We start from the raw sequence: 70,482 nt of genomic DNA on the forward strand, positions 1-70,482 counted from the left end.
ATCATCCCCTCTCTGGGGAGCTAAGGGCAGAATCATTTCTGGGGAAGATGGGCTGGACGGACAAGGATTTCTAAGCTAAAGAATGCTGCAGGTTCTTTCAACCCTTTCCTCAGGAAGAGAATTCCCCAGCCGTGTCACAGGTGTCTACTGGGAAGGCTTTGGGGAGAATGAGCCTGGAATGTCCCCCTTTCACCCCTAACTCCCGGACTCCCCCCCGAATCATCCCTCTCCCAAGTCACTGATGTCCTTTCCCCCGACTCCATTCCTTCCACCTCGGGATAATGTTCTCTTCAATAGATCGAGTTCAGTCCTTTCTCCAAACGGCAGCGCTTCCGTCCGCAGGATCTCACTCCATCCCGAATTCCCCTTTGAGATCTGACCCTGGGGATCCTGTACGCTCCCCGACCCAGCAGTACCTTCTGCTTTCTTTTCAGGGAGCTTCTGCTTAGGTTTCTCCTCTGGCATGTTGAACTTGAGTTCGGCGTACTGCACATCGTCCTCCATGTCCAGCGGGTAGGCACAGGCCAAGATGGACACGCCGGCCGAGATGCACACGAGGAGGATTAGAGGAATCGAGGCAAACAAGTCCACGCTCTTACGTTGACTTAAATATCCAGGGTGCGGGTCAGGGAGAAGGAAGGGGAACAGGGTAACTTTACTTCATTTTGGGAAGTTGGGTGACGCAAACCCCCTCGGCCACGTTCGTTGAAAGCTTCCTCTTATAACGCCACAGGAAATTGGCAAAGTTGTAGAAACCCACGGCCATGATGGTTTTGGAATTCCCTGCTCCTAGGGAGCTCCGAGTTCCTCCCAGCAGACCTGAGGGGGGAAGAAAGGTAGGGGTCTTCTCATTGCCCTTACTGAAAATAATTATCACAGCATTTATTAAGTACTTACGATATGCCAGGCACTGTGAAAGATGCCCCGACTTGCTCCCCTTATTCTTCCCCCAACTCCCATCCCACAGCATTTATGCACGCTTCTGTAATTTATTTATTTATCTTAATGTCAATCGCCCCCTCTAGACCGTAAGCCTGTGTCTGGAATGTGTCTGTTTTTAAATTGTACTCTCCCAAGCGCTTAAGCTCCGCTCACAGTAAGCACTCAATAAATATGATCAAGCGAATGAATGCAAGATAATCAGGTCGGACCCAATCCCCATCCCACATGGGGCTCACAGTCTAGGGGGAAGGGAGAACAAATATTGAATCCCCACTTTACAGTTGACTCCCAGGCCAGAGTCTTATCGAAATAGAAAGCACACTAACTTAGTATTTCCTTTTCTTCGCAGATCCTGGCCAGATGAGAGAATGACTATGGAGCCATATGAGAAGGGAATAGTTGGAAGACTTGGAATTAACCAAGATCTTGTCTCCCATGTCCCAAAATGCACCTGCCAACTTCATTCCCAAAGAAAGGAAGCTTGACAGTTCCAAGATCAGACTCTACCTCCTCTGCAGTAATGCGTTTCCTCCTGCCTTCGGGATATCTCTACCTGGATATCCCATCATCACCTCAAACTCAGCATATCCAAAATTGAACTTCTCAACTTCCTTCCCAAATGCTGTCTTCTCCCAGACTTTCCCACCACTGTAGACAAAACCCAAACCGACATCCTCCCCGTCTCACCCGCCTATAACCTGGTCATTAATCTACGTTCATCTCTTTCCTTCAACCCGCATATCTGTCGGTCAACAAATCCCGGAGGGGCTACTTTCACTATATCTCTAGATTTCACTCCTTTTTTTCCAACCAAACCGGTTCAAGTTCTTGTCCTAACTCCTCTCGATCACGGTACCCACCTCCTCCCCGACCTCTCTGCCTCCAGCCTCTCCACTCCGCAATCCACATTTCACTCTGCAACCCTTGGCCCTCTTCTGTTCTCCATTTACACTCACTCCCTTGGTGAACTCATTTGCTCTCATGGCTTTGACTACCATCTCTATGCAGATGACACACAGATCTACATCTCTGCCCCTATCCTCTCCCCCTCCCTTCAGACTCGCATCTCCTCCTGCCTCCAGGATGTCTCCACCTGGATGTCTGCCCACCACCTAAAACTCAACATGAGCAAGACTGAGCTCCTCATCTTCCCTCCTAAGCCCGGTCCTCTCCCAGACTTCCCTATCACGGTGGATGGCACGACCATCCTTCCTGTCTCTCAGGCCCGCAATCTCGGTGTCATCCTTGACTCGTCTCTCTCGTTCACCCCACACATCCTATCATTACCAAGACCTGCCAGTTTCACTTTTACAATATCGCCAATATCTGCCCTTTCCTCTCCACCCAAATGGCTACCTTACTGCTACAGGCTCTCGTTATATCCTGGCTAGACTATTGTGTCAGCCTTCTCTCTGATTTCCCTTCCTCCTCTCTCGCCCCGCTCCAGGCTATTCTTCACTCCGCTGCCCGGCTCATCTTCCTGCAGAAATGATCTGGGCATGTCACTCCCCTTCTTAAACACCTCCAGTGGTTGCCTATCAACCTCTGCTCCAAAGAAAAACTCCTCACTCTAGGCTTCAAGGTTCTCCATCACCTTGCCCCTTCCTACCTCTCCTCCCTTCTCTCTTTCTACCGCCCACCCCGCACCTTCCGCTCCTCCGCCGCCCACCTCCTCACCGTCCCTCGGTCTCGCCTAACCCGCCGTCGACCCCCGGGCCACGTCCTCCAGCAGTCCTGGAATGCCCTCCCTCCTCACCTCCACCAAACTGATTCTCTTCCCCTCTTCAAAACCCTACTTAAAACTCACCTCCTCCAAGAGGCCTTCCCAGGCTGAGCTCCTCTTCTCCTTCTACTCCCTCTACCGCCCCCCCTCACCTCTCCGCAGCTTAACCCTCTTTTCCCCCCATTTCCCTCTGCTCCTCCCCCTCTCCCTTCCCATCCCCTCAGCACTGTACTCATCCGCTCAACTGTATATATTTCCATTACCCTATTTATTTTAATGAATTGTACATCGCCTTGATTCTATTTAGTTGCCATTGTTTTTACGAGATGTTCTTCCCCTTGACTCTATTTATTGCCATTGTTCTCGTCTGTCCGTCTCCCCCGATTAGACTGTAAGCCCGTCAAATGGCAGGGACTGTCTCTATCTGTTGCCGACTTGTTCATTCCAAGCGCTTAGTACAGTGCTCTGCACATAGTAAAAGCTCAATAAATACTATTGAATGAACAGTGCTCTGCACATAGTAAGCACTTAACAAATACCAACATTATTATTATTATTGTTAGAGAAAGTACCCCTACTGATCTTTGCTTTTGCCTTCATGCTGCCCTAGTATTTTGTTCCCTCTCTCCTGATCCATCTGATTCCAATCCTCCTTTCTCTTTTTTATTTTTAGACTGTGAGCTCCTCTGAGAGTCAAAGACCATATTTAATTATTTCCCAGCATGTAGGGCAATATTCTGTACGGTAAACGATACTGTTACTATTACTAGAGAATCTGGGGTCATTCACTGGCGCCTAGGAGAGAAACCTCAAATCTTCCTTTCCAAAGAGCTGGAATGGGGTCGCTTTCACAACCTGGCCTACTCACTCGGCTTCCCGACCGTCAGAGCTTCAGCCCAGGGCCACCAGTGGGTTTAGGCAGTCGACGAAGATAGCACGCTCTCTGAACGCAACGTTTTGTAACTTTCCAACATGATTTGGCAACTTTCGATGCTCTCCGACCTTCCTTAATTTGACAAGCCTGGTCGGTCGGTCAGTTTATCTGTTCAAGATGACCTCAGATGAGGACAAGCTCTTTTGATGGGGAAGTGTCCGGAGGTTTATGTCTCTGCTGAGGAAGCTCATTTTCCTCTGCCCTTTGGCCTCGGTCAAATGGAGGGAAGATGAGAGCCCCGGGGAAAAAGAGCTGATTTCTCCTGCTCCGGGAGGAGATGTTTTGAAAACCCTGGGTGGATTCCCCCAATTTATTGCAAACCTTAGCTCCACCCACTTAACACATTTTCCAAGAGACCTGGGTTCACCTTATTAAAAGCACATTCTCTCTTATTTACTGAGCGCTTTCTATGAGCAGAACACTTTACAAGCATTTGGGAGAGTACAGTAGAACAATAAACAGACACTTTCCCTGCCCACAACGAACTTACGGGTTAGAGGGGGAGACAGACATTAATACAAATGAATAAATCACGTACCTAGGTGCTGCGGGGTTGGGAGTGGGGCTGAATAAGGGGAGCAAGTCAGGGCAACAGAGAAAGGTGTGAGGGAAGAGGAGAGGAGAAAGCCTCCCCCTCTCACCCCGCCAGTTATGTCGCCCAAGCACTTGGATATGTATTTTTTACTCCTCCCTCAGCCCCACGGCACCTGTGTACATCTCCATAATGTATTTATTTATATTACTATCCATCCCCCGTCTAGACTGTGAGTTCGTTGTGGGCAGGAATGTGTCTGGTTGTTATATTGTACTTTCCCAAGTGCTTAGTCCAGTGCTTTGTCCACAGTAAGCGCTCAATAGATATGACTAACTGGATGAATGACTATAAGCAGATCTGACACAATCCCTGTCCCATGTGGGGCTCACAGTCTAACAAGGAGGGAGAGTAGGCTTTTTATCCCCATTTTACAGAGGAGAAAATGGAAACCAGGAGGAGAAAGAAGAGGATGAAGTGGAGAAAGAGGAGGAGGAGGAGAAGGTCACAGAGTAGGCAAGACTGCCGATCGTTAACCCAAGGTTCTGAGGGAACCCAGGCCGGAGCTGAGGGCTGGAGGCGGTTTGAATGGTTATAAGGGTTAACCTCGGCTCTCTCCTCCACCCACACCGGGGGGAAGTAGAACACTGTCCAGCCTCCATCAAAGGGGAAGTGGGGTTGAGCAATGTTGGCCACTAAACTGTCACTGCCCAACCAACCTCTAAGTGGGGGGCCCAGAGGGGGCTCTCCCACCTCCATCTTCCCGTCCCTACGGGCCGTGTGCTGCGGTCTCCCCCTCGGCCCCGCGAGGCTCTCCGGGAGCAGGGCACACAGAACCTCACTATTTCTCTCGACTGTAAGCTCCCCACAGATAGAGAGCTCCTCGTGGGCAGGAAATGTGCCTTATTGTCATATTGTACCCTCCCAAGTGCTTAGCACAGTGTCCTGCACACAGTCAGTGCTCCATAAATGCGACCGAATGAATATTTCCCCAACCTCTAATCTATTTTCAAGCCTGTCTCCCCCTGATGACTCCAAGGGGCCAGGGATCACATCTGCCAACTTTCTTGTACCGCGCTCTTCCAAGCGTTTGGTCCACAGTGAGCACTCAATAAATTGATCGAAAGGAGAATGTGACCATCCATTAAAAGCTCTTTAGGAAGATGGTCACAGTGAGGAGGGGCAAGGAGGGAAGAGGGATGGGAGGAAGCAACTACAGGAGGAAGCTTTTAGTTTGTATTCTCCTCTGAGGAGGGACTGGGTCCTCCGCTTTCACTGGGTGCTTCCAAGTACCTAGCGCAGTGCTCCAACTTCAGCCAGCATCCAGCGTAGGACTCCGGATGACAGAGTGGGGTATGAACCGGAGTGGGGAGAAACAGGAGGTGGGGAGAGGGGGCCGATGCGGTAGTCGAGGCGGGTTAGCTTGGATTAACATGGGGCAATTTGGATGGAGAAGAGGAGGCGGCTTTTAGCGATACTGTGAAGGTGGAACCTACAGGATTTAGTGTTGGATTGAATATGCGGGTTGAATGAGAGAGAGGAGTCGAGGATAAAGCAGAGGAAATGGGCTTTTCGGGCAGGAAGGACGGTGGTGCCGTCTGCGGCGATGGGAAAGTCAGGGTGAAGACAGGGTTTGGGTGGGAAGATATGGAGTTCTATTTTAGACGTGTTAAATTTGAGGTGATGGGAGGATATCCAAGACTCATGTTTTGAGGCCACGAAAACTCTGGAGCCATCTGAAGCAGTGAATGATTCTAGACTCCTCTGGGGGTCATCTAGTCGAGGCCCCCGCCTCCATACCCTTAGGGTGTCTCCATTTTCTTCAGGTCCCGCAGGTGAGAGGAATGCAACCTTTCTGGTGAAGATATACTTCCTAAATGATTACATTCCTTCAATCGTATTTATCGAGCACTTACCGTGTGCAAAGCACCGTACTAAGTGCTTCTTCCATCCCTCCTGCGGCAATTCAATCCCGATTGCTCCTCCCCTAGCACTGGGTGGCTCGGTGGGTAGAGCAGGGCCATGGAGTCAGAAGAACCTGACTCCGCCACATTCATTCATTCAATGGTATTTACTGAGCGCTCACTGTGTGCAGAGCACCGTACTAAGAGCTTGGAAAGTACGGTTTAGCAACAGAGACAATCCCTGCACATGTCTACTGTGTGACCTTGGGCAAATCGCTTCACTTCTCTGGGCCTCAGTTACCTCATCTGTAAATTGGGGATTAAGACCGCGAGCCCCACGTGGGACGGGGACGGTGTCCAACCTGAATGACTTGTCAGAACAGTTAGAACAATGTTTCGCACATAGTAAGTATTTAACAAGTACCGTAATTATTATTATTACAGTGCTTGGCACATAGAAAGTGCTTTGCAAATATTATTATTATTACCATTATTATTGTTATCATTTATCATCGATATTATTACTCCGACTCATTCTGAGTGAATGAGTTAGGGTATTTACTAAGCACTCTGTACATGCTAGACACTGTGTTAAATGCTGGGAGAAATACGAGTTAATCCGATCAGACCCTGTCCGTCTTGGGGCTCCCATTCTAAGAGGTTGGAGCCGCATAGTCTGGGGGATAGCGCGAGGGCCCGTGAGTCAGAAGGCCTGGATTCTAGTCCTAGCCCTACCACCTCTCTGCTGTGGGACCGCGGGCAGGTCACTTAACTTCTCCGTTCCTCAGTTTCTCCATCTGTAACGTGAGAATTCTATACCTGTTCTCCCTCCTACTTAGGCTGCGGGCCTCGTGTGGGACGGGGACTGTGTCTCTGATTACCTCATATCTACTCCGAGACGCAGAGCTGTGCCTGACGTATAGTAAACTCTCAGCAAACAAAAAATAATAATAAAAGAACAGGTATCTTATCCCCATTTTACAGAGCAGGAAACTGAGGGCCAGAGAGGCTAGGACATCCTGAAGGTGGTCCAGCAAGGCTGCAAATTAGAACCCGGATCACCTGACTTCCAGTACTGCTTCCTCTCTAAGAAGCAGCTTGGAGTAGTGGAGAGACCACGGGCCTGGGAGTCAGAAGATCGCGGGTTCTAATCCTGCCTCTGTCACTTCAATCATTCATTCAATAGTATTTATTGAGTGCTTACTATGTGCAGAGCACTGTACTAAGCGCTTGGAATGTACAAATCGGTAACAGATAGAGACAGTCCCTGCCCTCTGACGGGCTTACAGTTAATCGGGGGAGACGGACAGACAAGTCACTTGCCTGCTGTGTGATCCTGGGTGAGTCACTTCACTTCTCTGTGCCTCATTGACCTCATCTCCAGAATGAGGATGAAGAACGTGAGCTCCACGTGGGAGACAGACTGTGTCCAGGCTTGCACCTACCCCAGCACTTAGTAGAATGTCCGGCACATATAAAGTGCTTAAAAAATTCCATAAAAGAGATGTGACTTGCCCAAGGTCACACAGGGGGTACAGGGCGGGGCTGGGATTAGAACCCAGGTCCTTTGACTCCCTGATCCGTGATCTTTCAGCTAGCCATGCTGCTCCTCTAAGGAAAATAGGATAAATAGGCATAATCTGTGCAATCAAGGAGGACGTAACCGAGCAGGGGAGACAGGCACAACATATATCAAAGGCTAAAAGAATATAAAAATATGTAAATGATCCGGTCAGCGGAGTGAATTATAGATAGAAGAGCTGAGAAAGCGGAGGGTGAGAGGGCTGAGAGGAGGCCGACGCGGTAGTTGAGGCAGGAGATGACGGCGTGATGGCCGTTTGGACAGAAAGGAAGGGGTGGATTCTGGAGACGTCGTCAGGGAAGAACTGACAGAATCCAAACACCGCTAACACCGAGGCTTCTATTTATCCCCATTTGCAGAACATGCGCGTATACTTTAATCTTATATTGAATTATTTTGGATTGCTCTGCATGTAAGACCTTTTATATTGGTCTCCCCCACTAGAGTGTAAGCTCCTTGTGAGCAGGGGATGTAAAATGTGCTAGTTTTGCATAGTTATTTATTTATAATGATAATTGTGGTGTTGGTTAAGTGCTTACTATGTGCCAAGGACTATACTAGGCATTGGGGCAGATTCAAGATAATCAGATCCCATATGGGGGTTCAAGGTCTAAATCCCCGTTTTGAAGTTGAGGAAAATGAGTCTTAGAGAAGTTAATTGACTTCCCCAGGGTCACACAGCAGGTAAATGGCAGGGGTGGGATTAGAACCCAGTTCCTCTCACTCCCAGACCCGTGCTCTTTCCCCTAGGCCACGCTGCTTCCCATTTATTCATTCATTCGATGGTATTTATCAAGCACTTACTGTGTGCAAAGCACTTGGGAGAGGACAATAATTTATATTTTATAATATATTTTGTAATACATAATACAGCAAAATAACCATATGATTATGATGGTGTAATTGTAATAATTACAGGGCACATATTTTGTTATATATTTTATATCTCATATTTTACAGACACTTATGTCTGTAAAACACACTTATAAAACAAATATAAGACTTATATTAATGCTCGCCTCCCCCTCTAGACTGTAAACTCACTGTGGGTAGGGAAAATGTCTTCTCATTCTGTTGTACTGCACTTTGCCAAATGCTCAGTACAGTGTTCTGCACATAGTAAGCGCTCATTAAATAGCACTGATAGATTGTTTTGTACTTCCCCTCTCGAACCAAGCACTGCACCAAGTGGGTGCTAAATAGTTCAGTGCTTGGTTCGTAGAGAAGCAGCTTGGCTCGGTGGAAAGATCACGGGTTTGGCAGTCAGAGGTCACGGGTTCAAATCCCGGCTCCGCCACTTGTCAGCTGGGTGACTTTGGGCAAGTCACAATTTCTCTGTGCCTCAGTTACCTCATCTGTCAAATGGGGATTAACTGTGAGCCTCACGTGGGACAACTTGATTACCCTGTATCTACCCCAGCACTTAGAACAATGCCCTGCACATAGTAAGAGCTTAGCAAATACCAAAATTATTATTATTACTATTACCCCAGCCCTTAGAACAGTGCTTTGCACATAGTAAGTGCTAGCCTGTGAGCCCGTCATTGGGCAGGGATTGTCTCTATCTGTTGCCGAATTGTGAATTCCAAAAGCTTAGTACAGTACAGTACACATAGTAAGCGCTCGATAAATACTATTGAATTAGTATTACTATTTCGCTTACTATTAGCTTAGTAATGAATAGTAAGCATTTAACAAATATTGCACTTATTATTGATTATCATTATTAATAAAAAAATGCTGCTGTATTAGACTGTAAGCTCATGGTGGGCGGGGAACGTGTCTACCAACTCTGCTGCATTTTACACCGCCAAGAGTGAACAGAGGGCTTTGCCTACGGTAAGCGCTCAGATTGATTCCTACCATCAAGGCAGAGGAGCAAATAGAGCCAACCTCCGTGGACCTCACAGGTTAGATTTTGCTATCTGGGAAAGGAACTGCAGAAGATGGGCTTGGGAGTCAGAGGTCATGGGTTCGAATCCCTGCTCCGCCACATCAGCTGTGTGACTGTGGGCAAGCCACTTAACTTCTCTGTGCCTCACTTACCTCATCTGTAAAATGGGGATTAAAAAGCTGTGAGCCCCACGTGGGACAACCTGATGACCCTGTATCTACCCCAGCGCTTAGAACAGTGCTCTGGACGTAGTAAGCGTTTAACAAATACCAACATTATTATTTCCCCTAATGACGGGAAATCGTAAGGAGATAATGGCTGGATAATAATGCTGGTATTTGTTAAGCGCTTACTATGTGCAGAACACTGTTCTAAGCGCTGAGGTAGATACAGGGTAATCAAGTTGTTCCACGTGAGGCTCACAGTTAATCCCCATTTTACAGATGAGGGAATTTAGGCCCAGAGAAGTTAAGTGATTTGCCCACAGTCATACAGCTGACAAGTGGCGGAGCCGGGATTCGAACCCATGCACCTCTGACTCCCAAGCTCGGGCTCTTTCCACTGAGCCACGCTGGTTGGAGTTGAACCCCGTAAAATACAGATTTACAGCTGGTGAACCCCAACAGTGAGGAGAGGCTAGTAACTTTTCCTGATCTAGACTTAAAACCTCTGGTCCTCCGAAGACACTTCCGAGAGAGAGGGCGAGAGGATTGGCATTTGCCATGTGCCCAACACTGTGCTAAATGGTCGGATAGATAAATGCAATCAGATCACAGTCCCTGCCCCGGATGCGGTTCACGGTCTCAGGGATTAAATCCCCATTTGACAGATGAGGAAATTCAGGCACAGAGAAGTTAGACCGCAAGCTTGTTAATAATAATAATAATAATGTTGGTATTTGTTAAGCGCTTACTATGTGCAGAGCAATGTGCTAAGCTCTGGGGTAGATTTACAGGATAATCAGGTTGTCCCACATGAGGCTCACAGTCTTCATCCCCATTTTGCAGATGAGCTGTGGGCAGAGAATGAGTCGGCCAACTCCGTTGCATGGTAGTCTCCCGGGTGCTCAGTACAGTGCTCTGCACAGAGTAAGTGCTCAATACATACCACTGACTGAATGATGATTTGTCCACGGCTACACGGGAGGCAAGTGGTCACGCTGGTTTGAGAACCCAGGTCTTCTGAATCCCAGGCCTGTGCCCTTTCCATTAGGATGTATTACTTCTTGTATGTGTGCAATTAAAATGATAATAATGACTATTATTAATGATACTAACAGGCTACTTACATCATTTTAAATTATTAGAATAGTATGATTACTATAATGATACACATAACCTAATAGGAATAGGAGCGTGGCTTAGCGGAAAGAGCACGGGCTTGGGAGTCAGAGGTCGTCTGCCACTTGTCAGATGTGTGACATTGGGTAAGTGACTTCTCTGTGCCTCAGTGACCTTATCTGTAAAATGGGGATTAAGACTGTGAGTCCCACGTAGGACAACCTGAATACCTTGTATCTACCTCAGCACTCAGTATTTGGCAAGTGTTTAACAAATATCCTTATTATTAAGCAGCATTGCATAGTGGTTAGATCTCGGGCCTGGGAGTTAGAAGGTCATGGTTTCTCATCCCGGCTCCGCCTCTTACCTGCCGTGTGACCTCGGGTGAGTCACTTGGCTTCTCTGGGCCTCAGTTCCCTCATCTGTAAAATGGGGATTAAGACTGTGAGCCTCACGTGGGACAACCTGATTACCCTGTATCTACCCCAGCGCTTAGAACAGTGCTCTGCACATAGTAAGCGCTTAAAAAATACCATCATTATTATTATTAAAATGGGGATCGAGACCGTGAGCCCCACATGGGACAGGGACTGGCTTGTATCCACCCCAACGCTTAGTACAGTGCCTGGCACACAGTAAGCGCTTAACAAATTCCATCATCATATTATTATCATTGTATTACAGTATTTGTGTGTGTCTGTGTGTGTGTAAATGTATACAGGGAGGAACACAAGTGCATATGTGTGCGAATTGTACATTCCAAGCATTTCAGTACAGTGCTCTGCACATAGTAAGCACTCAATAAATAGGATTGAATGAATGAATAGGTGTGTCAGTGTGTGTGCGCAGTCTGTGCTGCTTCAACCGTTCTGCCTCAGACTCCGGGCGACTAATGATACTCGTGGAAGCTAATGGTTTACCAGCTAAACAAGGCGCCAACAAGAGCCTGAGGGATCGGAGCAAGACCCCTTCCACCCTTGGCCTTCCTTCCCCGTCACTCTGGTCATCCCGTATCTTGGGGTCCGTCCGTCCCCTGACCTTCGCTGACCACCTGATCTCCTCGGCCACGCAGAGAGAGCGGGCCGGGGCCAGAGTGGGGCAGGACAGGCCCGCGGGACCAGGCTGGGGAGGAACAGGAGGCCTTGGGTCAGACCAGTGAGCGGGGATGGGGAGGGAGAGGGAATGGGAGCAGGAGGGCCATTAAACAAGGGAGCAACAAGCAGGTCATTACTCAAAACATTCCGTTTCACCTCATTAGTTAGGGAGCCACAGGCAGGGAGGAGAGGGATCATGTGGCTGGAAAGGGGGAGGGAGAGGCGAAAAAGGGCATGCGGTTTAAAGGTGCTGAGTTTAAACAGCACCTCGCCGTCTCACACTCTGAGCCTAGGTACCGGGCCCACTTCTTGGCCAAGACTCTATTAGATATGGGCGGCGTCGATCCCATCGTTTCAGATCGGTTCCGTCGTGGCGGGTGCGGTACGGTGCTCCGCATATAATAAGTGCCCAATAAATGCCACTGATTGACTGATAGGTGAATCGATCGACTTAGGAATCCGAACGAGAATTGGACCAGAGCCTTGGAGTGGATTTACCGCTTTGATAACATTCTCATTTGTCCCACAGCCTGGTTTCCTTTAGATTCTAGTTTTGTGGGCTGGTGCTAATTTTCAAGGTCGCCTCTGCCGGAGTGGATGCTACGTATATGCATTAGGTCACCTCCACGCATACTGTGGATACTCTGGCCACGTTACATTAGATACAAAGAGGTTTTCCATTCAGGGTATACCGTGGGGAAGCGTAGAAGGGATGGTAATGGAATCTACACGTGGGGAGAGAGAATTGAGGGCTAAGGCCAAGCAATAGGGAAAAATACGGCCTGGAGGCAGCAACTGTGAGTCTGAGGGGGTCGTGACTCTGTGGGGGTTGTGATCTGTGGAGGTCGTACGTCCATGTAGGGTGTGAGTCTGTGGAGGTTGTGAGCCTTTGGCGGTAGTGAGTCTGAGGGAGTTGGGAATCCGGAGTGGTTTTGAGCCTTGAGAGGGCTGTGAGACTGAGGGGGTGTGAGTCTGTGGAAATAGTCGGTCTGTGGGAGCTGGCACGTCTGTGAGTCCGTGGGGGCGGTGAGCCCGAGGAGGTTGACACAGCTTTGTCTGTAGGGGCTGACTAGACTCTGAATCTGGCAGCTTTGAGACTGACACAGTTGTGAGGTGGAAGGAATTGGCACAGCTGTGAAGTTGAGGGGCTCGGCAAGCTGTAGGCAATCCAGGGAATAGGTCTGGCTGGGGTAGGGGCAAGAGAGATTCGAGGTGCCTGCCCAGGGCAGGCAGCTAAGAGGGTCTGAGAGACGGGGAATTGGAGATCAATTCCAGCGGGGCCACAAGGAGAGTCCCATCACCTCATCTACGCTCCCCTCCACCCCAACCGCCCCCCCGGCCAAGATGGCGTTCCGGATGGTTGGGCGGCCATTCCACTACTCTCCCGGGGTTAGGATAAATGACCCGGGACAAGGAAAGGCGTATACCTGGCGTGTAACTGGCTCCAGATGCTGGGGGAGGGAGGGGAGACGCAGAGGTCAGTTCCGTCACCTTCAACCGCCGACAGTCTCTCCGGAGGCCCGCGGGAAGGGCGAGGATTGACAGCTGCTTCTCGGACAGAGGAGAAAGACAGGAGGGGGACCCTCGGCTCTGAACAGCCTTCCTCACGACGATCCTCCCACCACAGCTGGCCACCCCGGGAAGAAGCCTATCTGTGACTCCCGCCAGAAGGTCAAGGGTGTTAGAGAAGGAGAAAGGAAAGTGAGAGAAGAGTGGGAAAGAAGGGAGGGAAAGAGAAAGAGACGGAAAGGACAAAACAACAGAGTTGGAAGACACGGTCCCAGTCCACAAGGAGCTTACAGTCTAGAAAGAGAGAAGAGGAGCAGATGGAGGAGTAGAGGTGAAGACTCAGGGAAAAGAGCCAAAGAAAAAAAAAGGAAAGAAAGACATAAGGAGTGAAGGTCAAAGGAGGAAAGCTTTCGATCGGAGGGGGGCTCTCATCGTTCTAGCGGCCTGGGTGTAAGACTGGGGTGGGCCTTGGTTGAGACGAGAGATACGGGTCTCAGGGTCCGTGACCCCACAGGTGTTAGCACCCCGGCCATGGTGGCTCGGCACTGGACCCCGATCTTTCCGGCTCTGGTGTATCTGTCCCAGGTGAGTTGAGTACCGGAGTTGGCGGGGTTAGCCAGAGCCCCAGCCTCAGCCACTCCACCCTGAAGGACGGTGAGACCGGGCCGGGGGAGACCTGCTTCCAAGGCTGTGGGGGTGGGTGAGGTGTCTAGGCTAAGTTGGGATGTTTGTAGGTTATCCCCAGGGCCTTAAAGGGGTCGCTGAGATCCTTCCGTTCCCCCTTTCCCTCCAAGACGAGGATGCGTTTCTTCAAATCCTCAGAGGATCATATGGGTTTGGAGCGCTTCTCTGATCTCAGCTTCTCTTAGGGGTTGGGGTGGGTTGTCGCTAGGAGGTCCGTGAGATGAAGAGGAGGTGAGGCGGGAGAAGCCTGTTCCTGCTGGGGAGAGGAGACACGGCCTCTGGCTAAGCAACGAGTCCCTGTGCATGGAATCCGAGCTGACCGGGGGATGGGCTGGGGTTTTGGCGGCCGGGGGAAGGGGGCCGGCTCTGCCCTTTAGTGACTAGAGCTGGATCAGGGTGGGAGTAGGTTGCTATAGCCCCTCACAGATCCCTGGATTCACCCTAGAGGAGAGCCAGGCTCAGGATCTGCCGTGGAGACCGGCCTAGCTCCTCTGTCCAGCACCCCCTCCGCCCAGGGCTGTGGCCGGGGCGAATGGGGAAAGGGTTTTCCTCAAATTCCCTCCCACCCAGTAAGGATGCTCCATTCTCCAAGGGACTGGATCAGCATCAACTTGGCATTGGACCTAGCAGCTGGGGAGGCGTGGGGGATGTGTCTTTATGTGTGAGTACGGGCGAACCAAGTGGCAGGCCCAGGTTGTCCTGGAGGGAGCCGGGCGGGGGGCGGGGGGGGTGGGCATGACTACTCTGAAACGCAGCAGAATCACTCTGGGAGTCACGCGGGGGGACCGGCTAGGGGAGGAAATTCTCGTTCTGGGGATGGGGGTACTGGGATGGGGGTGGGACGACATTTAGAGGATCAACGGCAGCAAGGGGCGGGCTCAACTGTCCGGGGCCGTTTCCCTCTCCCTACAGCTTCCTCGGGCGAGAGGTGAGGAAGGCTGTGTGAATTCCGAGCAGTGAGTATCCCCTGTCCCAACCCGGCGGCACCCCGACAGGGAGGGAGAAGAAGCAGAACAAGGGGTGGGGGGGTGGGGGGGTCACTGGGGCGGGCGGAGGGATCCAGCCCCTTCCGAGGGTGAAATGAATCTTTCCCTAGTACCCACCTCATTGCTGAGCACGATGCTGGCTGTGGACTGAGATTACCATGGCTATTATCTCTTGATATTCAAAACAGCAAAGAAGTCAGGGAATCCTGAAGACAGTGTTTCCGAGAGTGGGTCTGCTCGGTCGCTCTTCCTCCAACCGGGCAGAAGTAAACTCAGCTGACTTGCAGTAGTGCGGGCTGGCCTCGCACCATCCCCAAGCTCCTCACCCTCTCTCCTGGGACTCCTCAGGCTCAGTGGACACTGAGGGCAGGTTTAGCGTCAGGTAGGATGCTTCCATACGGCCGCAAGCCTAGCAGAAATAAGCGGAACGGAGGCCCCTCATTTCCCAAAGCAGAATAAGAAGCAGAATGAAAACGGCCTAGGCCCGGGAGTCGGAGGATCTAACTCCTAATCTTGGTTCTGCCAACTGTTTGCTGTGTAACTTTGGGTAAATTACATAACTTCTCTGTGTCTTAGTTCCCTCATCTGTAAAACGGGGATTCAATCCTCCTCCCTCCAGTTTAGACGGTGGGATGGGAACTGCGTCCAACCTGATATACTCGCCTTTGCCCCACTGCTTAGAACGGTGCCTGGCACATAGGAAGTGCTTAACGAATACATACAAAAAAGTCAGGCAAGAGAGGTCCAGGGAAGAAGAAAATATAGCGCTCAAAGAGGATTAAAGAAAGTGATTTATGACAGTTATAATAATTCTGATATTCGTTAAGCACTTACTACGTGCCGAGCACTGTTCTAAACACTGGGGTAGATCCAAGTTAACCAGGTTGGACACGGTCCCTGTCCCACATGGGGCTCAGTCTCAATCCCCATTTTCCAGATGAGGCCCAGAGAAGTGAAGTGACTTGCCTGGGTTCACACAGCAGACAAGTGGCAGAGCTGGGATCAGAACCCAGGTCCTACTGACTCCCAGTCCCGGGTTCTAACCATTACGCCGTACTGCTTCTCTGTCGTGGTTATCTGTGAAGCTGTAAGGTAGGGCAGGTAATCAGAAGAAGAGTAGTGATCTCTGTGAAGTGCTTACTATATGCTAAGCGCTGGGTTAGATAATAATAACCGTCATATTAATGATAGTAAATAAATAATATCTGTTATGCCTTGACTGTGTGCCAGGTACTGGGGTAGATCCAGCGTGGCTCAGTGGAAAGAGCATGGGCTTTGGAGTCAGAGGTCATGAGTTAGAAACCCAGCTCTGCTGCTTGTCAGCTGTGTGACTGCGGGCAAGTCACTTCACTTCTCTGTGCCTCAGTTACCTCATCTGGAAAATGGGGATGAAGACTGTGAGCCCCACGTGGGACAACCTGATTCCCCTGTGTCTATCCTAGTGCTTAGAACAGTGCTTTGCACATAGTAAGCGCTTAACAAATACCAACATTATTATAATCAGGTCTCAGTTGGGGCTTGCACTCTAAAAAGGAGGGAGAGCAAGTATCAAATCCCCATTTGGCAGATGAGGGAACCAAGGCCCAGAGAGGTTAAGAGCCTTGCCCAAGGTCACACAGCAGGTACATGGTGGAACTGGGATTAGAATCCAAGTCCTCCGACTCCCGGCCCCGTGCTCCTTCCATTAGGCCACGCTGCTGCTTCCGGGCGGACAGAGTTCCTTTTCCATAGTCTAAGGGGGAGGTACCCGATCCTGTGACATTCGGGGTGGGAAGGCTTTCCTCATTCCCTGTCACCAAGCCGCGCAGAATGAGATTCCAAACTGGCTTCCATTGAAGGCCCTGGGGGAGGAGGACGACGGAGGAAAGTCGGAAGCCTTGGCTTTGGGGTCCACCAGAAGTGGACTAGTAAAGCAGTTAGAAGGACCTCCTAATCCTCCGCTGCCCCGCCTCACTTGCGCCTCCCCCTAATTAACTAGACTCTATAGTGCAGCACGAACGGATTAGAAAATTTAGCTGACGGGACACCGTCCGTTCTTTTCCATTCTGGGCTGGCTCCACGGATGAGTGAAGCGCTTTCCATGTTTCAGGCAATGTCAGACTTGGGCAGATGCAAGCTTACCAGGTTGGACACGGTCCCTGTCCCGCGGTCTAAAATAGAGGGAGGAGGATTGAATCCCCATTTTACAGAGGAGGGAACTAAGATACAGAGAAGTTAGGTAATTTGCCCGAAGACATACAGTCCGGTCACACAGATAAGAAGCAGCGTGGCTCACGTGGCTCTGTGGAAAGAGCACGGGATTGGGAGTCAGAGGTCGGGGGTTCTAATCCCGGCTCTGTCATTTGTCAGCTGTGTGACTTTGGGCAAGTCACTTCACTTCTCTGTGCCTCGGTTACCTCATCTGGAAAATGGGGATTAAGACTGTGAGCCCCAGGTGGGACAACCTCATCACCTTGTATCTACCCCAGCGCTTAAAACAGTGCTCGGCACATAGCACGCACTTAACAAATACTAAAATTATTCTTATTATTAGATAAGCCCCTTCCACCTCCACAGATTCTGCACTGATGAAGAGGAGAGTGGGGAGGCCAGAAATCCTTCCAGATCCTTCTGTGGCTCCCAGATGGAAATAGCTTTGGCAGCAGAGACCCTGTTTTGAACACACACACGTTGTGCACTCGTGCCCGGGACGGCTACACATCGTTCACAAGCAGGTGGTGTGCTTGGGAGCACGTCTCCACTGGGCACATTCAAACTGATGGCTGGCTGGCCCAAATCGCGGGGTGCGCAGAGGAAAGCAGCACGGTCTGGTGGATAGAGCAGGGATCCTGGAGTCAGGACCTGGGTTCAAATCCCGGCTCTACCACGTATCTACTGCGTGACCTCGGGCAATTAACTTAATTTCTCTGTGCCTCAGTTACTTCATCTGTAAAATAGGGATTAAGAATGGACGCCCCATGCAAGACAGGGCTGTTTCCAACCTGGTTAACTCGTATCTGCCTCAGGGCGTAGAACAGTGTTTGACCCTCCGAGTAAGCGCTTAACAAATATCATTATTATTATGAGCCACGACCCCCCCCGGGGGGAAGCACAGTGCTCAACTGTTGGTCTTTGTTACCGCTCCTCTCCGAGTCCTTCCAGAGGGAGTCCGGGACTCAGTGTGGCCTTTGGAAACGGAGGCAACTCGGACCCCGGGGTTCGGACGGAGGAGATGGGAAGGGGGAGTCCATTAGAGCTGAATTAGGAGCAGGGGCCGATTTAAGGCCGAGGGGGTGGTGGGAGGGGAGGAGAGAGGAGGGGACCGTTGGGGAATGTTGCCAGATCTGTTAGCCCAAAAGGAAGCTGTGGTGAGCTCGGGGTCTGCCCCGGCCCGAGCTCCCACCGGGCACCGTGCAATCGATAGGTGAGTGCGAGTCCCGGCACGGGCCCAGAAGAAAGAGACTGGCAGGTAAACTTTCTCTCCAGCAGCGTCATTCTTCCCACCGTCTCCCTCTCTCCCCCAGCTGCGGGACCACAGACTGGGTTCATCTCTGGTATATCTGGTAAGTGGCTCAGACTCAACGTCCCAGAAATGTCCAAATCCATTTGTTTATTCATTCAGTGGTATTTATTGAACACTTACTATGTGCAAAGCCCTGTACTAATTGCTTGGGGGAGCAGACTCTAACAGTAAACAGACACCTAAGAAGTGGCATGGCTTAGTGGAAGGAGCCCGGGCTTGGGAGTCAGGTCGTGGGTTCTAATCCCCGCTCCGCCACGGGTCAGCTGGGTTACTTCGGGCAAGTCACTTGACTTCTCTGGGCCTCAGTGACCTCATCTGGAAAATGGGGATGAAGACTGTGAGCCCCAGTGGGACAACCTGATGACCTTGCACCTACCCCAGCGCTTAGAACATTGCTCAGCACATAGGAAGGGCTTAACAAATACCATCCTCATTATTATTATGAGCTTATTTGTCACAGCAATGTAGCGAATACCCAAATGTCCCATCATATGGGACCAGAAGGCCGAAGTCACTTTACTTTGAGTTGCTTTCTCATCCTTCCCCGGGATGGGATTCTCAATCTGGGGAAAACTGGCATCAATCCTGGCAACATTCCTTCCTTCCCACTTCCACTTTGGAAGAGTGAGGAATCACTAATGCTCCCGACTATAAATCCTTTTCCCCGCCACCCCACCGCCTGCCATTCTTCTCCACCATTCTCTGAAAATTCAGCCCAAGCCTGTGTCTCTCCCACCCGCCTCCTTAGCACATCTATCTCCGCCCCTAAGACCTCTTCCCTTCCTAACACCACTGGTTCGGGGCTCTGCGTCTTCAGCTTCAGCAGTGGGGCTTTTTCTACATCCCGCCGCTATCTATGCTGGAGACAGAGGCCTCAGGAGACACAGAACACCCGCCCCCGCCCCCCACCACCATCTCTGAGGAAATAGAAGGATCAAATACCCCTTTCCCATGCCCCAAATTTCCTAAACGATGGTCACAGTCCAATCATTTTCCCCTGGGATTCATAATACCAAGGATCATCGAAGGGGAAAAGTTACAATCCCTCTCCCACTCCACCTTCCACACCAATGAACACAAAAGAGTGGCGTGTATCTCTCGACACCTTAGGTGCCCATTTTATTTCACTGGAGGGGTCGGTTTCTGCCCCTCTGCTCTCAGCAACGTCCCCCCCTCAGGCTCCTGACGGGTTTAGCTCTCTTCCCCCTCAGGGAAGAGCCCGAGGTGTGAAATGTGTTTTTCCAGGCTGGGTGGGTGGTGAGGCAGTGGATTCCCCCCAGTCCTCCCCCGAGCCTGGCCTTCACAGAGAGATGACCATGTCCTTGGATGCCCTGCAGGTTGCTGGTGGTGATCGGAGGGCTGCTTCTCCTGTGTGGCCTGACCTCGGCCTGTCTCCGCTGCTGCCTGAGCCGCCAGCAGACCGGGGAGGAGGCGGGACCATCCCCGTACGAGGTGACGGTCATCGCCTTCGACCACGACAGCACTCTCCAGAGCACAATCACCTGTGAGTGCCCCCATCTCTGACGCGCGGAGATGCCGAGGTCCTCGGAGATACGGGGGGGTTGACTGGTCGATTGATTAAGGAAGGGGGAAGGGAGATCAAAAATCCCCGGGAACTCTCAACTTCGCAACCCGTGAAATTCCGGAGCTTCGAAAACTAGGGCTGGCGTTCTAGAATCACCATTAGGCAAAACTGTAGAATTAATAGATCAGTCTTTAGAATGAGCGCTTACTGGGCGCAGAGCACTGTTCTAAGAACTTGGAAGAGTACACTATGATAGAGTCGATAGACACATTCCCTGTACACAAGGAGCTTGGGAAGCAGTGACAGGGATCGGACCTGGGAGTCAGAAGGACCTAATTCCGACTCGGCCACGTGTCTTCTCTGTGACTTTGGGGGAGTCACTTTGCTTCTCTGTGCCTCAGTTACCTCCTCTGTGAAACAGGGCATAGGACTGCGAGCCCCATGAGGGACACAGGATGTGTCCAAGCTGGTGCCTGGCACATAGGAAGTGCTTAACAAATACCATAAGAAAAGAATACCATCTTGAATTTGGATGACAACTTGATTTTTTTCCAAAGCCTGTCCTTACCAGTTACCTCACAACTTCCCTGGGAGGAAAGGGTGAATGCCCCATTTTATGGATGGAAAACTGAAGCCAGGAAGACTAGAGAAGCAGCGTGGCTCAGTGGAAAGAGCCCGGGCTTGGGAGTCAAAGGTCATGGGTTCGACTCCCGGCTCGGCCACTTGTCAGCTGTGTGACTGTGGGCAAGTCACTTAACTTCTCTGTGCCTCAGTTACCTCATCTGTAAAATGGGGATGAAGACTGTGAGCCTCATGTGGGACAAACTGATGACCCTGTATCTGCCCCAGTGCTTAGAACAGTGCTCTGCACATAGTAAGCGTTTAACAAATACCAACATCATTATTATAAAAAAGCACGTAGTCGACTGCTCCGCGCACAGTAAGCGCGCAATAAATACCAACGATCGATGGGAAATGTGAGTCACAGTGACCTGAGAGGAGAGAATCCTCTCCCAGGGTTTGAGCTCATTCAATCAATCAATCGATTGAATTTATCGAGCACTTACTGTGTGCAGGGCACTGTACAATTCATTCGATAGTATTTATCGAGTGTTTACCGTGTGCAGAGCACTCTACTGAGTGCTTGGGAGAGCATAATTCAACAATAAACGGATACATTCCCTGCCCACAGAGAGCTCACAGTTTGGGGTGGGGGGAGACAGACAACAATACAAATAAATGAATTAGAGATATGTACGGAAGTGCTTGGGAGAGTACAATGCAATGGAGAAGCCTCACTCAGTGAATAGCCACAGTCCACTTGGAACAAGAACAACTCCGGCGTATATACTAAGGGGTAGAGAAAATTCTAGATATGGGAAGGGGAAGCAGTTATGCTTCGGGGAAGCAGCGTGGCTCAGTGGAAAGAGCCTGGGCTTCGGAGTCAGAGATCATGGGTTCGATTCCCAGCTCTGCCACTTGTCAGCTGTGTGACTGTGGGCAAGTCGCTTAACTTCTCTGTGCCTCAGTTACCTCATCTGTAAAATGGGGATTAACTGTGAGCCTCATGTGGGACTACCTGATTACCCTGTATCTACCCCAGCGCTTAGAACAGCGCTCTGCACATAGTAAGCGCTTAACAAATACCAACATTATTATTATTATTCGGGGCCCAGAGTCTGGGAAGAGATGCAGGAGGTGGAGAAGATGCCCCCATGGGGCACAGACTCTGATATTTGCTTGGCACACAGGAGCCACCCAATGAATGTCATTGATTGATTGACGGATTGATTCTTTCAGAGAGAACTATCTGAGCTCAAGGCACTAGGCTGGACAGGTTCCGCCCCAGAGCAGAAATGAGTTTCAGGATACCGGGCTGGAGAGTCTGTTTCCCACAGCAGGAAGACAGGATGCTTCTGGATCACGTTGGGGTTGGAGACGTCCCTCGGGGTGTTGGGAACGAGAGAGCGGACCCTCGGCGAGGAGCTTCCCCCCACGCTCAGGTGGTCTGGGGTGGCCCGGCCGCCCCGCTCCACCCTGATTCTCCCTCCTCCAGCCCTCCAGTCGGTGTTCGGGCCCAGCGCCCGCCGGATCCTGGCAGTGGCCCACTCCCACGGCTCCGGGCCCGCGCCGCCCTCCTCTCCGGAAACTCCCCCGGGCTACGAGGAGGCCCTGCACATGAGCCGGTTCACCGTGGCCCGGTGTGGCCAGAAGGCCCCCGACTTGGCCCCGGTCCCTGAGGAGAGGCAGCCGCCCACCCCGGGGAAGACAGAAGCTCCCCCATCCGGCCACTGAGGACCCAGCAGCAGTTGCCGCCGAGGGGGACTCCCCGTTGCCGTCCCAGAACCCGTCGAGGGCACCTCCGACTCCTCGCTTCCCCTTCTCGTGGGGCCTGGCGCGGTTCCCGGAGCCCGTTCCCCCAGGAACCCAGATTTGTGCCCCCCTTTTCCAAGCCGATTCCCAGCTTAGTCCTCCCCAGCGCTTAGTCCAGTGCTCAGCGCAAAGTAAGCGTTCACTAAACACCATCATCCGATTAGGGTTCCTTCCCAGGGACCGGGCCCCTCGTCTCTCTCTCTCTCTCTCCCCACCTCTCCGACTGATGGCGGGAGCCGGATCACTGACTCCGCCACCGGGATGAAGAAGCAGGACGCTTCTGGCTACGGCTGCCGCAGGCTCCGGTGGGACAGAGAGCGGCTGTGGAGATCCCTGACACAGCCACGAAAGCTGAGAGGTGTTCCGTGGCAGCCACGACGTCTCAGACTGCTCAGTCATCCCAGCTGGCCAGCTGCCCAGCAGACTCTTAGGTCGGGAGAGTGCGGATGGGGCCGTGCCGGTCATCACCCCGCCCCGACTCGAGCGCCCTCTGAAATTCTGAAATCGATGGGCAGGGCCCGGGTGAGCCCGTGACACCGGGAAAGCCTGCGGAGCTGTGGAATCGTGATTATTTTATATCGATATCTGAGTCCCCCTCTGGATAGTAAGCTCGCTGTGGTCAGGGAATGTGACTGTCATATTGTTCTACTGTTCTCTCCCAAGTCTTTAGTACAGTGCTTTGCACACAGTAAGTGCTCAATAAATCTGATTGATTGATGGTGACAAACGGCAGGGACCCGGCCACGACTCCACACCCAACCCCAGGTGTTGGAGCCTCCCCGCTGCCCCAGACCAGACTGTGCAGTGAGTCTGAGCAAGGCCCAGGGTGTGGGCAAAGGGACCAATAAATCCCTCAGTTCTCCTTTACCAAGCCCCGCACCCTTACTTATGCTCATTTCCCGCTTCCCCCGAACCATCCCCTCCAAATAGCAGCAGCAGATTTCAGCGTGGCCAAGTGGATCGAGCACAGGCCTGGAAGCCGGCAGGACCTGGGTTCTAATCCCGGCTCTGCCACTCGTGTGCTGCGGGACCTTCTCCCTGCCTCAGTTGCCTCTTCTGTAAAATGGGGATTAAACCTGGGAGTCCCAGGTGGGACAGGGACTGTGTCGGTCAGCCAGTCAGTAGTGTGCAACAACCTGATTACCCTGTATCTACCCCAGCACTTAGAACAGGGCTCTGCACATAGTAAGCGCTTAACAAATACCGACATTATTATTACTATTTATTGAGGGCTTACGGGGTGCAGAACGCTGTACTGAGCACTTGGCTTGGAGGAGATGTGCCTTCAGTAAGTCTTGAGAGGTGGGGAGACTAACGGTCTGCAGGATATGAAGAAGGAGGATGTTCCAAACCAGAAGCAGGATGTGGACTAGAGGTGGTCGGCGAGATAGAAGAGCTTGAGGTACAGTGAGTATTTTGGTTTATCAGAGGAGTGAAGTGAGTGGGCTGGGTTGCGATAGGAGAGTGGCGAGGTGTGGTAAGAGGGGGAAAGGTGATTGAGGGCATCAAAACCAAAAGGGGGCCGTTTCCGTTCGACGCAGAGGTGGACCACTGGAGCTGTTTGAGGTGTAGGGAAACCTAACGTCAACATTTTTGTAGAAAGTTTACCTGGGAATGAGAGTGAAGTTGGGACAGGAGTGGGGAGAGAGAGGAGGCGGGGAGGTCAGCAAGGAGGCTGATGCAGTAGTCAAGGCGGGATAGGATGAGTGCTTGGATTAATGTCGTAGCGGCCTGGATGGAGAGGAAAGGGCGGATTTTAGCGATATTGTGAAGGTCGAGCGAACAGGATTTAGTGACGGAGCCTGATTTTCTTGGGTCCACCCGGTGCTTAGTACAATAGTAATACCAATAATCGCGGTATCTGTTAAGCACTTACTATGTGCCAGGCACTGTACTAAGTGCTAGGGCCAATATAAGCAAATCAGATTGGACACGGTCTCTGTCCCACAAGGGGCTCACAGTCTCAATCTCCCTTTTACAGGTGAGGTGACTGAGGGCCAGAGAAGTGAAATGTGGTGCCCAAAGTCACACAGCAGACAATCGGATGAATACTCTCCCAAGCACTTAGTAATAATACTGGTATTTGTTAAGTGCTTAATATGTGCAGAGCACTGTTCTAAGCGCTGGGGGAGATACAGGGTAATCAGGTCGTCCCACGTGAGGCTCACAGTTAATCCCCATTTTACAGATGAGGTAACTGAGGCACAGAGCAGTTAAGTGACTTGCCCACAGTCACCCAGCTGACAAGTGGCAGAGCCGGGAATAGAACCCATGACCTCTGACTCCGAAGCCCAGGTTCTTTCCACTGAGCCACGCTGCTTCCCCGCTTCCTTAGTGAGGGCTTTGCATACAGTAAGTGCTCGACAGATATCCCCGATTGATATCCCCGATATCCTCACTCTAGGCTTCAAGGCTCTCCATCACCTTGCCCCTTCCTACCTCTCCTCCCTCCTCTCTTTCTACCGCCCACCCCGCACGCTCCGCTCCTCCGCTGCCCACCTCCTCACCGTCCCTCGGTCTCGCCTATCCCGCCGTCGACCCCTGGGTCACATCCTCCCGCGGTCCCGGAACGCCCTCCCTCCTCACCTCCGCCAAACTGATCCTCTTTCCCTCTTCAAAACCCTACTTAAAAATCACCTCCTCCAAGAGGCCTTCCCAGACTGAGCTCCTCTTCTCCCTCTACTCCCTCTGCCATCCCCCCTTTACCTCTCCGCAGCTAAAGCCTCATTTTCCCCTTTTCCCTCTGCTCCTCCACCTCTCCCTTCCCATCCCCACAGCACTGTACTCGTCCGCTCAACTGTATATATTTTCGTTACCCTATTTATTTTGTTAATGAATTGTACATCGCCTTGATTCTATTTAGTTGCCATCGGTTTTTACGAGATGTTCTTCCCCTTGACGCTGTTTATTGCCATTGTTCTCGTCTATCCGTCTCCCCCGATTAGACTGTAAGCCCGTCAAACGGCAGGGACTGTCTCTATCTGTTGCCGACTTGTTCATCCCAAGCGCTTAGTACAGTGCTCTGCACATAGTAAGCGCTCAATAAATACTATTGAATGAATGAATGAATGAATGAATGACTGGGAAAATGACCATCCACCCCGAGGCTCTGCTACCCATTCATTCAGTCATTGGTTTAATCGGATTTATTGAGCGCTTACCATGTTCCAAGTACTGCACTATGCGCTTGGGAGAGTACATGGCTCAGTGGAAAGAGCATGGGCTTTGGAGTCAGGGCTCATGAGTTCAAATCCCACTTGGCAGCTGTGTGACTGTGGGCAAGTCACTTAACTTCTCTGGGCCTCAGTTCCCTCATCTGTAAAATGGGGATTAAGACTGTGAGCCCCACGTGGGGCAACCTGATTCCCCTATGTCTACCCCAGCAATTAGAACAGTGCTCGGCACATAGTAAGCGCTTAACAAATACCAACATTATTATTATTATTAACACAAGGATACATTTCCTGCCCACAGTGAGCTCACAGTTAGAGGGGGAGACAGACATCAAAATAAATAAATAAATTACAGGTATATACATATGTGCTGTGGGGATGGGAGGGAGGATGAATGAAGGGGGCAAATCAGGAATCCCTTTCCTTATCCTCCAACCATATTTTTTCTTCACTCCCCATTTTTTACTCAACAATAATAATCACGGCATTTATCAAGCATTTACAATGTGCAGAGTGCTGGGGAAGATTCAAGATAATCAGGTTGGATGTAGGCCCCGTCCCACACGGGGCTCACAGTCCACGAAAGGGGGAGAACAAGTACTGAATCCCCATTTTACAGACAAGAAAAACACGAGGCACAGAAAGGTGGGGTGACTCATCTGTGGTTGCACAACAGGCAAGTGGCAGAGCTGGAATTAGAACCCAGGTTCTCTGACACCTAGCCCCATGCTCTTTCCACCAGGCCACACTGATTTCCTCCCTGACCTCCTCTTACAACCTTTCCCACCCTCTTGTGTGGGACAGGGCACCAAACAGGGATTCAAATTTGCAAAGGATACTTGACTCTTGTCCTTAATCAATCCTCCACCTTCCCAGAAACGCTATGCTTTCACTCACTTCAGGATTCTTGGATTTCTCTCTTCATCTGTTTACGTATTTATGCGTTTGGTCCATTCTCAGCTATGGCATAATAAGCTCGTTACGGACGGGGAAGGGTTTGCTAATTCTCTTGTATTTGTATTCTCCCAAGCACATAGCTCTCCACATACTAGGCACTCAATAAATACCACTGATTGCTTGATTGACATGGTATATTTGTCAATTTTTGCCCCCCGTTTTTCCCTTTAGATTATAACCTCTTCATGGACTATGTCCCTTCACACTGTTCTTCACAAACCAGTGCTTAATCATTAGCACTGGGGTTGATCCTAAACAGCGGGGCCTAGTAGACAGAACACGGGCCTGAGCGTCAGAAAGGACCTGGGTTCTAATGCCAGCTCTGCTGTGCGACCTTGGGCCAGTCACTAATGAAGCCGTATCTCCTCCGAGAGGCCTTCCCAGACTTTTCCTCATCTCCCACTCCCTTCTGTGTCACCCTGACTTGCTCCCTTTGATCTTCCCCACACATACCAGCCCCACATCCCTTCGGTATATACCTGGAACTTTATTTATTCGTACTGATGTCTGTCTCTCCCCCTCTAGACGGTGAGCTCGTTGCGGGCAGGGAATGTCACTGTTTATTGTTATATTGTACTTTCCCAGGTTGTCAGTACAGGGCTCTGCACCCACTAAGTGCTTAATAAGATTAAATGAATGAATATCTCCGTACCTCAGTTCCCTCATCTGTTAAACGGGGATTAAGACTGACCCCATGTGGGACAGGGACTGTGTGTCCAACCTGATTTGCTTTTGTCTACCCCAGCGCTTAGTACATTTCCTGGCACACAGCAAGTATTTAGCATATACCACACCACTATTATTATTATTGTCAAGGACTGTCAACTCTGGCGTAACCTCGTTGTGGGCAGGGGACGTCTCTACTGATTCCGTCTTATTGTACTGTCCCACAGTACAGTGCTCGGCACATAGTAAGTCCTCAGTGAACGCCACCGATCGATTGGCTGAGTCTGATGGATTTCTCCATTATAATTCTCCTTCCACAAAGGGAAACGAGGCTCTCTGACTCACTTCCTGCTCCAGGCGCCATCCCAGAAATAGCTGCATCTCAATCTATGGAGGCAGCTGAGCTCGCCTTGTTAGCACATTACAGGGGCAGACAGAGTCCAGGAAAGATCCGAAGGCGATGACTTTTTAAAAATTAACTGACCGATGAGACGATAAGATCCGGTGAGATGGATATTTACCGTCAGGGAGACGCAGAGTCATGGCAAATATATTCTTGGACTGCTAACCTGGGCTTTGCGGCTGGAAATCGAATGGTTCTCCAGTGAATAAACCACAGAGTAGAGTTGAGGCTATTTCTGAATCAGTCGCTGGAGGACTTCAGGGTTTCCTTATCTTGTAAAGGTCACTGTCGCTAATGGGCTTGCTCCCTCAGAATATGCTCCCAGCTTGATATTTGTCATCGTCAGTGTAAAGCCCGTCGGACTGAGTGCTTGGGTGGCTATAGTAGACGTAAAGATCTAATCTCTGCCCTCAAGGACCTTACAATTTAAAGGTCGTTTAACCCCTTACCAATTCCAAAGAAACAGTGTTGCCTAGTGGATAGAGCACGGGCCTAGGAGACAGAAGGACCTGGATTCTAATCCTGGCTCTGCTACTGGTCTTCTACGTAGGCTATGCTGCTTCTGAAATATACCCTTCCCTCTGATTACTCTTGTCCCCAGGTGATGGATATGACTTTTTTTTTTTTTTGGTAACGTGTTAAGCCTATGTGCCAGGCGCCATTCTAAGCACTGGAGTAGATACAAGGGAATCAGGCTGGACACAGTCCATCTCCCACATGGGGCTCACAGTCTTAATCCCCACTTTTCAAATGAAGTGATTGAGGCAGAGAGAAACAAAGTGACTAGCCCAAGGTCACGGCAGACAAGTGGCAGAGCTGGGACTAGAACTCAGGTTCTTCTTAATATGTCCAACACAGAGTTCCTTAATCTTCCCACCTAAACCCTGACTTTCCCGTCACTGTAGACAGCACCACCCTACTTCTATCTCACAAGCCTGTGTTATTCTTGACTCCCCTCCCTCATTCCACCCACATATCCCATCGGTCACCAAATCCTGTCGGTCCCACCTTCACAACACGCTGAAGCAGCTTGGCTCAGTGGAAAGACCACGGGCTTTGGAGTCAGAGGTCATGAGTTCGAATCCCAGCTCTGCCACTTGTCTGCTGTGTGACCTTGGGCAAGTCACTTCACTTCTCTGTGCCTCAGTTACCTCATCTGTAAAATGGGGATGAAGACTGTGAGCCCCACGTGGGACAACCTGATTCCCCTGTGTCTACCCCAGCGCTTAGAACAGTGCTCTGCACATAGTAAGCACTTAACAAATACCAACATTATTAAAATCTGCCCTTTCCTCTCCATCCAAACTACCACTACGTTAATGCAACCACTCATCCTATTTCACCTAGATGACTGCATCGGCCTCCTTGCTGACCTCCCAACCTCCCGCCTCTCCCCACTCCAGTCCCTACTTCACTCCGCTGCCCAGATCATCTTTCTACAAAAAACATTCGAGATATGTACCTAAAGTGCCGTGGAGCTGGGATGGGGGTGGATGAACAAAGGCGACAAGCCAGGGCCACTCGGAGGGAGTGGGAGAAGCCGTTCACCCCTTACACTTTCCCTCCCACTTAGGCTGGGAGCCCCAGTGCTCGGCAGATAGTAAGCGCTTAACAAACATGACAATTACCGTTCGCTCACCCTCAGCGGGCGACGGATCCCTCGCTGCTTGCAGGACTTGGGTTTTCCTTTTTGGTCTCTTCTAGAGGGAGGACTAGTTGGACAGAGGAGGTTGAGAGGGAGGGGAGGAAGGGATGTGAAAAGCCCTGGGGCCTAATGAGAAGCAACACAGCCTAATGGATAGAACCTGGGGCTGGGAATTCTCACAGCGGACCTCTCTTCCACATCCCGCCTCTGGCCTGGAATGCCCTCCCTTATCACTTATCATCTGGGACAGTCTCCCTGCCTTCAAAGCCTTCCTGAAGGCATATCTCCTCCAAGAAGGCTTCCCCGACTAAGCCCTCTTTTCCTTTTTTCCCCATTCCTTTCTGCGTTGCCCTGACCGCTCCCTTTTTTCTTCCCCTATCCCACAGCACTAATGTCCATATCTGCAATTTATTTATTCGTTCATTCATTCAATAGTATTTATTGAGCGTTTACTATATGCAGAGCACTGTACTAAGCGCTTGGAATGTACAAATCGGTAACAGAGACAGTCCCTGCCCTTTGACGGGCTTACAGTCTAATCGGGAGACACAGACAGCCAAAAACAACAGCAATAAATAGATTCAAAGGGATGAATACTCATTAAAACAATAGCAAATAAATAGAATCAAGGTAATGTACATCTCATTAACAAAATAAATAGGGTAATGAAAATATACGCAGTTGAGCGGACGAGTACAGTGCTGAGGGGAGGGGAAGGGAGAGGGGGAGGAGCAGAGGGAAAGGGGGAGAAAGAGGGCTTAGCTGAGGGGAGGTTGGGGGGGTAGAGGGGGAGCAGAGGGAAAAGGGGGAGCTCAGTCTGGGAAGGCTTCTCGGAGGACGTGAGCTCTAAGTAGGGTTTTGAAGAGGGGAAGAAAAAGGAGGTGAGGAGGGAGGGCGTTCCAGGACCGCGGGAGGATGTGGCCCAGGGGTCGACAGCGGGATAGGCGAGAACGGGTCACGGTGAGGAGGTGGGCGGCAGAGGAGCGGAAGGTGCGGGGTGGGCGGTAGAAAGAGAGAAGGGAGGAGATAGTCATGCCTGTCTCCCCCTCTAAACTTGTTATGGACTGAGAATGTGTCTCTTATACTGTTCTGTGGTACTCTCCCAAGATCTTAGTACAGTGTTCTGCACACGGTAGATGCTCAAAAAATAGGCCTGAAAAATAGTTTGAGCGGGGTTCTAATCCCGCCTCCACCACTTGTCTGCTGTGTGACCTTGAGTAAGTCACTTCGCTTCTCCTGGCCTCAGTGCCCTCCTCTGTAAAATGGGGATTAACACTGGGAGCCTCACGTGGGACGCAGATTGTGTCCCACCTGATTAGTCTCTATTAGAGAAGCAGCGTAGCTCAGTGGATAGAGGCCGGGCCTGGGAGTCAGAGGTCATGGGTTCGAATCACGGATCTGCCACTTGTCAGCTGTGTGACTATGGGCAAGTCACTTAACTTCTCTGTGCCTCAGTTACCTCATCTGTAAAATGAGGATTAACTGTGAGCCTCACGTGGGACAATCTGATTACCCTGTATCTACCCCAGCACTTAGAACAGTGCTCTGCACATAGTAATCGCTTAACAAATACCAACATTATTATTATTATTATTCATTCAGTCAGTCGTATTTATTGAGCGTTTCCTGCGGGCAGAGGACTGTACTAGGCGCTCGGGAGAGCACAATACAACAATAAACAGACACATTCCCTGCCCACAGAGGTGTGTCTACCTCAGCACTTAGTAAAATGAATGAAGCAACCAATCAATGCTGTTGCATTCTTCCAAGCGAGTAGTACGGTGCTCTGCCTTAAGGTTAAGTGCTCGGTAAATACCACAGATGAACCGCTAAGCCTCCCAAGGCTTAGTACAACGCTTCGCACACGGTAACTGCTCAATACCCATTAGTGATCAGTATTTTTTGAGAGCTCTCTTTGCGCCCGGGAGAGTACGATGCGGTTGAGAGACCACCCCCCGTTCCAGATCAGTCTCTATTAAAATCTAAATCTAGACAGAGGAGCCCGCAAAAATTACCACTAACACCACTTCCTCTTTTGAGGATAGAGATGTTTCTATTTCCACCCCTCAGTCTTCCACGGAGCAGAAGGTCCTTGAGTCACCCCGTGTTTATGTGGTTATGCAGACGGACCCACTCAAACCCAAACATAAGAAAAGGAAAAACATCTCGGAGGCAGCGAGTCAGATCTCGGCTACAGTGTGTATTTACCCTTTGCGAGCAAACTTCCAGTCCCTCACACTTCCGGTTTTCCTTTTTCCCCTCATCCCCCTCGATTGCAAACTCCCGGAGGAGCAGCGTGACGTCGGGGAAAGCGCAGAGGCCTGGAGTTAGGGGACCTGGGTTCTGAAACGAGCTTTGCCACTCGCCTGCCGTGCGACCTGGGGCAGGTCGCCTCCCTTTTCTGGGCCTCCCTTTCTTCATCTGAATACAAGGATTCAATCTAATAATGATAATAATGACGTTGGTATTTATTAAGCGCTTACTATGTGCCAAGCGCTGTTCTAAGGGCTGGGGTAAATACAAGGTGATCAGGTTGTCCCATGTGGGGCTCACAGACTTTTAATCCCCATTTTCCAGATGAGGGAACCGAAGCCCAGAGAAGTGAAGTGACTGGCCCAAGGTCACACAGCTGATAAGTGGCGGGGCCGGGAGTAGAACCCACGACCTCGGACTCCCAAGCCCGGGCTCTTTCCATTAAGCCACACTGCTTCTCTATCCTCCCTCACCCTAGTCCACGAGCGAGTAGGACAGCGGCCGTACCTACCCCAGTGTGCAGCACATAGTGAATTCTGTGCCAAAATCCCAGTCATTTCGGAGCACAGGGATCATGTCTACAGTCTCTATTGAACCCTCCCGGGCATTTAGATCAGTTTTCTGCCCACGGTACCCACACAGAGAAGCGATGTGACCTACCGGATTGAGCATGGGCCCGGGAGTCGGAAGGACCTGGGTTCTAATCCCACCTCCTCCACTTGTTTGCTGAGAGACCTAGGGCAACTCACTTCAATTCTTGTGCTTTAGTCACCACATCTATAAAAGAGGGGGCGGTTAAGACAGTGAACCCCATAGGGGACCGGATCCAACCGGATTAGCTGGTTTCTACGCCGGCGCTTAGAACGGTCTACGTAGTAAGTGCTTAACAAGTACCATTAAAAAAGTACCCGCTCCCTAAATATTCCATCGTATTTACTGAGCGCTTACTATGTGCAGAGCACTGGACTAAGCGCTTGGAACGGACGATTCGGCAACAGATAGAGTTCGCCGATGGCTTGCCAGCTGGAAGGAGCTTTGAAGCCCAGGGTATCAGCCTGTGGAATTAGCCACTGATTCATAAAATAAATAAATTGTGGTATTTGTTAAGCGCTTACTATGTGCTGAGCACTGTTCTAAGCGCTTGGAGTGTACAATTTGGCAGCAGATAGAGACAATCCCTGCCCAATAACGAGCTCACAGTCTAAACGTCTCATAGAAAGCATGGCCTAGTGGCAAGAGCACAGGCTTGGGAGTCAGAGGTTGTGGGTTCTAATCTCAACCTCGCCACTTGTCTGCGGTATGACCTTGGGTCTGTCACTTCACTTCTCTTTGCCTCAGTGACCTCATCTGTCAAATGGGGATGAAGATTGTGAGCCCCACGTGTGACAACCTGATCACCTTCTATCCACCCCAGCGCTTAGAACAGCACTTGGCACTTTGTAATCGTTTAACAGATACCAGATGATAGAGAAGCTGTGCGGCTTGGTGGAAAAGCCCGGGCTTGGGAGTCAGAGGACCTGGGTTCGAATCCCGGCTCCGAAGCCTCTCTGCTGTGGGACCTTTGGGCAAGCCACTTGACTTCTCTGGGCCTCAATGAGAAGCAGCGTGACTCAGTGGAAAGAGCCCGGGCTTGGGAGTCAGAGGTCACAGGTTCGAATTCCGGCCCTGCCACTTGTCAGCTGCGTGACTGTGGGCAAATCACTTCACTTCTCTGTGCCTCAGTGACCTCATCTGTAAAAGGGGGATTAACTGGGAGCCTCACGTGGGACAACCTGATGACCCTGTATCTACTCCAGGGCTTAGAACAGTTCTCTGCACATAGCAAGCGCTTAACAAATACCAACATTATTATTATCTGGAAAATGGGGATTGAGACTGCGAGCCCCACGTGGAACAACCTGATTACCTGCTATCCAACGCAGCGTTTAGACCAGTGCTTGGCACATAGTAAGCGCTGAACAAATACCGTAATTATTACTATTAGGGAGGTGCGGGGGAGCAGAGACTCTATCTTTCCGAACTCCATCCATGGAAAGGGTGGATCTACAAAAGTCGGGCTTGAGAGAAAGCCCGCGGCCCGCGTTATCGAGTCCCTTTTTTCCCAGGAGAGGCGTAAAGAGCAAAAGGCTGGGGAAGGGGGCGGGCCCGGTGACGTCACAGAGCCGTCCGGCCTCGCGATTGGCCGAGCCTTCCCAGCGCGGCCCCCCCCCGCTCCCGCAGGATTGCTCCGGGGCTCCGCCTCCCGGGCTTCGGCTCGGCTTCGGCTCCTGCTCGGCTCGGCTCCATCTTCGGCCCGGGCTCGGCTTCGGCTCCTGCTCGGCTCGGGCTCGGCCTCATCTTCGGCTCGGGCTCGGCTTCGGCCCCTGCTCGGCTTCATCTTCGGCCCGGGCTCGGCTTCGGCTCCTGCTCGGCTCGGGCTCGGCTTCATCTTCGGCCCGGGCTCGGCTTCGGCTCGGGCTCGGCTTCAGCTTCGGCTGCCGCTCGGCTTCATCTTCGGCTCCGGCTCGGCTTCGGCTCCGGCTCGGCTTCAGCTTCGGCTCCCGCTCGGCTGGACTCGGGCTTCGGCTCGGCCTCCGGGGAGAAGGACTGGCCGGCGGCGGTGGCGGCTGCTGCGGCGCGGATCGGGTGGGTCTGGAGGCGGACGAGGCCGTCCCGGGCCCCGCCGGGGGAAGCGCCATGAAGTTCCAGTACAAGGAAGATCACCCCTTCGAGTACCGCAAAAAGGAAGGCGAGAAGATCCGCAAGAAGTACCCGGACCGGGTCCCCGTGAGTGTCGCGTCTCCCCCCACCCCCATCCCTGCAGAATGGCGCAGCCCGGCCGGGCCTCCTCCTCCTCCTCCAGGCCGCCCTCCCCGCTGCCGTCGGGGCTGCCCTGCCTGGGCATGTGTGTACGAGTACAGGTGTCTGGGTGCGTGTCCGCAAGAGCGGGGGCGGCCGGTCCTGCAGCCGGGACATTTCATTCATTCATTCATTCGTATTTATTGATGGCTTACTATGTGCAGAGCACTGGACTAAGCGCTTGGAATGGACAAATCGGTAACAGAGACAGTCCCTGCCCTCCGACGGGCTTACAGTCTAATCGGGGGAGACGGGCAGACAAGAACAATGGCAGTAAATAGAATCGAGGGGATGAACATCTCATTAAAACAGTAGCAAATAAATAGAATCAAGGTGATGTACATCTCAATGACAAAATAAATAGGGTAATGAAAATATATACAGTTGAGCGGACGAATACAGTGCTGAGGGGATGGGATGGGGGAGGAGGAGGAGGAGGAGGAGGAGTGGGAGGGATGGGGGTGGAGACCGGCGAGGAAAACAAGGTCACGTTCCCCGCCTGGCCACCAGCCCGCTGTTGTCCTCTCTGCCCCGGCTCAACTCTCCCCCGGGCCTTCGATCTGGTGGGATCGGGTCTGCCCAAGCTCACTCCGATCCAGTCATTCATTCAATAGTATTTATTGAGCGCTTACTATGTGCAGAGCACTGGACCAAGCGCTTGGAATGGACCATTCGGCAACAGATGGAGACAGTCCCTGCCCAATGACGGACGCACAGTCTTAATCGGGGGAGACGGATAGCAGAGCAAAACAGAGAAAAACAAAAACAGGACAACGTTAGCACGATAAATAATAATAATAATGATGGCATTCGTTAAGCGCTTACTATATCGGCCTGTGCTGACCGATGCAGGCCCCGGCCCTCGGCCTGTTGTTGTCGTGTCTGCCCGGGCTCACTCCGATCCAGTCCCCGGGCCTCGGCCCGGTGGGATCGTTTCTTCCCGTGCTGACCGATGCAGGCCCCGGCCCCCGACCCCGCTGTGGTTGTGTCCGGCCGGCCTCACTCCCATCCAGGCCCCGGCCGGGTGGCATCGGGTCCTGCCCGTGCTGACCCATCGATCGATCCAGGCCACGGCCTCAACCCAGAGACCTTGCGTCTGGCCGGGGTGACTGACCCGGACTGCGGCCCACAGTCCGGTGTTATTGCGTCTGCCCACCCGGACTGACGCAGACCTCGGCCCGAAGCGACTGTGTCTGCCCGGGCTCACCGATCCGGGCCCCGGCCCTCGACTTGGTGGTTTTCCATCTACCCACGGCCCGGTTTGTTGCGTCTGCCCGCGCTGACCGATCCAAGCTTGGCCCTCCGTCCGATATCGTCGTTTCTGCCTGGGCCGACTGACCCTTGACCGGCCCACGGTCCGGGCGTCACCGTATCCGCCCGGGCTGAGCGATCCGGGCCCCGACCCTCATCCCGGTATCGTTGTGTCTGCCGGGGCTGACCTGACGTAAGTGCCCGGCCCACATACCGTTCTCCTTGCTCGGGCCGACGACGCGGGCCGGGCCCACGGCCCGGGTGTAACGTGTCCGCCTAGGCCGATCCGGGCCAGGCCCACGGCCCGGATGTCGTTCTCCTTGCTCAGACCGACTGATCCGCCTCTGGTCCGCAAGCCTAGGCGGTGTTCCGTCTGGCCGGGCTGACTGACTGTGCCCAGCAGGACGTGAGCCGCCCTCCTGTGGAACTTGCCCCAGACAGAGGCATCAGGAGAAAAGGAAACCCGAGGCCTCCGCCCCGGGACCCACGTCTCTCATTCAGTCTGCACATTCAGTCCGTCACCGGATCCTGTCAGTTCCACCTCTGCAGCATCCCTAGAGTCCACCCTTTCCTCTCCAGTCACACACACTACCACAGGCTGATCCAAGCACTTAGATCCTGCTTGGATTACTGGATTACTCCTCGCTGACTCCTTTCACTTCCCCTTCCAGTCCGTATTTCACTCCGCTGCACGGATCGTTCGTCTCAAAAAAAGTTCAGTCCGTGTCTCCACACTCCCCAAGAAATTCCGGTGACCGCCCATCCACCTCTGCGTCAAACGGAAACTCCTTGGCTTTAAAGCACTCAGTCGGTTTGCCCCGTCCTGCCTCACCTCACTGACCTTCTACAACAGCCCAGCCCACACGCTCTTCTCCTCTAGTGCCAGTTTACTCACTCTGTGCCCAAATTTCATCTCTCTCCCCGCCGACCCCTTTCCCACATCCTCCCCCTAGCCTGAAACTCCCTCCCCCTCCGTATTCGCCAGACCACCACTCTCTTCACCTTCCAAGAATTACTAAGCTCACATTTTCTCCAAGAGGCCTTCCCTCTTTTCCCCGGCCCCCTCTCCCTCCTGTGTCCTCTGTGCACTCGCATCTGTGACCTTTGGACATTGGATGTTCGTCCCAACCCTGCAGTGCTTACGTACCATGTTATCAATTACTTATTCGTATTCATGTCTGTCTCCCCCCCGGACTGTAAGCCTGTTAGGGGCAGGGAACGTGTCCACTAATTTTGTCGGGCTCTCCGAAGCACTTAGGACACAGCTCTGCACATAGTAAGTATTCAGTAGATACCAATCATTCATTCAATTCCGTCTTCATCTCTCTCACCACAGACCCTTTAGTAATAATAATAATAATAATAATAATAATGTTGGTATTTGTTAAGCGCTTACTATGTGCAGAGCACTGTTCTAAGCGCTGGGGTAGATACAAGGTAATCAGGTTGTCCCACATGAGGCTCACAGTTAATCCCCATTTTACAGATGAGGTAACTGAGGCACAGAGAAGTTAAGTGACTTGCCCACAGTCACCCAGCTGACAAGTGGCGGAGCCGGGAGTCCAGCCCATGACCTCTGACTCCAAAGCCCAGGCTCTTTCCACTGAGCCACGCTGCTTCCCTTTACCCATGTCCTCCTCCTTCTGGCCGGGGACTCTCTCCCCCATCATATCAGACACCACCACTCTCCCCGCCTTCAAAACCATCTCCCATTCGCATCTCCTCCAGAATTCATTCAGTAGTATTTATTGAGCGCTTACTATGTGCAGAGCACTGTACTAAGCGCTTGGAATGGACAATTCGGCAACAGATAGAGACATTCTCTGCCCAGTGACGGGCTCACAGTCCAATCCGGGGAGACGGAGGGACAGAAACAAGAAACAAAATGCCCCATCCTCCCAACCCTTCTGTGTCACTTATGCGCATGGATCTGTGCTTCCTAAGCACTTGATTTTCACCCCACCCTCGTCTCCATGGCACTGACAAAAATGACCTTACTCTCTGTCCTTTCCCCCCTCTGTAATTTATTTTAATGTCCATCCCACCGACCCCGGGATGTGAGTTCCTTGTGGCGTCTACAACTCTATTTCTACGATTGTCTTCCAAGTGCTCAGTACAGTTCTCTGTATGCAGAAAGCACTCCATCCCATTGATTGACTGCACGCCCAGCCCCTCGGTGGTTCTTTGTTACTCTAAAGGACCTGGGTTCTAATGCCAGGTCTTGCTGAGTGACCTAGGGTAAGTCCCTTAACTTCTAGGTGCCTGTTTCCTCATCTCTGAAGTGGGGCTTCGATACCTGTTCTCTGTCATAATTAGACTGTGAGCCCCGTGTAGACCAAGGACTGTGCCCACCCTGCTTATCTTGTATCAACTCCAGCACTTCAGCGCTTGCACCACATAAGCGCTCAATAGATACCGTGAAAAAAAACAATAAATACTGTCGATAGACTGCTCGACCGCATCGCCTGATGGATAGAGTACAGGCCTGGGAAGCAGATGCTGTGGACGGATATCCAGCATGCGCAGAGGGGCGACGCTGCGGTTATTATTATTATTATTATTGCTTTTGTTAAGCACTTACTATGTACTGATTCTGGTTAATCAGGTTGGACACAGGCCCGGTCCCTCATAGGGCTCACAGTCTAAGGGAGGACAGGCATTGAATCCCCATTTTACGGTGAGGAAACTAAAGCCCCAGGTCACCCAGCAGGCACGTGGCGGAGCCAAGATTAGAACTCAAGACCTGTGACTCCCAGACCTGGGCTCTTTCCACTAGGCCACCCTGCTCCTCTACCGGATATTGCCAGGTGTTTCACTTGGCTGAGGTCAACATGGTAGAGAAGCCTCAGCAATGGCTTTTATTCCCGGCCCGGCATCTGCTGAGCGTGCCCGAGTCCAACCTGGCCCTCTTGCATCTTCCTTAGCACAATGCTAGGCACATAGTGAGCACTTAAAAAATACCATGGTTATCATTATTAATACCGAGCGCTGTCCTTCCCCTTGCTCACGGTCTCCTCCTCTGCTTCTCCGTCATGTTTTGTTTGTTCGTTTTGTGGTAGTGAGCGCTCACTACATGCTCAACACTGTTCTAAATGCCGGGGTGGGTACAAGTTAGGTCAGATACGGTCCCTGTCCAACCTGGGGCTCACAGTCTAAGCGGGAGGGAGACCAGGAAATCCCCATGTTACCAATGAGGAAACTGAGGCATGGAGAAGTTAAATGACTCGCCCAAGGTCACACACAAGCAACTGGCAGGGTCGGGATTGGATCCCAGGTCCTGTGACTCCCAGATCCCATGCTCTTTCCACTAGGAGAAGCTGCCTGTCCCAGTGGATAGAGCACCGGCCTGGTCATCGGAAGGTCTTGGGTTCTAGTCCCAGCTCCGTCCCTTGTCTGCCGTATGACCTGGAGCAAGACATGCAACTTCTCTGTGCCTCAGCCAGCTCACCTGTAAGATGGGGATTGAGACTGTGAGCGAGCCCATTTGCTTGTATCCACCCCACCGCTCAGTACGGCGCCCGTCACATAGTCAGCCCTTAACAAATACCTTAATTATTTTTATTATTAGGCCATGCTGCTTCTCATGCGCCTTTCCTTCCGTGTTCTCATTCTCTTCTTGATGCCGGCTGCCCATTCCCAAAGAGTCCAGCATCTCCCGTCAGGCCGAGGCTTTCTGCAGATGCCCCCCTCGGTTGGGTTGGCGGGGAGGTGGGAGGGGAGCGAGGATTAAGAGAAAGCAGGAGGCCGGCTGTGGCTCGCCGTCTGCCACGGCCCCGGTCCCTGACCCACATGGTGTGTCGTTGCCGTGGCAACTCTTCCCCCACAGGAAGCAGGGGCGGTGAAGGGAGAGCCGCGATGATGAGATCGGCCTCTACGATTTCGCCTTCCCCGCTTCATTTCCTCCTCCTCCTCTCCCTCCAGGTGATCGTAGAGAAAGCTCCCAAAGCCAGAGTGCCGGATCTGGACAAGAGGAAGTACCTGGTGCCCTCTGACCTCACAGGTAAACAGGCTCTGCCTCCTCGCGCCCGGGCTCTGGGGAGGCATCGTCCGAGTAGGAGCTGAGCACGGTGTCCCCAGATCTCAGCTGGGGTGGCCGTTCTAACGACTCCCTCTCCCAGACCCTCTCGATCGAGCAGAAGTATTTCATGGGTGCTTACCCTGTGCGGAACACCGCACTGAAGGTAGGAGTGAGCTAGTAGACCAATCCCTGACCTCGAGAAGCTAGGGGAGACGGATGCTAACATACATCGATCATTCAGCTCTGCCACTTGTCTGCTCTGTGACCTTGGACCAGTCACTTCACTTCTCTGGGCCTCAGTCTCCCCATCTGTAAGATGAGGATTGAGATCGTGAGCCCCACGTTACGTCCAACCCGATCGGCTTGTGTCCACCCCAGCGCTTACTACGATGCCTGGCACGTAGTAAGCGCGTAACACGTGCCCCATTTATTATTATTACCACCATACAGTAGAGTTGCTAGGTGTGATCCCTGCCCTCAAAGAGCTTCTCAAACATAGTCTTCCACTCTTCGGAAGAATGTACCAGATCAGCTGCTGGTATTGCATGGGGCGAGGTTGCTGACTCCCCCATCCCCTCTCCCTCGACCCCCACCAGACAGCCGCCATCTTTAGTAGTTCTTCGTCACAGCACCTCGGGGTTTAAAACAATCGGCGTCAACTGGGAGGAATTTCAAAATACTTGCCAAGACGAACCGGAACTAACGTAGAACCATCCGTCAACCCGTCTCCCGGTCACATCCGAGATCTTCAAGATGGAACAGAGGTGGGGGCTCCAGGGGGACCCCGGGTTTGGAAGAACATTGAGTTTCCGCAGGGTTGGCGAGGGGGGGCGGGATGTGGTGGTGGAGAAACCCACTGATCCCCACGTCCTAAGCCTTCAGGTGGACCCCTGTGAGGCCCCCTGGATTCCACGCCGGTTGTGGCGTAGCTAATAATAATAATGATGGTATTTGGTAAGCGCTTCCTATGTGCAAAGCACTGTTCTAAGCGCTGGGGGGATACAAGGTGATCAGGTTGTCCCACGTGGGGCTCGCAGTCTTAATCCCCATTTTACAGACGAGGGAACTGAGGCACAGAGAAGTGAAGTGACCCGCTCAACGTCACACAGCTGATAAGCGGCGGAGCCAGGATTAGAACCCACGACCTCTGACTCCCAAGCCCGGGCTCTTTCCACTGAGCCACGCTGCTTCTTGGGGAGTCAGAGGTCATGGGTGAGTCAGAGGTCATGGGTTCTAATCCCGGCTCCGCCGCTCATCAGCTGCGTGACGTTGGGCGGGTCACTTAACTTCTAGGGAAATAGTTCTGGCCTGGAATGAGTCCAGGAAGGTGAAATCTATTATTCCTATTGCCTTTAAGTGCTTACTGTGTGTCAAGCGCCGTAATAAGCGCTGGGGTCGATTCAGGTTAATGGGGTTGGACACAGTCCCTTTCCCAGATGGTGCTCAACATCTAAGAAGGAGGGAGAGTGGGTATTGCATCCCCATTTTACAGAGAGGAAACTGAGGCTCCAACTCATTCCGAGTGCCTCGGGGAGGAGGGAGGGCCGGTCTTTGAGAGATAGCTCTGCCCCGGCCTGCGGCACTGTTGTGCTTTTAAAGGGACAACGTCGAAGAGCAGAGATTGTATCTACTCCCTCTCTTATACTCTCCCAAGCTGCACAGTGCTCTGCACAGCGAAAACATTCTGTAAATAACAGTGAATGATCGATTGTTTTCGGAGCCCGGAGGGATCGTGGTTTAAGCAAGGTAGTTGTCAAGTTCTAACTTCGGTCCGTGCCCGGTACTAGGCTCCGAGGGAAAAGAACTGACCCCCTAAGGAGAAATTAAACTCAGCACTGTGTGAGAAGTACACCCTCAGCCGACTTGGGAGAGAGGAAAATGAAGTCTCTTTTCCTGGTGGGTTAAAAGCTCGTTACGTGCGGGGAACGTGTCCACCGATTCTGTTGTACTCTCCCAAGCGCTTAGCGCAGTGCTCTGCCCCCAGTAAGTGCTCAATACAGACCACTGATGGATCAGTTAAGACCTCAGAGCACTGCGATGACAGCGGGCCCTTAGGAGCTGACCGGATCCGGGTGGGCGGGGAGGGCTGAGTACCGCTCTGAGAAGAGGATAAAGAGACTAAAGTTCACAGGGTGAGTTATCCTTTTTGCATTTTCTTTTGCAATCTCTGCTTTCTCCTCGCTCCCCGGCCTTCCGCCCCACCGCAGTCGGTCAGTTCTATTTCTTAATCCGCAAGCGCATCCATCTGCGGCCAGAGGACGCCCTGTTCTTCTTCGTCAATAACACCATTCCGCCCACCAGTGCCACCATGGGCCAGCTCTATGAGGTACCGGGGGGGGTGGGATCCCCTCTTACCGTTCCCCTTCTACCGATGCGGGGGGTTCGGGTGGAAGCCCAGAGGGGTTGGGCGGCTGGCTACGGGGGGTGCGGAAGCGCGAGCCCAGAGCCGATATCCTAGGGTGGCCGGGTTCTGCGTGGGATCTCAGCGCAGGCCTCCTTCGCTTTCTTCTTTGTCAAGTGATCCGCGCCCTTCCCCCAGCCTGCTGTGCCGCTCGTAACCAACGGGCTCTATTCTCTATTTACGGGGAGGGGCAAGACTCGCAAATAATAATCCCTGGGGTGTTTAAGTGCATACTGTGTGCCAAGCGCTGTTCTAAAGTTGTCGGCTTTGTGACTATGGGCAAGTCATTTAACTTCTCCGTGCTTCAGTTCCCTCATCTGTAAAATGGGGATTAACTGTGAGCCTCACATGGGACAACCTGATTACCCTGTATCTACCCCAGCGCTTAGAACAGTGCTCTGCACATAGTAAGCACTTAACAAACACCAACATTATTATAACCAGGTGATGGGGATGGACACAGTCCCTGCCCCTCGTGGGGCTCCCGGTGTAAAAGCCAAGGAGAGCAGGGATTGAATCCCCGTTTTCCGGGTGAGGCACAGAGGAGTTAAATGACCCGCCCAAAGTCATACAGGAGGCGGGATTAGAACCCAGGTCCTCTGACTCCTAGGTCCGCACTCTTTCCACTAGGCCACACTGCTTCCCTTACATTCAAGGCTTCCCGAATTCAAGAGAATACGGGATTTGCCTGGCGAGGAATAGTCGGTCCCAGAGGCCTCCGCCGAAGCTGAGTCACCTGAGGGGTTTTTGGCTCCAGCAAGTTAGACTTGTTCGACGCGTGGATCCCTTATGCCTTATTGTGCCTGCGTCAGTCAGTCGAATTTATGGAGTGCTTAGCGGCTGCGGAGCACTCTACTGAGCTCTTGGGAGAATACGATATGACGGACACGTTCCCCGCCCACAGTGAGCCTACGGTCTAGAGGGGGAGACGCATCAATACAGGCATGTACATAAGTCCTGAGGTGCCGGGAGCGGAGATGAATAAATGGAGCAAGTCAAGGCGACGCAGAAGGGAGTGGGAGAAGAGAATAGGAGGGCTCAGTCCGGGAAGGCCTCTCGGAGGAGGCGGGCCTTCAGTAAGACTTTGAAAGAGGGGAGAAGAGGAAAGGAGGGCTTAGAGAAGCCCTCTTAGAGGAGATGGACCTACAGTGAGGCTTTGAAGGAGGGGAGAGCTATTGTCTGTCGGATATTCATTCATTCAGCTATGTGCAGAGCACTGTACTAAGCGCTTGGAATGTACAAATCAGTAACAGAAAGAGACAGTCCCTGCCCTTTGCCAGGCTTACAGTCTAATCGGGGGAGACGGACAGACAAGAACGATAGTAATAAATAGAATCAAGGGGATATGAAGAGGGAGGGCATCCTAGGCCCGAAGCGGGACGTGGGCGGGAGGTTGAAGGCGAGATAGAGGTGCAGTGAGGAGGTTGGCCTTAGAAGAAGAGCAACGCGTGCTCTCTGGGCTGTAGTAAGAGACTTTCGAGGTGAGGCAGGAGGGGACAAGCTGGTTGAGTGCTTTAAAGCCAGTGGTGAGGACTACTGGACCCCCTATTTCACATTCGTGAGCCTTCAACATCAATTCATTTCACCCAGTGTTGCCATCTAACAATCACAGTGATTGTAGCATTTGGTAAGCACGTAACTATGTGCCAAGCAATGTACAATCTAAGCGGTGGGGTCAGTATCCCGTATCCCACGGGAGGCTCACGGTCTAAGTAGGAGGGAAAACAGATATTGAGACCCCATGTTGTAGATGAGGGAACCGAGGAACGGAAAAATGAAGTGACTTGCCTGAGGTCACGCAGCAGGTACGTGGCGGGATTAGAACCCAAGTCCTCTGACTCCTAGGGCTGTGCTCTTTCCCCAGGCAGTGCAGCTTCCCAGACACATCTTTTGGTCTCCAGATGGTCTTCAGACCCGTGATCCGGGCACCCCTTTGTATTAAGAGGAGGAGGTCCGCGGGTGTTGGGGGGAAGTCTGAAATGCAAATCTGGAGGCTTAATTAAAGAGGAAAAGAACACCTCACTACACAGCCAATATCCCACAAAAAGCGGCTTTTAAGCAGTTTGACACCTGGAGAACTACCCTTAATCCTTCCTTCCCCACCCCAGCGCCTGTTACAGTCCGGATCCGCAAACGTGTTAGTAATTGTGGTATTTAAGTGCTGACTATTGTGCCGAGCACTGAGTTAAGCGGTAGATGTCCAACAATCAGATCGGACACAGTCCTTATCCCACCCAGGGCTCCCAGTTTAAGCAAGAGGCATCTTCTCCCCGTTTTTACAGATGAGGAGACCGAGGCCCAGCGCAGTTAGTGATACGCCCAAGGTCACGCACCAGGCAGGTGGCGGAGCTGGGATTAGAAACCAGGTGTCCCAACTTCCGGGCTCGGGCTCTGGCCACTAGACCGGGCCGCGTCTCTAGCGACAACCAGTAGAAACCGCGTCCCAGGGGCTCGGCGGGTGTTCTCATCCGAGTGTCCCCATTGAGCTGCCTGCCCCTTTCCTAGGGTGATTTAGTGGGAAGAAGCCCTGGTTTCTGGGATTCCCGTCTCCTCCTTTCCCAGCTCCTTTTACCTGAACATCAACCAGTCACCTTGGGAAATGCAGCTCCTACGGTTTTCAGGTCTCTTGTCCTCCCCCCCTTTGCATATTTTTGTACTGATTTGGGAATTCTCATTCATTCATTCAATAGTATTTATTGAGCGCTTACTATGTGCAGAGCACTGTACTAAGCGCTTGGAATGTACAAATCGGTAACAGATAGAGACAGTCCCTGCCCTTTGACGGGCTTACGGTCTAATCAGGGGAGACAGACGAAAACAATAGCAATAAAGCAATAAATTCTCCCCACCCCTTAGACCGAGATTCCGCCTGTGGGACGGGGATCGTGTCCGCCCTGATTACTTCGTATTTATCCCGGTCCTGACTAATCAGTCGTAGTTATTGAGCGCTTACTATGCTCTGCTATATACAGATATATATATATATACACGCATATATACTTACTATACCAAGCACTTGGGAGAGTATATTACAACAGAACTAGCAGGTATGTTCCATGCCCATAACAAACTTACAGTCTAGAGGGGCAGACAGACATTTATATGAGTAATTAATTTGCAGGGCTTGGTACAAAGTGCTTAACAAATTAAAGTCTTCTTCATTATGCCTCGGTTTCCTCATGAGTAAAATGGAGAGGAAATACCTGCTTCCCTGTCACTTTGCCTCTTCGCGGACTGTCCGATAGGATTACTCGTAGTTAATCCAGTGCTCAGTACACTTCGTGACTCAGAGTAAGCGCTTAACAGATGCCATGATGATGATGATAATGATGAGGCTGCTGCCTACCCACCTATTCAGGCCCGGCCCGCGCCGCGGGCCGAGCCATCGTCCGGTCTTCCTGGCCGGCCCCAACCCTTCCGGTGACTCTCACACGCTGACCCCCTCTCTCCCCCCACAGGACAACCACGAGGAAGATTACTTTCTCTACGTGGCCTACAGTGACGAGAGCGTCTATGGGGAGTGAGTGGCAGGGCCCGGGTGGATGGGGACACCCGGACCTGGGGGGTTGGGGGGCGGTGGGAGGGGCGGGCACGTGTTAAGCCTGGACTGGGGCTTTTCGGGGAGGGAGGGCACCCCGACTGGAGAGGGAGAACGAGACACCCCGCAGCACTGTATCGCGCATGACCCCGACGGCCATTTTCTCCCGCCCCCTCGCCGCACTTCGCTTCTCCCGGCCGGGGGAGAAGACGGGGCGGGACCCGAGCCACCCGATTGCCGGGACGGAGTTCTGAACCGTGCGACTGGGCGTTGGGGGTGGCGTTCCCCCATCCCCGCCCTCTCGCCGTGTTGTGAAACCACCAGTAGGGCGCTCGGACGGAGGATCGGGGAGGGGGGACCCCATGCGTCTGGCGGGCATCTCCGAGGCTCCCAGGCCCCTCCCACCGCCCCCCCCGGCCCAGACGCATCCTGCTCCCTTCCCACAGCCCTCGTCGACTCTGAAACCGGTCTCCCTTCCCACCCCCGTGTGCCTCTTTCCATATCTCACGGAATGAAGAATCCATCTCAAGGGGGTGGGTCTTTCGGATCGTTTGTGGGAGAGACTAGCTGGTTATTGGAATAAATCCAGAACTGGACCAACCTAGCTTTAATCCTGCCCTTTGAATCCCCCCCCCCCCCAACTGTCCCGTCGTTTCCTGCGACTCATGTTACCCCAGGACGCCACCCCACTGAGCCGAGGGGCCCCTGAGGATCCCGACCTGCCCCTCCCCGCCACCGTTTCCCACCAGTGGCCGGTGTTCTAGGGGGCGGAGGGTGAAGCCGGATGAAATGGAGCCTAGAGACCCCGTAGCGTTCGGGGAAAATGGTCAGCCCATCTCCAGGAGTTCAGGAGGATGGAGCCTGGCTTCCCCTCTGGTCCTTTGTACTGGGGATTGAGAGCAGGGGAGACTGAATATGGGATTCTCCCCTGCCTCACTTCCCGGTGGGAGAAACCTCTCCAGCAGAATAGGGCAAGGGGTCCTGGTGATGAAGGGAGGAACAGCCGCTCCCGCCCGCAACTGGATTGGACTGTGTTTTGTCTTTCTCTGAGCCCCTCAGTTGGGGCAGGAAGCCCCATCTGCTCTCGTTGCTTTAAAATGCTGTAAGCATCCCCTACTTCCCATCCCCCGGTGTCCTAAGCGCTGGAGACAGAATTGCTGTCCTCTCCCCTGCAGTCACAGCGCTCCCTCGCCCCCCGCCGCCCCCCACCGTGCTCCCTCGCTGTCACAGGGCCAAGAAAGGGCGGCCTCCTTTACGGCAGCAGCTGTTTCGGAGGGTCTGGGGCTGATCCTGCCAATGCATTCCGCGGTGGAAGGGGGAATCTCTGTTTTTCTGCTTTCGTTTTCTCTGTCGGGGTTAACTGGGGCTTCGGGTGGGTGGGTGGGGGGATCCCCTGACCGCAGCTGAGGCGTTCTGCTCTGCCTGTGCCCGTCTCCGGGGTAAGGGGGAAACCCGGGTTCCGTTGTACCAGCTGTGGGTGCCTGTAAACTGAAGCTCATGCTATCGAATCGAGGAAATAAAATCACTGCACATTTTAAAAATCCGCCGTGGGGGAAACGGAGTTTTTCCTTTGCGTCCGCGTGTGTGGGTGTGAGCGTCTGGGAGGGGCTGCGACCCTGGGTATCCACGGTTGTCACCCGAGGCCCGCCTATTCACAGCCTCACTGCATCCCCTCGGGAAGTTCAGCGGCAACTGGCACCTCCCCAAAATGCACGGGGTAAAATCAATTAATCGATGGCATTTATTGGGCACTTCTTCTGTACAGAGCACTTTACTGAGCACTCGGGAGAGTATACTACCCCAGAACACCCTAGCTGTGCAGTTAAGGGCTGCAGCTGTGTCAGACCCACACCGGCACCCCAAATCTCTCCTCTAGACCGCAACCCTTTGCGGATGGGGAATATATACCAGCACCCAACCAATGTATTCTCCCAACCACCCCTCTTATATGGTCACGTTGCCCCCCTCCATCATCTAGCTACGGAGCCTACCGCTTTACAGATGAGGTGACTGAGGCCCAGAGAAGTTAAATGACTTGCCCAAGGTCACACCGCAGACAAGTGGCGGGACCAGAACTGGAACCCAGGTCCCTCTGACTCCTAGGTCAGTGCTCTACCCACTAGGCCAGGCTGCTTCTCACTCAGGCGAGTCACTTAACTTCTCCGTGTCTCAGTTTCCTTATCTGTAAAACGGGATTCCACCCTGCTTCCTGCTTCTTAGACTGTAAACCCCTTGCAGCACAGGGACTGCGTCCAACCCGGTTATCTTGTACATACCCCAGCGCTTAGTAAAGCGCTCGGCTCCCGTTGCCTCCGCTTCCCCTCCTCCAACTCCCTCCTTGACACCCTGGAATCTGGCTTCCGTCCCCTCCACTCGCCTGAAACTCCTCTCTCCGGAGTCCCAAGTGACCTCCTCTCCGCAGAACCTCATGGTTTCTACTGTTTCTCCTCGAACCCTCGGCAGCCTCCGACACAGTGGATCACCTTCCTCTCCTGAAGACGGTATCAAACCTTTGTTTTCTCCGACACCGTCCTCTCCTGGTTCTCCTCCCTCTAGACTGTAAACTCGCTGTAAGCGGGGAACATGTCTGTTGGTTGTTATATTGTACCCTCCTGAGTATTTAGTATACAGTAAGCGCTCGATAAATACGATCGAGTGAATGAATAGCATCCTGGCTGCGCCTTCTTGCTTTTTCCCTAGCTCGCCTAACTCACACTCCTCCATAGGACCACCACCCCGACAAGGCTCTGTTCTGTCCTCCCATCTATTTTCCATTTACACCCAATCCTTTGGAAAACTCATTCACTCCTGTAGCTCCAACTTCCACCTCTACATGGGTGATTCCCAAATCCACCTCTCTCTTTCTTTGCAGTCTAGTATTTCCTCCTGCTTTCAGGCCATCTTTACTTGGATGTCTCACTGACACCCCGAACTTAACACATCGGAGACAGAACTCCCAAACTCTCCCCGACTTTCCATCGCTACTGACCCCGCCATTCTCCTTGTCTCACAAGCCTGCCATCTCAGTATTATCCTAGAATCCTTTCTCTTTCAACCCACAGATTAAATCAGTCCCCAGATTCAGTCCTGTTTCCCTTCACAACATCTCCAGAGTCCTTCCCTTCCTTTCTGTTCGAACTGTCACTATAATGGCCCAAGAACTTTTCATATTCCATCTCAACTACTGTGTCAGCTTTCTAGCTGACCTCCCTGCCTCTCTTTGTCGGTCCATACTTCCCCCCGCTGCCCTCATTTTTCTAAACTCACTGTGGGCAGGGATTGTGTCGGTTAATTGTACTCTCTCAAGCTCTTAGTAATAATAATAATTATGGTATTTGTTAAGCACTTATGTGCCAAGCACTGTAATGATGTTGGTATTTGTTAAGCGCTTACTTTGTGACGAGCACCGTTCTAAATGCTGGGGTCGATACAGGGTGATCGGGTCGTCCCACGTGAGGCTCACGGTCTTCATCCCCATTTGACAGATGAGGTAACTGAGGCACCACCAAGTGAAGTGCCTTGTCCCAAGTCACACAACTGACAGGTGGCAGAGCCGGGATTAGAACCCATGACCTCTGACTCCTAAGCCTACTAAGCGCTGGCAAATTTGGATACAGGCAAATCAGGTTGGACACAGTCTCTTGTTGTCCCACGTGGGGCTCACATTCTCCATCCCCATTCTACAGGTGAGGTAACTGAGGCACAGAGAAGTAACTTGCCCAAGGTCACCTGGCAGACGTGGCGGAGCTGGGATTAGAACTCATGACCTTCTGAATCACAGTGATGCACGTTCCCCCCCCCCCCCCTTTGTAATTAGCCTTCTCACGGGATGAGCGGTTTAGAGGTCCAGACTTCCGTCTCTTGTTGTCCCACATGGGGCTCACATTCTCCATCCCCATTCTACAGATGAGGTAACTGAGGCACAGAGAAGTAACTTGCCCAAGGTCACCTGGCAGAAGTGGCGGAGCTAGGATTAGAACCCGCGACCTTCTGACTCGCAGTGATGCACGTTCGCACCCCCGCCGTCCTTGTAATTAGCCTTCTCACGGGACGAGCAGTGCAGTGGTCCAGACTTTCAGTCCCATATTTATCCACCCTAGTGGACACGCTTTCCTGAGCATTTGGATGAGTACAACAGACTAGGCAGCATGGCCTAGTGGCTAGAGCACAGGCCTGGGAGTCAGAAGGACCTGGGTTCTAATCCCGGCTCTGCCACCTGTCTGCTACATGACCTCGGGCAAGTCACTTCTCTGTGCCTCAGTTACATCATCTGGAAAATGGGGATTAAGACTGAGTCCCACGTGGAACAGGGACTCGTATTTTACCAGCGCTCAGCACAGTGGCTGGCGTATAGTAAGTGCTTAACAAATACCATAAAAAGACACAATGTCTGCTCTCAAGAAATTTTCAGTCCAGCAGGTAGGTACTGCCACATTCGTTGGGCGCTCTGCACCCAGGAAGCTCTCAGTGAATATTATTGATTATTTCTCCGGCAATCAACCCCAGATCAACTACTTATTACACCAGCAATACGACTCCCTGGCAACTTTAATTTGCTCTACATCACAAACCACACACTCATCTATCTCCTCCAACGTGTGGGGAAACAACAAAGAGAAATGAAAATGAAACATTTCACCCTCAGACCCACAAAGCTTTAGCTCCTCTCCAAAAGCAGAGCCCACATCACACTCCTATCTCGGCCCACGACTTTCACCCACATCATACATTCTACCCCTTCCCACGTATCCCACCCCAGCCGCTTTCTACCCCGGAGCTCCCGACCTCTACCACAACCACAACACAAAAGAAGCTTCAGGATGCTGCCAAGAGGCCGAGAGAATGGTCCAGGAGCAAATTATTGAAGATTCTCATTTGGGAATTGGGCAGCCTGGGCATGCAAATTCTTCAGGGCACGACCAACCGGCGAGCTAAAACTGGCAACGGACCTAATTCAATAAGAGTCTATTTTATTATAACGCGCTCTCTTTTCTTTACTTCCTCTGGGCCAAGGCATGCTATGGACCTGTCTGATCTCAGGCCAGGCATTTCAATTTCCAATACTTTCAACACTACTTTTACCTGTGTGCCCTCAGGACCATTATTTTGAGTCACAGTAGTTGAGTGCAGGCACAGACGTCGTGTAGCAGGCCGGGGGTCCGGGATGGGGGTTGAGGAAGCTGAGTGACTCCTGCCCATGGTAGAGTGGAATAAAGAAACTCAAGAGGTTGCCCACCCGCTTCCGCGTCAAACAGTAACTCACCATTGGCTTTAAAGCAGTCAATCGCCTTGCCCCCTCCGACCTCACCTCACGACTCTCCTACTACAACCCAGCCGGACACTTCACTCCTCTAATGCCAACCTCCTCACTGTACCGCGATTTCATCTTTCTCGCCGCCAGCCTCTCGCCCACGTCCTGCCTCTGGCCTGGAACGACCTCCCTCTTCATATCTGACAGACAACTACTCTCCCCCGCATCAAAGCCTTATCGAAGGAACGTCTCCTCCATGAGGCCTTCCCCGACTAAGCCCTCCTTTCCTCTTCTCCCACTCCCTTCTTTGTCATCCTGACTTGCTCCCTTCATTCATCCCCCCCTCCCAGCTCCACAGCACTTAGGTACGTATCCGTGATTATTTATATTAATGTATGTCTCTCCCTCTAGACTGTAAGCTCGTTGTGGGCAGGGAATGTGTCTGTTTATTGTCATATTGTATTCTCATAAGTTTTTAATGCCATCCTCTACACACAGTAAGCACTCCATAAATATAATTGATTGATTGATTGAGCTTTCAAGGCCAACGGGGCCCAGAAATGAAAACAGGACAACTCGAAGCAACGGGATCAAGTGGACAGAGCGCAGGTTCCAATCCCAGCACTGCGACTTGCCTAATTGTGTGACCTTGTGACTTAATGATTGTGGTGATCGTTAAGGGCTTAGTATCTGCCAAGGCCCGTGCTAAGTACTGGGTTAGATACAAGATCACTGTGTCCCACATGGGGCTCACAGTCTAATAGGAGCGAGAACAGGTATTGAATCCCCATATTGCAGATGAGGGATCTGAGGCAGAGAGAAGTGAAGGGACCTGCCCAAGGTTACGTAGCAGGAAAGTGGTGGACCAGGGATTAGAACCCAGGTCCGTGTTATTTCCACTAGGGTCTTCCCACTTCCCTTCTCTAGGCATCAGTTTCCTCATCTCTACCAAAGGGGACTCAGTTATTCTCCCTCCTACTCAGACTGTGAGCCCCATGTGGGGCAGGGGCTGTGTCTGACCTGATCTTGTGTCCACCCCAGCGCTTAATATAGGGGGTGGCACATAGTAAGCTCTTGACCAATACCATAATTATAGCTGCAACTGCCGCCTTCTTCCGACTCACGACACAGCTATGGGTTGTTATGACTGGAGTACTATTTTAATTTCTTCTTAACGGAGCTCCAGAACTTCCGGGAAACCCTACTGTGACTATTTGTTTTTATTTTTTGAGAAAGGTGCTCTGCTGGGGCCCCATCACTGCTGACCTAAAATAACGGTGATTCCTTAGGTCAATGGGTTAATCAATCGATCCATGGTATTTATTGAGGAGTTACTGCGTGTAGAGCGCTGGCCATTCATTCAGTCATATTTATTGAGTGCTTACTCTGTGCACACTGTACTAAGCGCTGGGGGAATGCAATATAATGATAGACACACTCCCTGCCCACAACGAGCTTACCGTCTAGAGGGGAGACGGGTATTAATATAAAAAATGAATTGCAAGTAAATATATAAGTGCTGTTGGGCTGGGAGGGGGGATGAATACATGGAGCAAGTCAGGGTGATGTAGGGGGAGTGGGAAAAAAAGGAAAGGAGGGCTTAGTCAGGGAAGACCCCTTAGAGGAGATGTGCCTTTGGTAAGACTTTGAAGTCGGGGAGAGTCATTGTCTGATGGACTTGAGGCGGGAAGGCATTCCGGACCAGAGACGGGACTTGGGCCGGAGGTCGGAGGAGAGATAGTTGAGATCTAGGTTAGCATTAGAGGAGCAAAGAATGTGGGCTGGGTTGGAGGAGGAGAGTAGCGAGGTGAGGTAGGAGGGGCAAGGTGATGGAGTGCATTAAAGCCAATGGTGAGGAATTTTTGTTTGAGTCACAGGTTGGATGGGCCACCACTGGAGGTTCTTGAGGAGCGGGGTAACGTGGCCTGAACGTTTTTGTAGAAAAATGATCCAGGCGGCAGAGTGAAGTGTGGCCTGGAGTGGGGAGAGACAGGAGGCAGGGAGGTCAGCAAGGAGGCTGATACAGTAATCAAGGCAAGATAGGTTAAATAAGTGTGGATTAACATGGGAGCCGTTCAGATGGAGAGGAAAGGGCAGATTTTTAAATGATGTTGTGAAGGATGGACCGACAGGATTTAGTGATGGGTTGAATATGTGGGATGAAAAGAGAGTATGAGAGAGTAATAATAATTTCAGTGATAATAATGATAATCCAGCGTGGCTCAGTGGATAGAGCATCGGCTTGGGAGTCAGAGGTCATGGGTTCGAATCCCGACTCCGCCACTTGTCAGCTGTGTGACTGTGGGCAAGTCACTTAACTTCTCTGTGCCTCAGCTACCTCATCTGTAAAATGGGGATTAAGACTGTGAGCCTTATGTGGGACAACCTGATTACCCTGTATCAACCCCAGCTCTTAGAACAGTGCTCTGCACGTAGTAAGCGCTTAACAAATACCAACATTATTATTATTATAGTCAGTATTCCCTAAGTGCTTACTATTTGCTAAGCAGAGTACTAAGTGCTGAGAGATCTCTCCCACTAAGAGATAAGATGATTAGTTGCTAATTATTAGGGCAAGTTATAAATTAATGACAAAATCAAATTAGTCAATAAGTACGTGGGTCCAGCGGTGACTGAGGAGATGCCATATGTGGAAAGTAGGGGGTTAATCAAGCAATGAACGGTATTTATCAAGTACCAATTTACGGTAGAGTTGGTAGACATGACCCTTGTCCACTAGGAGCGTACAGACTAAAGTGGAGCCTGACATTAAAATAAATTACCAAAGGATATAATGATAATAGTAATAATCATAATAATAGTGGTAATTGTCAAGCATCTACTATGTGCTAAGCACAGGAGTGGATTCAGGCAAATTGGGTTAAACGGTCCCTGTCCACACTTAGGGCTCACAGTCTTAATCCCCATTTTACAGATGAGGGAACTGAGGCACAGAGAGGTTAACTGACTTGCCCAAGGTCACACAGCAGACAACATGTGAGTGCTGTGGCGCTGTGGGACGGGTGACTTGAAAATGCTGTGGGGCAACAGACCCCCTAAAAAGAGGGCTTAAACAAGTGAAGTCAGGGCGTAGTCAGGGAAAACTTCTTAGAGGCAGATTATTTTAAAAGCACTTTGAAGATAGGGAGAGTGGTGGACAGTAGGATACGAAGGGGAGGGAGATCCAGGCCAGAACGACGACACGGCTGAGGGTTCAGCGACAATAAAGATGAGCATGAGGGAAACAGGGTGCAGGTTGGTGTTAGAGTACAGTATGTGTGTTGGATTTTAGGAGACCAGTGAGGTGACGTAGGAGGGGAAGAGCTGATTGATTTCCTTAAAAGTGACGGTAAGGACCTTCTCTTTGATGTGGAGGTGGATGGGCAACCCCTGGAGATCTTGGAGCAGAGAGGAGATGTGGAATTAGAAAACAAAACAGATCTGGGCAACAGAGTGAAATACGGAGTGGTAAGGGGAGAGACATAAGGGCAGAGAATTAGTGTGAAGGCAGATGTGGGAAATGATGAGTGACCGGATCAGTGTGGTAATAGCTTGGATGGAAAGGAAAGGATGGGTCCTCTACGCTCTAAGCTCCTTGTGGACAGGGAACATGCCCACCAAAGTTTTATTCGGTATCTCCGAAGTGTTTAGTACAGTGTTTGGCAAAGAGTAAGTGCTCAATAAATATGATTGATTTAGTCACTGACCTTGTAGGTAAAACGGAGACGATTTGGTGACAAACTGAATCTGTGGGTGAGTTATCGGGTGTGCTCTTTCTTAAAATCTCCCCTGCTCCTCTCCACTGCCCACCTCCTCCTCCACTCTATATTCCCTACAGTAATTCAAGAAGAGAGCTCTTGCCTCATCTGTAAATCTACCCTCTCCACGGCTCAGTGGAAAGAGCCCGGGCTTCAGAGTCAGAGGTCATGGGTTCGAATTCCAGTTCTGCTACTTGTCAGCTGTGTGACTGTGGGCAAGTCACTTCACTTCTCTATGCCTCAGTTCACTCATCTGTACAATGGGGATTAAGACTGTGAGCCTCACTTAGGACAACCTGTTTACCCTGTATCTACCCCAGCGCTTAGAACAGTGCTCTGCACATAGTAAGCGCTTAACAAATACCAACATTATTATGAGTAGTACTTCTGACCCCATCTTTTCTTATCTTTTTAAAGCACCCACCCCCTCCTTTCTTCGCTTCTTGACTGCTTCATCCCTAGTGCTTTCAAACATGCTTAAGTATCCCCATCCCCTCAAAAAACCAAAACCCTCCCTTGACTCCATGGCTTCCTCCACTTATTGCCCGTTCTTCCTCCCACCGTTTCTCTCCAAACATCTTGAGAGTTGTTTACACCCACTGTTTTCCCTTCCTCTCCTTCAGTCTCTTCTTGATTCCATCCCGTCTGCCTCCTGCCCCCTTCGGTCCACGGATACAGCCCTCTCTGAGGTAATTAATAACTGTCTTCTCACCAAATACAACAGCCTTTATTCTCTCTTAATTCTTCTAGACATCTCACCTGCCTAATACTGTAGACCGCCCCCTTCACCTTGAAACTTTATCCACCTTTGGCTCACCGACACCGTCCTCTCTTGGTTTTCTTCCCATCTCTCGGACCACGCCTCAGTTTCTCTGGCTGACTCAATCAATCGTATTTATTGAGAACTTAATATGTACAGAGCACTGTATTAAGTCCTTGGGAGAGTAGCCATATAACCATATAACAGACACATTCCCTGTCCACAGTGAGCTTATAATTTAGAAGACACCTCTGCTTCCCACCCTCTGACAGTGGGGGGTCCTCGAGGCTCAGTTCTAGGTCCTTTTCTGTTCTCTATCTCCACCCGCTACCTTGGAGAACTCCTTTGCTCCCATGCCTTCAACAACCATCTCTGTGCAGATGTTTCCCAAATCTACATCTCCAGCCCTGACTGCTCTCCTTCCCTGCCATCCTGCATTTCTAAATCCAGTTAGAGGTGTCGCAAGGACACACTAAACTAAGCAAATCCAAAAGTGAACTCCTTATCTTCCCATTCAAACCCTGTTCTCCCACTGTCTTTCCAATCATTCATTCAATAGTATTTATTGAGCACTTACTATGTGCAAAGCACTGTACTAAGCGCTTGGAATGTACAAATCAGCAACAGATAGAGACAGTCCCTGCCCATTGATGGGCTTACAGTCTAATCGGGGAAGACAAGACAGACAAAAACAATAGCAATAAATAGAATCAAGGTGATGTACATCTCATTAACAAAATAAATAGGGTAATAAAAAATATATAAGAAATGAGCAGACGAGCACAGTGCTGAGGGGAGGGGAAGGGAGAGGGGGAGGAGCAGAGGGAAAAGGGGGGGGGGAAAGGGGGCAATCACTGTAGACAATACCACTCTCCTCACTATGGCACAAGTCCAAAGCCTTGGTGTTGCCCTTGACTTACCACTTTCATTCCACCTATATATTCAGTTTGTCTCCAAATCCCGTAGGTTCTACCTTCACACCATTGCTAAAATGCACCGTTTCCTCTCCATTCAAACTGCTACTATGCTGATCCAACCACAGATCCTATCCCACCTCGACTACTGCATTAGCCTCCTCGCTGACCTCCCGGCCTCCTGTCACTCCCCTCTCTGGTCCATATTTCACTCTGCCTCACAGATGTTTTTTCAGCAAAAACGTTCAGTCCATATCGCTCTACTCCCCGGTAACCTCCAGTGGCTGCCCATCTGCCTCCACATCAAACAGAAACTCTTTCCCATTGGCTTTAAAGCACTCAGTCAGCTCACCCAATACTACTACTAATAATAATGATGGCATTTATTAAGTGCTTACTATGTGTAAAGCACTGTTTTAAGCACTGGAGAGGGTTCAAGGTGATCAGGTTGTCCCACATGGGGCTCACAGTCTTACTCCCCATTTTACAGATGAGGTCACTGAGGCATAGAGAAGATAAGTGACTTGCCCAAAGTCACACAGCTGACAGGTGGCTGAGCCATTTGAACCCATGACCTCTGACTCCCAAGCCTGTGCTCTTTCCACTGAGCATCGCTGCTTCTCATGCTCTCTATTATCTCACCTCGATGGTCATGGGTTCGAATCCCGGCACTGCCACTTGTCAGCTGTGTGACTGTGGGCAAGTTACTTCACTTCTCTGTGCCTCAGTTCCCTCATTTGTAAAATGGGGATGAAGACTGTGAGCCTCACGTGGGTCTGTTCTTCACTCCGCTGCCCGGCTCATCTTCCTGCAGAAACGATCTGGGCATGTCACTCCCCTTCTTAAACAACTCCAGTGGTTGCCTATCAACCTCCGCTCCGAACAAAAACTCCTCACTCTAGGCTTCAAGGCTCTACATCACCTTGCCCCTTCCTACCTCTCCTCCCTTCTCTCTTTCTACCACCCACCCCGCATGCTCCGCTCCTCTGCCGCCCACCTCGTTACCGTCCCTCGGTCTCGCCTATCCCGCCCTCGACCCCCGGGTCACGTCCTCCCGCGGTCTCGGAACGCCCTCCCTCCTCACCTCCGCCAAACTGATTCTCTTTCCCTCTTCAAAACCCTACTTAAAACTCACCTCCTCCAAGAGGTGAGACTGAGCTCCTCTTCTCCCTCTACTCCCTCTGCCATCCCCCCTTTACCTCTCCGCAGCTAAACACTCTTTTTCCCCTTTTCCCTCTGCTCCTCCACCTCTCCCTTCCCATCCCCACAGCACTGTACTCGTCCGCTCAACTGTATATATTTTCATTACCCTATTTATTTTGTTAATGAATTGTACATCGCCTCGATTCTATTTAGTTGCCATCGGTTTTTACGAGATGTTCTTCCCCTTGACTCTGTTTATTGCCATTGTTCTTGTCTGTCCGTCTCCCCCGATTAGACCGTAAGCCCGTCAAACGGCAGGGACTGTCTCTATCTGTTGCCGACTTGTTCATCCCAAGCGCTTAGTACAGTGCTCTGCACATAGTAAGCGCTCAATAAATACTATTGAATGAATGAATGACAACCTGATTACCCTATATTCATTCATTCAATAGTATTTATTGAGCGCTTACCCTGTTCTCCCACTGTCTTTCCAATCATTCATTCAATAGTATTTATTGAGCACTTACTTTGTGCAAAGCACTGTACTAAGCACTTGGAATGTGTGGGGTGAACGAGAGAGCTGGAACAATGGCAATAAATAGAATCAAGGGGAAGAACATCTCATTAAAGCATAGCAAATGAATAGAATCAGGATGATGTGCATCTCATTAACAAAATAAATAGGGTAATGAAGACATATACAGTTGAGCAAGCGAGTACAGTGCTGTGGGCAGTGGAAAGAGAGAAGGGAGGAGAGGTAGGAAGGGGCAAGGTGATGGAGAGCCTTGAAGCCTAGAGTGAGAAGTTTTTGTTTTGTGTGGAGGTTGATAGGCAACCACTGGAAGGGGAGTGACATGCCCAGATCGTTTCTGCAGGAAGATGAGCTGGGCAGCGGAGTGAAGAATAAACTGGAGCGGGGAGAGAGAGGAGGAAGGGAGACCAGAGAGAAGGCTGACACAGTAATCTAGCCGGGATATAACTAGAGCCTGTAGCAGTAAGGTAGCCATTTGGGTGGAGAGGAAAGGGCGGATCTTGGCGATATTATAAAGGTGAGACCGGCAGGTTTTGGTAACGGATCGAATGTGTGGGGTGAACGAAAGAGCCAAGATGACTCCGAGGTTGTGGGCCTGAGAGACGGGAAGGATGGTCGTACCATCCACAGTGATAGGGAAGTCAGGGAGAGGACCGGGTTTGGGAGGGAAGATGAGGAGCTCAGTTTTGGTCATGTTGAGTTTTAGGTGGCAGGCAGACATCCAGGTAGAGACGTCCCAGAGGCAGGAGGAGATACGAGCCTGAAGGGAGGGGGAGAGGACAGGGGCAGAGATGTAGATCTGCATGTCATCTGCATAGAGATTATAGTTGAAGCCGTGAGAGTGGATGAGTTCACTGAGGGAGTGAGCGTAGATGGAGAAAACAGAAGAGGGCCAAGAACTGACCCTTGAGGAACTCCAACAGTTAGAGGATGGGAGGGGGAGGAGGAGCCCGCGAAGGAGACAGAGAATGACCGGCCAGAGAGATACGAGGAGAACCAGGAGAGGACGGAGTCTGTGAAGCCAAGGTGAGATAAAGTGTGGAGGAGGAGGGGATGATCGACAGTGTCAAAGGCAGCTGAGAGGTCAAGGAGGATTAGAATAGAGTAGGAGCCATTGGATTTGGCAAGAAGGAGGTCATGGGAGACCTTAGAGAGAGCAGTCTCGGTAGAGTGGAGGGGACGGAAGCCAGATTGGAGGGGGTCCAGGAGAGAATGGGAGTTAAGGAATTCTAAGCAGCGAGTGTAGACGACTCATTCTAGGATCATGGAAAGGAAGGGTAGTAGGGAGATAGGGCGATAACTGGAAGAGGAAGTGGGGTCGAGAGAGGGTTGAGTCAAGGAGGGATAGCAGGCGGGCGGCAGAGGAGTCATCGGGTACATCCATGTAGATATTGAAGTCTCCGAGCATCAGAATGGGCAGAGAGAAGGAGAGAAGGAAGGTGAGAAAGGGGTCTAGGTCGTTGAAGAAGTCAGAGGTGGGACCAGGAGGGTGGTAGATGACAGCTACAGGTATCTGGAGGGGGTGGTAGAGGCGAATGATATGGGCTTTAAAGGAGGGGAAGGAGAGGGAAGGGGGAGGAGGGATAGTGCCAAAGCGGCAACGGGATGAGAGGAGGAAGCCGACGCCTCCTCCCTTTCCGTTGAGTCTGGGGGAGTGGGAGAAGGAGAGGCCACTGCTGGAGAGAGCAGCCAACCTCCTGCTCCACCATACCTCACCCACTCACCGACTCGGTCACACCCTCGATCTCGTCATCTCCTACCGCTGCACTACCTCCTCCCTCACCAACTCTGAAATCCCTCTCTCAGACCATAACCTTCTCACCTGCCTCATCTCTCACACTCCCTCCCCTTGCAAATCTTTGCTACTCCCCCACAGAGACCTCCGCTCTCTTGATCCCATCCATCTTTCCAAAAGCATCTCTCCCCACCTTGCCCCCGGTCCTCTCTTCCCACTCTCGATGATCAGGTCTCTCAACTCCACCCTCTCTACTCATCTCAACTCTCTTGCCCCCCTTTCCCTCCGCCACTCTCGCTCCACTAACCCACAGCCCTGGGTCACTGCCTCTGTCCACCTCCTACGCTCCTATGCTCGAGCTGCCGAGCGCTGCTGGCGAAAGTCCAAGCACCAAGCCGACCTCGTACATTTCAAATTTATCCTTTCCTGCCTTAACTCTGCCCTCTCCTCCGCCAGGCAAAATTTTTTCTCCTCCCTCATCGACACCCATGCCCATCACCCTCGCCAATTGTTCCGGACCTTTAAATCTCTCCTTAGGCCCCTTGTTCCTCCCCCTCCCCCATCCCTCACCCCCAGTGATCTGGCCACCTACTTCATCACAAAAATTAACACAGTCAGGTCTGAGCTCCCCAAAGTCACCCCTCCCCCTCTTGCCTCCCCCCCCAACCCTCTCCCCTACTTTCCCATCCCTGCAGTAGGAGGAGGACAGAGGACACTTGCCTCCCTCCTTGCAAGTGCCACCCCCTCCACCTGTGCCTCGGACCCCATTCCCGCTCACCTTATAAAAACCATCGGCCCTGCCCTCCTCCCCTCCTTAACTTTTATCTTTAAGCACTCATTCTCCAATGGCTTCTTCCCCTCTGCCTTCAAACATGCCCATGTCTCCCCCATCCTAAAAATCTACCCCAGTGCTTAGAACAGTGCTCTGCATGTAGTAAGCGCTTAACAAATAACAACATTAGTATTATTATTATCTCCTACTACAGCCCAGCTCTCACACATGGCTCCTGTAAAGCCATCAATTCATCTATCTTGCCGCCGAGCCCTTTCCCACATCCTCCCCCTGGCCTGGATCTCCCTCCCCCTCCTTATATTCTAGACTGTGAGCTCTTTGTGGGCAGGGATTGTCTCTCTTTATTGTTGTATTGTAGTTTCCCAAGCGCTTAGTACAGTAAGATTTGGTTAGTGATTAAATAATAATAATAATGTTGCTATTTGTTAAGCGCTTACTATGCGCAGAGCACTGTTCTAAGCACTGGGGTAGTTACAGGGTAATCGGGTTGTCCCATGTGAGGCTCACAGTCTTAATCCCCATTTTACAGATGAGGTAACTGAGGCCCAGAGAAGTCAAGTGACTTGACCACAGTCACACAGCTGACAAGTGGCGGACTGGGATTCGAACCCATGACAACTCCCAAGCCTGGCTCTTTCCACTGAGCCACACTGCTTATGTACATATCTTTTACTTATTTATTCATATTGTCTCCCCTTCTAGACTGTAAACTCACTGTGGGCAGGGAATATTTCTGTTACGTTGTTGTTCTGTACTCCCCAAAGCGCTTAGTACAGTGCTCTGCACATGATAAGCACCCAAAAATGCAACCAGCTGACCCATTGGCAAATTGGCTATCCTTAAATTTCAGATTAATAATGGAGTCCAAGTCCCTAAATTAATCTAGGTGGCCTTAACTTGGCCGGTTAAAAACAAATGATTCTGTCATTATCTTTCAAATTATATACAGTGCATGTTTTGAAAAACCTCTAATCAAATCCTTGAAATAATCACGCTTTTTATCATTCTGGCCACTAGGAGACGTGCCAGATCTATTTAATCTCATTTTCTTTCTCAGAACAAATAGAAACTTAATGCTTGTAGAAACTGGATGATAGTTGGTATATTTGAATTTTATCCTTATAATCTGGTTGGACCACCTACCGTCCCCAATTTGTCCGTGTAATAACCCACTGGACACTATTGAAATCCTAATAGAGCCCTCTTATCCCTAAGTTTTATCTCTCAATAAAAGAGAGCTCCAATTCACATTAGGGACCAATTTCATGCTTGCCCTTCAGGATTTTGCAAAAATAAATCGGCCTGCCTATTTTCAGATACAGGAACGCTACTATCATGGTGGGAACCCAGGGCTCATTTGGCTTCCTATCAATCTATCAGTCAATCAACGGCATTTATTGTATGCTTCCTGTGTGCGTACTAAGTGCTCGGGAGAGTACAGTACAGCAGAGTTCGGAGAAATGTTCCCTGCCCACAGAGAGTTTACAGTCAGTCAGCTAACAGCCTCTTCCTTCCTGGCGGGAACTGCGAGAGGGGCAGTTTCTTTCAATCTCTCGACTGGAATCCTAGAATCTTAGGACTAGAAAGGCAACGGAGAAGTCACCGAGTCCATCCTCCCTCCATGTACCAGTAAGATCCTATTTATTAAAAAAAGATCAGCATTATAGAGGCACAATACAACTGTCAGACTATAGAAACTGCTCAGTAAGCTTAGATAGCCAGAGAGGTTCACTAAAATCTCCCTGTGACTTACAAAATGATGCTCACTTCTGAGGAAATCTGACTTAAAACCCTCTGGATTTATACCTTAAAGGCAAGGATATGAAAACAAGAGCCACAAGAGGAGAAGTAGCCAGATTCCTTTCCCCTCTTGGCTCCTATCAGATGTCCAGGGCTTCTCTTCTGCCCTGGAATTCGTTTTCATGTATCTGCAGGAATCCCAAGGAATAGATGTCAAGTCCTGTAAGGATCCTTTTGGATGATACCAAGCATTTATCAAAGACGATGTGTACAATGGAGAAAAAACATCCCTGTAAATGTCCTCTCATAGAACGATGGGAGAGTTCGATCATCCAAATCACCATCACCGTGTATGTGGGTGTTTCCCTGGAATGGGCTTCTCAGACACAGAGCTGAATCTGTTAGGCAAGCAGAACCTGCGTACACAAAATCCGCACACAGTCTGGTCTCTTTTCTCTGCTCAAAAAGGCCAGGCCTCTGCCTGCAGAAGAATCGTCAGTGGTCTTTTTAAAAGCCACTTCAACCCCCTCAGGAAGCCATGACGTTAATGGAGAGAGATGCTGTGGTCTCCCACCTCAAGTCCCTGCTTCAGAGACCCTGAAGTTGGGTGCAGAAGCGACGCTGAAGCCTGGATGTTTGTACCGCTACTTCTGAGCCTGCCTTCTGAAGAACAGAGCCACAGAGGAGAGGGAGGAGGCGGCAGGGCAGGGGGAAACCGGTCCTGGCTGCCCCTATCTGACTCTGAGAGCAGAATGCTTCAGTTGCCTTGGAGGAGACAGGCTGGATCAGTGACGCCTGAGTCGTCCCCTTCCCGTGCTTTCTGAGGGAAAGCTCAGAGTTATCTCTGGGCTGAAAATATGGTGCACTTGGATACGTTCCCTTTATTCACCCCACTCTCAGCCCCGCAGTATTTAATCTCTAATTTATGTATTGCACATAGTAAGCGCTCAATAAATACTACTGAATGTATATTAAATGTCTGTCTCCCCCTCTAGATTGCCAGCTCCTTGTGGGCAGAGGCTGTTTCTTCCAACTCTGTTAAATGCAACTCTCCCGAATGCTTAGTACAGTGCTGTACACACAGTAAGCACTCAATAAATGTGACTGATCAATTTTTTAAATGGTATTTCTGAAATGCTTACTTTGTGCCAGGCCCTGAACTAAGCTCTGGCGTAGATAGAAGGTCATCGGGTTGAATACAGTCCCTGTCCCACCTAGGGATCACACTCATAATCCCCACTTTACAGACGAGGTAACCAAGGCACAGAGAAGTGAAGTGTGACTTGCCCAAGGTCACGCAGCAGACAAGTGGTGGAGCCAGGATTAGAACCCAGGTCCTTCTGATCGGTGAATTGATCTAGTTGGGAGCAGGCGTGACCACAGAGCCGGCAGGATCAGAAGGGGCGAAAGAGAAAGGCATAGAAGGTTGAGAAATAAGAACCAGGGGTTGAGAACACTGGAAATCCCCCTCTCTGCTTATGCCAAGTGTCCTCAGATGGAATAGACTTTGATCTCGTGACTGAGTTAATGTCACAGTCAAGGTCCTAGTATGGCTAGTGGCAAACTAGTCTTCTTTTTCAATTCTATCCTCTCCCTCCTCCTCCATCCCTCGCACACACGCCCCGCTCTTTTCTCTCTGGATAGATGTCCAGTCAGACCTCAGCACACAATAAGTAGCAGCAGCAGCAGGAATAGCAGACAAAAAAGCGTCTCTGGCTTAGAACAATTCAAGTCGAACCCACAGAGGAAGTCCCAGACGCATTCAGAGCATTATGGCGTTAACCTCAATCTCGCCCCGAGAGCAGGGGGACAGTGTCAGAACAAAAGAGGCAAGAAGCTCTCGTTTCTTGTGGCGGGTCGTAGTTTAGCAAGGCACAAGCTTCTCAGAAACCCTATAAGGTTTCAGTTTGCAGTTCTGTGGTCAAAAATAGTTCTGCTCTGACCTAAAGATATTTACCAAAAACAGAGATATGCTTTAGATAGTACTTGGAGAACAGTCCAAGAATTTTAGGGTGCAATTCTAAAAGTATTGCAAATGGAAACTATTTCCTTTCAGTATAAGCTGTGCAGTTTTTTTTAAACTCGCACTTTTTTTTGTCAGTAGCAGTTAGGTTACAATGTCCTGTCCTATTCTTGAAGAACCTTCTGTTGTACTAATAATAATGACGGTATTTGTGAAGCGCTTACTAGGTGCTGAGCACTGTTCTAAGCACTAGGGTGGATCCAAGGTAATCGGGTTGTCCCATGTGGGGTGCACAGTTTTAATCCCCATTTGACAGATGAGGTAACTAAAGCACAGAGAAGTTAAGCGACTTGCCCAAGGTCACACAGCAGATGGGTGGCAGAGCCGGGATTAGAACCGTGGCCTCTGACTCCCAAGCCCGGGCTCTTTCCATTAAGCCACACTGCTTTCCAATAATGTTGGTATTTGTTCAGCACTTACTAGGGGCAGAACACTGTTTTAAGCGCTGGGGTAGGTACAGGATAATCAGGTTGTCCCACGTGAGACTCACAGTTAATCCCCATTTTCCAGATGAGGTCACTGAGGCACAGAGAAGTGAAGTGACTTGCCCACAGTCACACAGCTGACAAGTAAGAGAGGTGGGATTGGAACCCGTGACCTCTGACTCCCAAGCCTGGGCTCTTTCCACTGAGCCGCGCTGCTTCATAGAGCCCGGAGGCTGAAAGGTGCTGAATGTATGATAATGATGGGTAATATTTTTTTGTTTTCTGCACTTTCATTTTAACGTTGATCATTCCTTACACAGTATTACATAAAAGTTTCACATGAAACCTCAGTGCAGGTATAGGGACGCGGTGTCATCTATCCCCCTTAACACTTCCCTCCAACCTCCACAACTCTCTCCCCCTCGCTGGAATCGGGACTCTAAACCAGCCAAAGCCACTGAGAACGCACGCTGCATCTATGCTGAAGGAGGGTTTCGAAGCCACCCACAGCACCTATACCAGCAAAAGTCCACCGTGGCTTATTGGAAAGAACAGTGGCTTGGGAGTCTGAGGACATGGGTTCTAATCCCACGTTTGTCATTTGTCTGCTGTGTGACTTTGGGCAAGTCACTTTTAACTCCTCTGGGCTTCAGTTACCTCATCTGCAAAATGGGGATTAAAAGCGTGAGGCCCCACGTGGGACAACCTGATGACCCTGTATCTACCCCAGCACTTAGAACAGTGCTTGGCACAGAGTAAGCGCTTAACAAATACCATTATTATTGTGAAACCAGGTACATGAGGTGACTTGCATATTGTGGAGAGGAAGACCTGCGGGCTGCATTCATTCATTCAATAGTATTAATTGAACATTTACTATGTGCAGAGCACTGTACTAAGCGCTTGGACTATACAATCCGGCAACAGATAGAGACAATCCTGCCTAATGATGGGCTGCAGATCTCTAAGTACCGCCTGTTGGGCACCTGCTGACATATACCTATATATCATATATATATGCATTAGGTGCTCAGGAGAGACATATATAGGAAAGAGCACCCCATATTGGGACCCAGCCCCAGAGAGCCTCCCTTGACCCAGGACCCACAGATATGTCCACTGCTTAGGCCAAATTTGAAACAGCCCCTAAGGGACAAGACCATCCTACTGATCCACCATCCTACTGATCCTGAGACTTACAGGTCACCAGAGAGACCAGCCAGGATCTACTAGCTTCATCACAAGACAGTCCATGACAGCACTTACCTATATACCTATAATTCTATTTACTTATATTGATGCCTGTTTACATGTTTTGATGTCCGACTCCCCTCCTCTAGACTGTAAGCCCATTGTGGGAAGGGATTGCCTCTCTTTTTTGCTGGATTGTACTTTCCAAATGCTTAGTATAGCGCTCTGCACACAGTAAGCATTCAATAAATATGATTGGATGAATGAATGAAATTCTCCCTTTCTCCAGTGGCGGTGGCTGAACTGGGAATATTGTGTTGAGGTGCCACCCCTTCATAGGCATTGAAAAAGGAAGTCTATTCCCAGGAAAACATGTAGTCACTTGAATCTGCAGCTGAGCAGCTAATATGGCTCAAACTAAAATCCATATTTTCCTCCTAAACTTGCTTTTCCATCTCCTCTGTCAAGAACATCACCACCTTCCCTCCACCCTCACTCACCACTTTGATGTCATCTTTGTCTCCTCTTTGTTTTTCACCTTTGTATGGTCAGAACATTGATAAATCCTGCCTCTTTTCCTTCCATAATATTTCCAAAATTTGCTCCTCTCATCCTACAAGGATGACCACCGCTATGGTTAATTTTCCCCCCATATTTCAATTAAGTCACCTCTCCAGTCTTCTCCCCAGCCATCTGACTCCAACATTCCTGCTCTTCAATCTCTCCTGAGCTCTGTTTCTTATTTAATCTTCCTAATGTGTCATTCAAAACCCATCCCTGTGCTCCTTATAAAGGTTCAGTGGCTTGCCTGTCTTCTCAGGAGCAAACAGATGCTCCTGACTAATGTCTTTATGGCTCTCCACCAACTTTCTTCTTCCTTCACATCCATTGTCTTCCTTCCCTACAACTCAACCGGTGGTCTTCCGTTATCCCCAAATAATAAAAATAGTAATAATGATAATAATAACGTTGGTATTTGTTAAGCACTTACTATGTGCAGATCACCGTTCTAAGCACTAGGGGAGACACAGGGTAATCAGGTTGTCCCACTTGAGGCTCACAGTTAATCCCCATTTTACAGATGAGGTAACTGAGGCACAGAGAAGTTAAGTGACTTGCCCACAGTCACACAGCTGACAAGTGGCAGAGCCGGGAGTCGGACCCTTGACCTCTGACTCCGAAGCCCATACTCTTTTCCCTGAGCCACGCTGCTTCCCTTTCTTGCTCTACCTCATTCTCTCCTTTCCCAACTCCGGTCCACGACCCATACCATTTCTGTTGCCTCAAATTCCCTCTTCCTTCAAAACACTTTAGATTACAGCGTGCGTCACCCTAACATTTTCAAATCCATCCAGAAAGCCCATTTCATTCAGGAGGCATTTCTGAACTGATTTCCCCTCTTAGTAATAATTGTTAATACTAATTATGGCATTTGCTAAGTGCTTACTGTGTGCCAGGCACTGTACTAAGCACTGGGGTGGATACAAGCAAATTGGGTTGGACACGGTCCCTGTCCCACTTGGGTCTCCCAGTCTTGCTCCCCATTTTACAGATGAGGTAACTGATGCCCACAGAAGTGAAGTGACTTGACCAAGGTCACACAGCATACAAGTGGTGGATTAGATTAGAACCCAGGATGAGAACCTTCTGACTCCCAGGTCCATGCTCTTTCCCCTACACCGTTCTGCTTCTCAAAGAACACACTTAGCTCTTATGTATTTATCAATGTACGTATCTCATTCATTTCCTTATTCCCTTTAACATTTCCTGGCTCTCATCAATCACATCAAAATGTTCCCTGCTCCCTTCACTGAGCGTAGCCGATCGGTATGGGTCTCTGTCAATCGTTACAGTAAGCTCCTGACCACAGGGGTGGGATTTTTCTTTCTAGTGTTCTCTCCCACAGACTCTGTCCATAGTCAATGCTTCTACTAAATGAATGAGGCCAGTCAAAGTGTGTGATTCTAAAGCGATTACAGGAGGAAAAACATTTCCCTGACTATAGGCAGATTGTTGCATTTTGGGGAAATTCATACTGTCTTGAAGATATCCATAACTCTTACTTTACAATTTCCTGTCCTGTTTTCACAAAACCGATTACAGCACACATGAAGCCTTGAGAATGAAGAGTGACAGATGTATAGAAATCAATTAATCAATCAATCATTAACTAATCGTATTTACTGAGTCCTTACCACGTGCAGAGCACTGTACTAAGCACTTGGGAAAGTACAATATAACAGAGGTGGTGGGCACTTTCCCTGCCCATATTGACTTTACAGTCTAGAGGAAATGATGGGTTCAAAGTTATTTTTGTTCACACTTCAATTTTCTCTTACAGTCATTCTTTATGAAGGGACAAAATGGGGCCTAAAGTTGAACTGTTGCAGGCAAAGAGAAGTTCACTGTGTGACAGCGAGCTCATTACTTCAGTACAGGTGCTCTTCCTGAATTAGATTTCTAATGGGGGTCATTGGAAATATCACATGAGGACACGGGACAATAAAAAGTCCAAAGTCCAAAAAGTTCAATTCCATTCAGGGCCGTTTGGACTTTTAAAAACAATTGGGTCAAAACTATATCCCTAAAATCAGTGAGGCGGGGCAGTTGAGCTTCCTCAGGATTCTAGCAAAATTCTCTTTAGGGAGGCCCCTTCGCTGGGATTGGAATAAATTCCAATGTTCGGGCCTTTCACAGACAGCAACTAGGGAATCTGCTGCTCACAGATAAAACTTGTTGCCTTCATACAGTTTCGATTGTAGATAATGTTTTTCACTCCATAAACAGCACAGTCACCATCTGGCTCTGTCTTTGTTAATGTGAGCCTGTGATGGAGAAAAGAAAGGATTTTCCATAAATGTCTATCATCAAAATGATACGGATGGACACGTTGACTAGCTTCATGGGTACGTGGATCTCAAAGCCATTAGAAACTAGGCACATGACGCGACTTCCATATAATGGAGAGGAAGACCTGGGGGCTGCAGAGCCTGCCTGATCATCCCGCTCCTCTCCAGCTCATGGTGTCGACATGTGGCTTTCCCAAGGGCTGGGTGGTGGCTCCTGGGGCCCACGGGACCTTCCCCTATGGGGAGGGTCTCAGGTACTGGGGAGACAGCGATTAGAGCCCCTGTGGTTGAAGGAGCACTCACACTCAAGCAGGAAGTCCACATTCAAGTCCATAGTTCACTTTGCTGCCTGGATCATTTTTCTACAAAAACACTCAGGACATGTTTCCTCCCTCCTCAGTAGCCTCCAGTGGTTGCCCATCCATCTCTGCTTCAAACAAAAACTCCTCACCATTGGCTTTAAAGCTCTCAATCACCTTCCCCTCTCGTACCTCACCTCACTACTCTCCTGTTACAACCCAGCCCACACACTTCGCTCCTCTAACGCCAACCTTCTTGCTGTATCCCGATCTATCTCACCACCAACTCCTTGCCCATGTCTTGCCCCTGGCCTGGAACACACTTCTTCCTCAATCCGACAGACAATTTCTCTCCCTGCCTTTAAAGCCTTATTGAGGACACATCTCCTCCAAGAGGCCTTCTCTAAGCTCCCCCTTCCTCTTCTTTCTTCGTTCATTTAATCGTATTTATTAAGGGCTTACTGGGTGCAGAGCACTGTATTAAATGCTTGGGAAAGTACAATACAACAATAAACAGTGACATTCCCAGCCCACAATGAGCTCAGTCTAGAAGAGGGGAGACAGACATCAATACAAATAAATAAAATTACAGATATACACATAAAAGTGCTGTGAGGCTGGGTGTGGGGTGGATGAGAGTGAAGGGACCAAGTCAGGGCGACTCAGAAGGGAGTGGGAGATGAGGAAAAGTGGGGCTTAGTCCAGGAATTTTCTCCCATTCCCTTTAGTGTTGTCCTGTCTTCCTCCCTTTGTTCTTTTCCCTTTCCACCCCCTTAGCACTTATGTACATATCTGTAATTTATTTATTTATTTGGATGTCTGTCTCTCCCTCTAGTCTGTAAGCTCATTGTAGGTAAAGAATGTGTATGTTTATTGTTTCCCAAGTGCTCTGTACTCAGTAAGCGCTCAAAAAATATGACTGAATGAATCACTGAATGAAGGGAGGGACCACCCTGCTCACAAATGTCTCTAATTAACCTCCCCCGTCTCACAAACTGGCCCAGGCCTCTTGTCATCTTTCCTCCGATCCTCAGGTGACAAAGGTAGAAGGAAGAGGCCATAATTATAATAGTAATGTTGGTAATGATAATGATAATAATATATATACATAGTTGGTATTTGTTAAGCACGTACTGTGTGTTAAGCACAGTACCGAGAGCTGGGATAGATACAAGATAATCAGGTCGGAAGCAATACCTGGCCTCACAGGCTAAGTAGAAGGGAGAACAGGTATTGAATCCCTGTTTTCCAGTTGAGGGAACTGAGGTACAGATAGTTTTGCCCAAGATCACACAGCTGGCATGGGGCAGAGCCAGGATTACAACCCGACACAGAGGCCCGTGCTCTTTCCACTACGCCACACTGCTTCTTTTACAGAAGTACATAAATGCTGCAGCATTGAAGTAATGGTGAATAAAGGGTATAAAGGGTGTAGTAAGTGTGAAGATGACACAGAAGAGAC

The 70,482-nt window shown here is 50.7% G+C and overlaps 4 protein-coding genes across 5 annotated transcripts in view; 2 read left to right on the forward strand and 2 right to left on the reverse strand.

Annotated features, from left to right (window-relative positions):
• The window catches only part of OLR1 (oxidized low density lipoprotein receptor 1), a 14,626-nt gene extending 14,000 nt beyond the window's left edge, over positions 1-626 (reverse strand). The window contains exon 1 of the mRNA XM_029082788.2: positions 417-626. Within this exon, the coding sequence (XP_028938621.1) occupies positions 417-504 (88 nt within the window). The 5' untranslated portion in view covers positions 505-626. The remainder of the gene's footprint in view (positions 1-416) is intronic.
• Positions 627-13,641: 13,015 nt separating this feature from the next.
• Positions 13,642-23,482, forward strand: TMEM52B (transmembrane protein 52B). 2 transcript variants are annotated; one of them, XM_029081654.1, is made up of 6 exons: positions 13,642-13,979; positions 14,671-14,739; positions 14,991-15,034; positions 18,568-18,606; positions 19,904-20,070; positions 22,148-23,482. In XM_029081654.1, exons 1-6 carry the CDS (start codon positions 13,926-13,928, stop codon positions 22,384-22,386), a joined length of 612 nt encoding a protein of 203 aa, XP_028937487.1. In that variant the 5' UTR covers positions 13,642-13,925; the 3' UTR covers positions 22,387-23,482. The 2 variants fall into 2 exon arrangements, with proteins under 2 accessions (XP_028937487.1, XP_028937488.1); XM_029081655.1 differs by lacking the exon at positions 14,671-14,739.
• A 10,630-nt stretch (positions 23,483-34,112) lies between these two features.
• GABARAPL1 (GABA type A receptor associated protein like 1) lies at positions 34,113-47,151 on the forward strand. The gene is made up of 5 exons (XM_029082319.2): positions 34,113-34,327; positions 39,572-39,650; positions 41,876-41,994; positions 45,528-45,589; positions 46,054-47,151. The coding sequence occupies exons 1-5, from the start codon at positions 34,238-34,240 to the stop codon at positions 46,067-46,069; spliced, it is 366 nt and encodes a 121-aa protein (XP_028938152.1). The 5' UTR covers positions 34,113-34,237; the 3' UTR covers positions 46,070-47,151.
• Positions 47,152-68,016: 20,865 nt separating this feature from the next.
• Positions 68,017-70,482, reverse strand: part of LOC103167765 (natural killer cells antigen CD94-like) — a 12,874-nt gene continuing 10,408 nt past the window's right edge. The window contains exon 7 of the mRNA XM_029082570.2: positions 68,017-68,697. Within this exon, the coding sequence (XP_028938403.1) occupies positions 68,577-68,697 (121 nt within the window). The 3' untranslated portion in view covers positions 68,017-68,576. The remainder of the gene's footprint in view (positions 68,698-70,482) is intronic.

This window comes from Ornithorhynchus anatinus, chromosome 17 (assembly GCF_004115215.2).
Source record: "Ornithorhynchus anatinus isolate Pmale09 chromosome 17, mOrnAna1.pri.v4, whole genome shotgun sequence".
NCBI lineage: Eukaryota > Metazoa > Chordata > Mammalia > Monotremata > Ornithorhynchidae > Ornithorhynchus > Ornithorhynchus anatinus.

Excerpts from the sequence above, each read along its gene's own strand:
- TMEM52B (XM_029081654.1), top strand. The coding sequence starts at position 13,926 with ATGGTGGCTCGGCACTGGACCCCGATCTTTCCGGCTCTGGTGTATCTG. Across the intron at positions 15,035-18,567 it reads GGCTGTGTGAATTCCGAGCA|CTGCGGGACCACAGACTGGG; the intron begins GTGAGTATCCCC and ends TCTCTCCCCCAG. Across the intron at positions 18,607-19,903 it reads GTTCATCTCTGGTATATCTG|GTTGCTGGTGGTGATCGGAG; the intron begins GTAAGTGGCTCA and ends GATGCCCTGCAG.
- GABARAPL1 (XM_029082319.2), top strand. The coding sequence starts at position 34,238 with ATGAAGTTCCAGTACAAGGAAGATCACCCCTTCGAGTACCGCAAAAAG. Across the intron at positions 39,651-41,875 it reads GGTGCCCTCTGACCTCACAG|TCGGTCAGTTCTATTTCTTA; the intron begins GTAAACAGGCTC and ends GCCCCACCGCAG. Across the intron at positions 41,995-45,527 it reads CCATGGGCCAGCTCTATGAG|GACAACCACGAGGAAGATTA; the intron begins GTACCGGGGGGG and ends CTCCCCCCACAG.